General features: G+C 49.5%; 7 protein-coding genes and 1 long non-coding RNA gene across 15 annotated transcripts in view; 3 read left to right on the plus strand and 5 right to left on the minus strand.

The window, feature by feature from the left end:
- PRPF3 (pre-mRNA processing factor 3) overlaps nucleotides 1-5,161 on the minus strand; it is a 13,522-nt gene extending 8,361 nt beyond the window's left edge. For 5 of the 6 annotated variants that reach the window (XM_070951607.1, XM_070951604.1, XM_070951603.1 and 2 more), the window contains exons 1-4: nucleotides 5,080-5,161; nucleotides 4,705-4,872; nucleotides 4,279-4,409; nucleotides 200-346 (exon numbers count right to left, since the gene is read on the minus strand). In XM_070951607.1, coding sequence (XP_070807708.1) covers nucleotides 200-346; nucleotides 4,279-4,409; nucleotides 4,705-4,849 — 423 coding nt within the window. In that variant the 5' untranslated portion in view covers nucleotides 4,850-4,872; nucleotides 5,080-5,161. Of the gene's footprint in view, nucleotides 1-199; nucleotides 347-1,871; nucleotides 1,939-4,278; nucleotides 4,410-4,704; nucleotides 4,873-5,079 lie in introns of those variants that run through there. The other variant, XM_070951608.1, reaches the window with a different exon arrangement.
- Nucleotides 5,162-5,511: 350 nt separating this feature from the next.
- Nucleotides 5,512-6,609, minus strand: MRPS21 (mitochondrial ribosomal protein S21). Its single transcript, XM_070950605.1, has 2 exons — nucleotides 6,447-6,609; nucleotides 5,512-5,791 (listed from the first exon to the last, which is right to left on the minus strand). The coding sequence occupies exons 1-2, from the start codon at nucleotides 6,527-6,529 to the stop codon at nucleotides 5,611-5,613; spliced, it is 264 nt and encodes an 87-aa protein (XP_070806706.1). The 5' UTR covers nucleotides 6,530-6,609; the 3' UTR covers nucleotides 5,512-5,610.
- A 2,549-nt stretch (nucleotides 6,610-9,158) lies between these two features.
- On the minus strand, nucleotides 9,159-40,039 carry CIART (circadian associated repressor of transcription). 2 transcript variants are annotated; one of them, XM_070951068.1, is made up of 7 exons: nucleotides 39,796-40,039; nucleotides 34,121-34,179; nucleotides 12,603-13,148; nucleotides 11,972-12,047; nucleotides 11,315-11,393; nucleotides 10,905-11,031; nucleotides 9,159-9,834 (listed from the first exon to the last, which is right to left on the minus strand). In XM_070951068.1, exons 3-7 carry the CDS (start codon nucleotides 13,131-13,133, stop codon nucleotides 9,304-9,306), a joined length of 1,344 nt encoding a protein of 447 aa, XP_070807169.1. In that variant the 5' UTR covers nucleotides 13,134-13,148; nucleotides 34,121-34,179; nucleotides 39,796-40,039; the 3' UTR covers nucleotides 9,159-9,303. The 2 variants fall into 2 exon arrangements, with proteins under 2 accessions (XP_070807169.1, XP_070807170.1); XM_070951069.1 differs by lacking the exons at nucleotides 34,121-34,179; nucleotides 39,796-40,039 and adding an exon at nucleotides 14,458-14,506.
- Nucleotides 16,950-27,303, plus strand: CA14 (carbonic anhydrase 14). Its single transcript, XM_070951070.1, has 11 exons — nucleotides 16,950-17,085; nucleotides 19,054-19,074; nucleotides 19,335-19,514; nucleotides 19,705-19,850; nucleotides 20,455-20,550; nucleotides 21,315-21,381; nucleotides 21,892-22,049; nucleotides 22,253-22,379; nucleotides 22,500-22,520; nucleotides 22,961-23,045; nucleotides 27,137-27,303. Exons 1-11 carry the CDS (start codon nucleotides 17,028-17,030, stop codon nucleotides 27,186-27,188), a joined length of 1,011 nt encoding a protein of 336 aa, XP_070807171.1. The 5' UTR covers nucleotides 16,950-17,027; the 3' UTR covers nucleotides 27,189-27,303.
- On the minus strand, nucleotides 24,026-28,389 carry APH1A (aph-1 homolog A, gamma-secretase subunit). Its single transcript, XM_070951072.1, is given in 6 exon segments — nucleotides 24,026-25,176; nucleotides 26,244-26,371; nucleotides 27,180-27,302; nucleotides 27,563-27,636; nucleotides 28,269-28,317; nucleotides 28,320-28,389. Coding segments are annotated over 6 exon segments (939 nt in total). The 3' UTR covers nucleotides 24,026-24,681.
- Nucleotides 28,520-31,093, plus strand: LOC139322091 (uncharacterized). The gene is made up of 3 exons (XR_011600825.1): nucleotides 28,520-28,925; nucleotides 29,394-29,588; nucleotides 29,865-31,093. It is a non-coding gene; the product is annotated as an uncharacterized lncRNA (long non-coding RNA).
- Nucleotides 31,939-39,378, plus strand: ANP32E (acidic nuclear phosphoprotein 32 family member E). Its single transcript, XM_070951071.1, has 7 exons — nucleotides 31,939-32,291; nucleotides 34,719-34,868; nucleotides 35,096-35,218; nucleotides 35,939-36,104; nucleotides 36,806-36,966; nucleotides 37,653-37,704; nucleotides 38,033-39,378. The coding sequence occupies exons 1-7, from the start codon at nucleotides 32,223-32,225 to the stop codon at nucleotides 38,098-38,100; spliced, it is 789 nt and encodes a 262-aa protein (XP_070807172.1). The 5' UTR covers nucleotides 31,939-32,222; the 3' UTR covers nucleotides 38,101-39,378.
- A 6,563-nt stretch (nucleotides 40,040-46,602) lies between the features above and the next one.
- On the minus strand, nucleotides 46,603-58,362 carry PLEKHO1 (pleckstrin homology domain containing O1). 2 transcript variants are annotated; one of them, XR_011600840.1, is made up of 7 exons: nucleotides 58,252-58,362; nucleotides 57,275-57,421; nucleotides 54,643-54,783; nucleotides 53,835-53,939; nucleotides 52,313-52,414; nucleotides 47,799-51,881; nucleotides 46,603-47,747 (listed from the first exon to the last, which is right to left on the minus strand). XR_011600840.1 is itself a non-coding variant. In XM_070951411.1 (6 exons), exons 1-6 carry the CDS (start codon nucleotides 58,279-58,281, stop codon nucleotides 51,123-51,125), a joined length of 1,284 nt encoding a protein of 427 aa, XP_070807512.1. In that variant the 5' UTR covers nucleotides 58,282-58,362; the 3' UTR covers nucleotides 46,603-51,122. The 2 variants fall into 2 exon arrangements, 1 of the variants encoding a protein (XP_070807512.1); XM_070951411.1 differs by having other exon boundaries at nucleotides 46,603-51,881.
- Between the last annotated feature and the right edge of the window lie 2,586 nt (nucleotides 58,363-60,948).

Genomic DNA, 60,948 nt, shown 5'->3' on the forward strand with positions numbered 1-60,948 from the left:
ATAATAAAACCTTGACTTCAATGGGTTTTCTATATTTATTGTGGTTCATTTTATTATTGCAGTTTCATGTTGTTCCCTCCTCTTGCTCTTATGAGTCAGGTGATCAACGACCTTGTTACTCGAATGCAGATTCCGCCAAAGCAGCCCCCACCCCCGGCAGGCAGGCCAAGCGTCCTCCGGACAGGCAAGGGTAGCAAACCTGAAGCTTGGTCAGCATCCCTGGGCTTTCGGTGGGTGGGCCGGGGATGACCTCGGGCTCTTCCTCCACCTCCTCAAAGCGGGGGATGCGCCGTTTCTTGACTCCGGAGGACTCCTTAGAAATCTCCGAGTCATCCCCAAACACATCCTAATAAGTGGAACAGAGCAAAGGAGCTTTAGTGGAAAAGCCTCAAAGTCAAATCCCAAAAACATAAACCGAGGCAACATTTTCAAGAAAAGAAAAGTCTTCCGACTGCTACTGGAAATACACATCATCTCCTCAAGGAAAGAGGGTAGTTCCCCTCAGCTGAGGAGCGTCTGTTGTGAAAGAGCCCCCTGGCGCTACCTCCCCCCCCAAAAAAGAGAGGCACAGCAACTTCTTCAAGCCACCAACGGGATGCTATTCACATGTGCAGAAGAGCGCAGAAGAGGTTTTGGAGTGCTCTTTGACACATGAAGTTGCAGGTCTCTTTCCACTGCAATGAAGGAATTTGAACTAATGTGCCCAATGAAACATTTTAAATTCTCTGAACCCGCATCCCTTCCAAATGACTGGATGTGACATCCGCCATACCTGCCCTGACACAGTGAGAAAACAACCCCCTAAAATGGAGTCTGAATGGGCAGTTTCACCAGGTCTTTCTGGCATTACCCCAACCCTCTCTAGCCCAGTTAATGGTCGCATCACACAGCAGTTGGGGAAGGCTGTTATGAACCTTAGAAAGCAAACAAAACGAGGTACTTAAAATAGTGTTTTAAAGCGTATTATTATATCCTTTTTATTTTACAGAAGTAAAACATTATGAGGACAGCAATTCTTCCCCAGTCAGAGATGCCGGAAAGAGGTTACACACCTGAGTCTGTCCTACCGCTCTCGATATAAAGCAAATATAAACTATTCCGTGATGGGTTTAAAGTTAGTCTAGAATGAAGAGCCTCAACCTTGCAAGACGTGTCAACCCTTTAGCACAAAAGATTAGTCCTTCTGCAAGAGGCTATGATACAACACTCCATTTGCAGTTTTTCAGCTTCAAAACTGATCTTTCAAAATAGGCAAGGGCAGAGATGTGTCTCTCTCCAGTGAAAAGGTGCCCCCTCCCCCAAATGAAACTCGCATCGGCAGCACAGACGACAGGAAGGGATTCTGGGATTGAGGGGAGAGCAAGAGGATTCCCGCATGTACAAGATCAGAAAGATACCCCCCCCCAAAAAAGGTACATACGTTAAATGTAGAAATTCTTTTCAGAGAGCTCCCTTCATCTTTAATCCTCAAAATATTTTATATCCCATACATATGATCCGTCAAAGGGCACTGGAACCCAGCATAAATATGCAGAAAAAGTGTTCTCTCAAAACATAATTACCGAGAAGCTGAAGCAGAATCGAGCTAATTCTTGCAGAGGGATTTGATCAGCAGTAAAAACACTGGGGGGAAGAGGTAAGCTTTATGCAAATCAGCGTATCTCTTGCAGGCAAAATAAAAGGAAAGGGCAACCAATAATTGACAGAAATCTTCCCTGGAGGAGCTAAAGGATGAGGTTAGACTCTACAGGCCGCCTCCTTCTCCACTTAACGTGGAAAGAGATCAGAGGGAGAGGCCAGAGAGGAATGCCCAGTCATGCCATACGGCTGCTACTTTCTCCCAAAGAGAATCAAAACGTATGCATACAAACCATCTGCAAGTGACAGCTGAACCTCCTTCTTCGCTATTTTGGGTCATACTTTACAGGGACGGTTCCTCGTCCAAAACCAGGGCACATCGTGACACACCTACAAGTTCAAGAGAAAAGGGCTTGCCCATAGTATGAAGAGTGTAGACCCCCGCAGTTTAGTTCCCTAGTGTAGACGTCCCCTGCAGCTTGATAGGTCCCTGCAAGATAAGCCCAGTTCAAAGAAACGGAAGAAATGCAACTGCTCTTACTCCTGGGAAACAATGCAGATTCCTTTCAGAAGAGAATAGCAACCTGGAGGGCAGGAGGGCGGGACAAAAAATAATCTTGCAACCGAAGTCTGTGTATGGGGAAGTCTCTGACGCCTTCGCTTTAGATGCCAGTGATTTAAAGAAACAGGTCTGGTTCTCCACGCTAGTCGATGGGTACAAAATAGCCCATGGACAAGTATTTCTCTTCTGTTCTTTAACAAGAGTTCCAATGAAGACCTTTTTCTTTCCTTACTCGATTGCTGAACTGAAGAGAAGGGGGGTGGGAGGGCCCAAAGGGAGTGAAGGGAGTGAATTTCTTGACAAGAATATGAAATAGGAGAGAATTTCTTCAAAAAACAGTGTGGCGGTGTTAAAGTTTCTGGAGGAAGAGATGCCAACCAAGAATGAATTATGGGGTTCAGTAAGTAGTTGGCCCTGCCCACCTGAATTCCCCAATTCTATTCCCCCTTGGATTCCACTTGCAGATCTTTGGAGTAACAACTCAAAACAAAGCAAGTGTCTGGCTGGGTTCTTCAGGAGCAGGGAGATTTTTTTGAGCAGTTTGTTACCCTCTGAATAGAAAGATTTTGCATTTGGAATGAATGATGGGCAGGAAAAGGAACTGCCCACTCTAATTTATTCCTAGGGCCCTATTTGATTTCCAGGTGCTCAGAAACACAATTATAAAGAAAAAAGGAGTAGCTCGGCACAGCAGATGTGGAAGGGAGACAGCTTCAAGCAATACTGCCGCTTCTGAAAGGCAAATGACTGACCAGCACCAAACAATGGCAGTCTGAGGCGCCAACTATCAGAAGACTAAGGTATTTTCTCATTTCAAAGCCCAGTCTTTGGGGATTAGAAGATAATTCATCCTATAAAGTACTACAGCTTCTACACGACCTCAAGAAAAAGCAAAGGAGGAGAAAAGAAGACATCCAGAGGTGCTAAAGGATATTAACCCATCTATATAAAGCCAACCAATATAACAACTAGGAAGAAGTTCCACAATGTGGAACTAGGGAAGAAAAAACAGAAAGACTGGATATAAATCTCAGGCTACTCGCTGCTTCTAAGAAAGATTCTCTTGCAGCTAATTCCCTATGCCACCCCAATCCAGATGTTCAAGACAGTCTAAAGAAGGGGCTTCTCCAAGCTATGAGGCAGGATCCCCGAATTAACCATGACAAGATGTGTGACAGTAACCGTATTAGAAGCAAAGGGCTTCACAATTTTCTGGAAGAGCATCAATTCCTTCTGGGACCATCTACCGTGCAGTTTTGGTTGCAGAGGTAGAGCCAAAGAGGTCCTCCTGTTATGCTAAGGGTGACAAGAAAGACCACAGGAGAATATCAACCAAGGGCACCTTCACTCTGATCCGAATAACTGTGTTTCTTACAGAGTAAAGCACAAATGCCCAGCTTCGGCTTCTTCTAGGCCTGTAATTCAATTCAAAGGAACCATAAAACCACAGTATCCAAAATTATGTTGAAGGGCAGAATATGACTCTATCTAATGCAGACGTTTTGAGGAACTATGCACACCATGTTTGACAACTGGCTATGCCAGCTGCGGGTGACAGGAGTTGCCTCCCCAAATATCTGCCTTAAATGCCTACAGATCCATTTACGATTCCCTGGGACAACCGCTACAAATAATGCCTTCCCCAACCCAGCAGGCCTCTTTTCAATCCTTATGATCATCTGCAACGATTTGGGGCCAATAAAATCAGCAATCAGCCCAGAAGAGCTTATGCATCTGGCGCTTACAGGCATTTGCCAGCTTTCTGTAGATCTGTCCTGTGTACCAAGACAATGCCATTGTTCTGTGGGGTTTATGTGCTTTAATCCATGGCCTGCATTATTGCCATTCTCAAGCTATGGCCACGTTTTCTCAGCTCTAGTCCAAATTAATTTCATATAAAGGCAACAACAGAAATATTCCACAGCTGCTATCATCATCACTGTAAGATTTCTGGGGGTTTCTGGCTGCAAAATTAAAGGGCAAGAGCGGTCATGGTACAAGACGACCACTAAGAAAACAGACCCAAAGGGTACTTTTTTTCCCTCCCTCTGAAAGAATAAAACATAATGGAACACCGCCCCTCCACCACCACCACCCAAATAAGAAGATAGCAAAAACAAGCCAAGAGTTCAGCTCACCTTTAATTCTCTCTTCCGATTTCGGTCACTGTTGGACTTGGAGTGTCGAGAGCTTCGCCCTTCCTCAACGGCTTCAAAAAGCTTATCAACAAACCGTAAGGTGGAATCATCCAGGAAGGGCTTGAGGTGATCTGGCCGAGAGGGAGAGAGAGAGAGAGAGTAGTGCAGCATGGCAGCCCAAAAGACACCCCCTCAACCATTCTGAGACCAGCTACTCCTTTTCCCAGTTCATCCCAATCGCCTTACCCTGTTCCCAGTGCAGCTCAGCGGTTGGCCCCACGGACGGGAAGCGGCCCCAGCGGCCCAAGTCTCGCCCCACCCCGGGGCTCCATCCAGGGCCAAGCCAGAGCAGGAGGGTCCGACCGCCTCTCCCCACCCGGACTTCTAGGGTCTCGGGGGCCCAGCGGCTCCCCCCACAAGACCTACCGGCCGCCTTCTTCTTGTCCATCCCTTTCCCGACGCAGTTCAAGGCGGCGGTCACCACGGTGGGTTCGGAGAAGCCGAGGACCCGCTTCACCGTCTTCTCCACCCACGGCTTCAGTTCGTCCAGCTCCCGCTTCGAAAGCGCCATCTTGGGAAGGCTCCGCCGGGGCGCTGGGGCAGAAAGAGGGTCGCGGCTGCAAAGGCCCGAGGGGGGAAAGGAGGGCCCACCACTACCACCCCGAGGCGGGACTCGCCCCGCCGGGCCGCGGCTCCGGTCGCCCTCGCAGTCGGAGCCGCTTCTGAACAGTCAACAGGGCCGCCTCAGCGGCCGGGACGTCCTCCCCTCCCAGAGAACCGGGGCCCGGGGCGGCTCCTCACCGGCGGCCTCCCTCCGCGACTGGGAAGGAGAAGGCCGCGGGCCTCGCGGCGGACGGAGGCAGAACGTCGACTCTGGCGGGGCGCGGAGCGGAAGCGGAAACGGGCCTGACCAGCGTCTCCGCCCTCTGGCGTGGGGGGGGCGGGACTTCCTGGAAGCGGCCGCTGCCTGAGCCGCAACCGTGCTGACGGGCCGCGGCCAGCAGGGGGCGCGCGCAGCTGCCGCTTGAGCACCACTCTCGCCCCTCCGCAGCCGCCCCAGGAGCCGGGCGGAGGGAGGGAGGGAGGGAAGGGAGGAGCGGGCGGTGGAAGGATCCCCCCCCTCCAAGGCACCCGAACGCCCGAAGAGAAGAGGCGTCCCCGGCGAACACCAACTTTCCCCCCCCCCCCGGTGCGCGTTCAGGATGGGGACTAAAAAGCTCTCAAGAAGAGTCGGAACTTTGTATGGATTTTATTGACTTCACAATAACTTTCCGGACAAATCAAAGCGAGCGGGAGCCTCGGCGGCGCCTCCACCCTTTGAAAGTCTTGGGTTTAGCAACCGAGCCAAGGATCCGGGCGGTTTTTCCTCATGAGGAAGTTGATCTTTCTGCCCATTTCAGAGTTATAGATTCTCCGGCACGCTTCGTAGGCCTCCCGCCGCCTCTTCTGGCACGGCTTCTCGTAGTACCGCTTGCGCTTAACGTGGTCGATAATTCCATCCATAGTGAGGACTCTGCGAAGAAGGGAAAGAAGAAGGAAGCGTCTCTTTTAAAAAGGCGAGATCCCCGCTGGGAAAATCCGAGGGGCGCGCAAGTTTAAATCGGGATGAATTTTCCCTCCTCCTTCCAACCTTCCGCCTGATTTGCACGGCTTTCCGGAGGGTTACCAAGATAACATGGGGCTGTTTAAAACACGGGGGACGGGGAGGGGGGGAGGTGAGAGCAGAGGGAGGTCTGGACCATGCCGCGCCTCCTCCCGTTAGGCGGGGAGAACCGCCGTCATTCATTCAGACGGAGCCCGTGTCGCTTCGGAGACGCCTGGGCAGCAGCCGCGCAGCCTTCGCCTTGACACGGGCGCTGAGCAGCCGCAGGCCCTCCCTGAAGGGAGACGAGCCAAGCCTCCACCCAGCGGCAGCCCCAATCCCGGATCATCCGCGCTCACCCTGCTGACACCTCGGGCCGAGAGGAAGCCGACGCGTGTCCGGCTACCGGCCTCGGAGAGCCCGGAGGCGCTTCCAAGACGGCGCAAACGGTCGGGAAGCCGCTCGGGCGCGCCCTGCTGTGCCTGCACGGCGGCGCTCCTGGTCGCCGCGTGGCCCGGGGGCTCCGCCGAGGGGCGCCCAAAGCCTCGGGAAGTGGGGAGGGGGGCAGAGGCGGCGCCGCTCCTACCTGGTGAGGACGCGGTAGGCCAGCTCCACGTCTCCGCCCGGGACCATCACGGTCCGGGCGAGGAACTTGGCGTGGTGCGCCATCTTCACCCGGCAGACCTCCGGAGGGACCGGGAAGCGCCTCTCGACTCTCTGCCGGGGATTTGGGCGGAAGCGCCCGCCCCGCCGCCGGAAGCGCCCACCGGAGGATGGCGCCCCGCCCGGTCGCCGTGGCAACGGCGTGAAAAAGGCTCCGAGGTTGGCCGCCGGCCCTCGCTCGCCCCGCCGATCCCGTGTCTCTTCCGCCGCGGCCCTGGGATCACCAGCCCTGGATCCCCGGCGAGCTTCCCCGATGGCGAAGGGCGCCCCGCCTGCAGACTCTGGGTGTCGCCACAAGGGGGCGCTGGACCGTCGCCGTTTGGCTCTGCCGGGCCAGGAGTCCCCCGCGAGAGAGAAGCTGCCCTTGAACTGTCCGGAGTGCACGTTGTCCAGGGAGAGGCCGGACGGTGCGGAAGGGAGGCAGGGTGGTGAGAAACCGGCCTGCCCCCCTCCCTCCTAGGAAGAAGGCAAGGGGGAAAACGACCCACAGGGCTATGTCTATTGTTGTCCATATTGTATTGAATTATCTGGAACAACAGGGGACATATGCGAGGCTGTTATTTGTGGATTATAGCTCTGCCTTTAACACCATTCTACCCAACAGGTTATTTCTTAAAATGTCCAATTTGGGTATAAATCAGAGGATTTGTTTGTAGATAAGGGGTTTTCTGACAGGTAGGCCGCAGTCAATAAGGATGGGATCTCACCATTCCTCTACTCTGATACTAAGCACAGGAGCCCCCAGGGTTATGTGCTAAACCCCTTTCTTTATTCCTTGTATACATATGATTGCACCCCATTGTATAACACCAATGCAATTATTAAATTTGCAGGTGACACAACAGTGGTGGGGCTCATTATTAAGAACAATGAGTCTGCTTACAGAAAGGAAGTACAAGGGCTGACATTGTGGTGTAAAGAAAATAATCTTACACTTAACACCAAAAAAACTAAAGAACTTATAATTGACTTCAGGAGGAAGAGAGATATACGTTTACCATTGTACATAAATGGTGAGATGGAGAGAGTGGGTAGTTTTAAATTTCTGAGCATTTATATCTCGGAGGACTTCTCATGGATTATGAATGCTGACATGTTTGTGAAAAAAACAGAAGAGGCTGTACTTCCTGAGAAAGTTCAGGAAGATAAATCTATCTCAGCATCTACTTCTGTCCTACTATCGCAGCACCATTGAGAGTGTCCTGACATACGTCATTCTTGCGTGGTATAGGAGCAGCTCTGTAGCGGACAGAAAAGCTCTACAGAGAATCATTAAAACTGCCCAGAATATCATCGGGCTCCAGCTACCAGCCCTGGACGACATCTTTGAATTTCGCTGTTTGAAGAAGTTGCATAACATTCTCAAACTCTTTAGGACTGTTGCTTTCTGGCAGAAGATACAGAACAATTAAAACTAGGGCCACGTTTTCTGAAGTTTTTATCGCAGAGCTATAATTGCACTCAACAATGAACTAAAGGGCCACCATCAGTGAGCTGTTGGACAGCATTACTTGGTCTGTTGTGTGGATGTTTGGGTGGTTTAAGGGTGGGGAATTTGTGGTGGATGGAGGTATGTTTGGGGATTTTATGTGTTGGACCTGGTCTTCGGGTGTTAAGTGAATTCCGTTCTATGCGTATACTGTGTATACATGTACAATGACAGTAAAATTATTAAAATGACTTATGACCTTATGACTTTTATTTTTCATTAACACCTTAAAATTGTATGCCCCTTCTCAGACCTCATTTAAAGGGACATTTGTGTAACATCCAGCACTGATCATGCTACCTAGTTAAAACGTCTGCAAGAAAACAAGCTCAGAGAGCACCGACGACCCCTCATACATGTAACCTCTTTGACATGTAACGGATTTCCTATGCAGAGGGGAACTTACTTTTGTTCAGTCGGATCAGCTTTTACTCTTGTAATTTCCCATGGATAGAAGGCCTCTGATTTCCCCCCTCCCTTTAATAGCTCTGATCTGCCCCAGAATAAACATCCCACTGATGACATCAAAGAACAGGAATTTCCCCAGGATAAAGGGAGGATGCCAGAGGTGAAATCCACATGTTATCTGAGGGCAGTCTTTCTGGATTTCGCACAGGATCAAAGCCCTAATCGGGAGCAATCTGCAGATCTGCACAGGGAGGATACCAACCAGCATGTATACAAACCACACCCCTTTGCTCACACCAAGGACCAGTCCCCCCCCCTCTATAAAACTGGCTTCCCACCCCATTTTCTCTGTAGTCTATCCCTAAATGCAAATCTTTTTGCTTTTAGGAAATGAATCTCCTTTCTCACAGTATGCCTGAACTTCATTTTTTGTTTGCTCCTGCATCACTTCTTGCAGAACCCAAAATTATTCTTCCAATGCTTTGATGTCTTAACTATAAAAGGGAATGTAAGATGGGTCTCAGGATTCCCACTTTGAATGAGAGGAGCTCTTTTTAGTTGTAAATTGTAATTAAATTATCTTCCTGCCTTGGTGCCTTATGGAAGAGTGGCCATACCAGGGCCAGAGCCTAGACCATATTTGGCCAAGAGCATATAGTTTTGCATCAGATCACAAAGATATATGTCTAAAGGATGGAAAAAAGAACCATGAACCTCATCAACAGCCATTGTGGCAGTGTCTTTATTGAAACTAAAGTTTTCCACCCTGAGGGCATGTACAGTTCTGCTTTCTCTTGAACATATGTGAAACATTTAAGTTTTTAAAAAGTTTGTGAAGGGGAAAGATGGTCTGCAAGTCCAGGGGGACATGTCTGCTGGGGCATCAGGAGCTACGGCATTTCACAGGTTTTCCTATAGACGCTTCACTCCTCTCCAGCTTCTCCCCAGACAAGTGGGGCAGCAACAAAGAGAGGCCACCAAGAGTTCCTCTGGGGGCGGAGCTGCTTGCCGTCAGGACACCAGGTAAGCTTTGACAGCGAGGTGGCTCCCCTGAGCCAGAGAACAGCATGCCAGGAGGGCAGCCGTGTGCAAGAATCTTGGAAGCAGCTTGTGCAAACACAACCTTTTGGAGAAAGAAAACCACTCCACAATTGCTCGTGTTTGGCCCCAGCAAGATCTGCCCAAGTGTGGAGTTCATCTGACTGAAGTCTACTTGTCCCAAAAGAGGGTTCAAGGGCAACATGTGAATCCAGGACAGGTTCAGAGCAGGTTCATTGCCCATGGGTACTGGCTCTCCCTGCCGAGTGCCAACATCATGGTCTTCTAAGGAAGAGAGGTCCGAGAAAGGCCTCAGCATGTCATCTTGGATGGATGGGCTTCTGCTTCCCATGATCTGGTCTTCTACACAGAGGGACTGAGAGAGATGGTAGGAAATCAAGCCAGGTTTAAGAAGCCCCAAACCCCCCTTCAACAAGATAGCAATAGTAACAGCATTTAGACTTAGATACCGCTTCACAGTGCTTTTCATCCCCCTCTAAGTGGTTTACAGAGTCAGCATATTGCCCCCCACAATCTGGGTCCTCATTTTACCGACCTCAGAAGGACGGAAGTATGAGTCAACTTTGAGCTGGTCAGGATCGAACTGCCAAACTGCTGGCAGTCAGAATTAGTCTGCAATACTGCATTCTAACCACTGTGCCACCAGGATGCAAGTCCTGTTCCCTCACGACACAAAAGAGCGGCTAAACATCCCTCCTGGAGGTGAGACAGGCCCCAATCCTGAAGTTTTATCAGTTGGCAACATTCATGAAATTAAACTTCTGGATTCTTTATTTTCTATGTCAAGAACAGTCAGTGGAGCTGGAGCCCCTTATGATCACAATTCACGCAATACTTGATTTGCACATGAGACTGGGGGCTGTCAGATGTTTCCTCAACAAGGCTTTCTCCAGAGGTGTCAGACCACAATGCCCATTTCTCTGAGGAAACACAGGATGTGGTTTGAGTCCAACACGTCCAAAGAGAACCAGTATGGGTTGAGACAAAGGCAAACATTTGCCCAGAGTTGTGAGAGGAGCAGCAAATAAAGTTAATCAATCAATCCACCAAATCAAATCCCATGGCTAGATCAACTTTTTGGAACAGAGAGGCCAGGAACATTATTGTCCAGGATCAGGTGGTGTTAATAGGGGAAGCGTTATTAACTTGGACTAGACAGAAGAGTGAGAGAATCCAAGGAAAGCCAGGCAGGTGTAATCAACTGGAGAAAGAAACAGAAACACTCACACCACTCCTACAAGTTCCAGGGAGTAAAGGAAAAACAAATAACAGCCCCCACTGTACAAAAAGGAGAGCTCATCCCAGAGAAAGCCATCCATGCCCTACAACTCCACAGGTTAAGGGTTTACATATGTACAATAATGTCAATGGGTCATGTACAGAATCTAGCCAAGTCAGGCAGAACAAAGTGATCTTGGCACTCACCTTTGCTGCCCCACATGCCTCCCTGGCTGACACACTGTAGCTGGCCTGGGAGTCCTTCAAGGGGATGTGAGGGTACCAGATCTTGAGCATCTTTTCCACCTGCAACAGGGTGCCCAGGTATCGCTCCCTGCAAGCCAAGGGAAAATGAAGTCAGACAGATACATACATACGTAATGGAGCCATCCAGATTCTTCTACATCTACACACAAGCAAAGCTACAACACTGTTTTTAAAGACTCTTTCCTTGCAAAATGCAGTCCAGAGGGGGCCCCACAAAAAGTGTTTTCTGATGAGGCAAGTCTCAGAATTGCAATAGCACAGCAGGAGCTCAGTGGTGACAAGAAAACAGTTAAGGCATTTGGCTAAGTTAGGGGGCTTGAGCAGCACTGGCCAGCAAAGGAGACCCTTACCCCATCTGAGGCTTCTGAAGGACACCAATGATCCGCTGGATCCGATCCATGGCCACGCTCTGCTGGAAACTACTTAGACCTGCAAAGTGCCAAAACAGGAAGCTCAATAAACATGGCTACTAGGATTGAATGGATTAGAGCAACAGATCTCAAACCATTTCCCCCACTGCCTGCTGCCTAGAATCGGACTACACGGGTGGAAGGGTGACATGCAGCCAATAATCTCATCAATTCTCTATGACTTGTCCAGATTGATTGTTAATTCCACCCACCCACCCGTCTGTGCGAGGGGACTGCAAGAAAAGCAAAGAAGGCCAAAAACGTCAATAGAAACAATCCATTTTTGAAGCTCTGGTTGTAAAGGAGAAGTGACTGATCTCAAAGACAACCTGCTGGAGTGTGTAAGAACTCTTAATACTTCATAGGCTTCTGAATTACAATGGGATGGGTTCCCCCACCACTTCCCCCAAGCTTCTCTATGAAGGGCCGGCTGTAATGGGAATATTGGCATCAAAGCAGCCAGATCACGCATCTCCATGGCTCTCCTTCCAGGCACCCAGACAACACTTGCAGTTTACTAATCCCCCAGTTGCCAGGATGTCCAGCCCATTTCGCTCCCATCAAGGCACCCAGGCAGGTGTGCCTGCTGCTCCTAACCTTGGTCAAAGCAGCCCATTTTCAAGCGATTCAGAAGCTCCAACAGGGGGCGGACAAAGCCTTGGAGTTCCCAGCACTGTAAACATGGAGCACAAAAGAGTGTGAAGTGTGAAAAGCTGCACAACAAGATTTAAAAACAGTTCTCTGGGGAAGAATGAAGAATCTGGGAATGAACGGAAGATTACAATTGATGTTTATTCCTGCACGGTTGCTCATAAAACAATACAAAAAGGGCCACTGTCTATGTCAACAGGGGCACGGTAGCCGTGAGATTACCACCTATCTGCAGCTTGAACCCGAGTGGGCACTCTACTAGCAGAACCCCCGCTCTAAACTGCCCTTTCTAAGCCACCTTCGAAGTCTTAAGGTAGACTGACTGAACAACACCTCCTTCTGAAAAGTAAATCAGACAGCTGTGTGGCCTCCATCGTTCGGCCCAGTGAAAATGGTCCTTCTCAGTGTGGTGATGATTGCTCACCAAATCCCCAGTGGATTCTTCCCTTTCGCTCGTAAAAGGAAGGAGCAGTGGGATAACCATCAGATCTAGGGGGTTTCTTGGTGGGACTACACGGAAAGAGCTCTCCCAATCCCTAGTTGAGCATCATCCCTCCGGGATCACCAGCGGACTCACCTTTTGTGCAAAGGCTTGGTCCCCTTCCGTCCAACAGGGAGAATGCAGGGTCTCTTCCGTTTCCTTCCTCCGCTGCCTCTTTATCCCAGGCGATGACACAGATGCCGTGGGGCACAGAGGGGGACGGCTGCCTCCTGTGGCACTGCTCTGAAGCTTGCAGCCACCGCTGCCCTCAGCCCTCTTTCGGTTCACCCTCTGCCCAGGCAGGCTTCCGTTTGGACTGACCCGACGGCTACGGAATGTCTCCCCGGGACCCTCTGGGCCACGGAGGCAGCCAGAGCCAGGAGGCTGCAATCCAAAGGGCTGCTCGGGTCCCTGACCAGACAGACCAGGCAAGAGGAGGAATCCTGAGCCATTGAGGCAACCTCGGTGTCTCGGCAACCTCACCTCCTTCCCATCACTGAGAAGGAAGATTCTGAAATTCCCCTTTGGTGATAGGAGCTGCTCTTCCTCGCCCTCCTCTTCTTCGCTGGTGGCATTTTCCACTGAATAGAAAGACTCCCAGGAAGAGATGCTTCTTGTGTCATCCATGGATTATCTTGATTGCTAAAAGAAAGAGGGGGGATGTCCATCAGCCTGGCTTCCCTCTTCAGGCACTTAGACAAGAAAGCATTTACAGGTTGCTATTTCCACAAGACATTTCCCCCCATCCCCCACTTTCTGGAACTCGGAGGCCCCCCTCCTGTTCCTTTAAGCAGCAGCAGCATTATTCAAACACTACAATTGGGGACAGAAACCATCACCCTAGCTCTGCTGAGCCAGTCATCCCAGCAGCAGCCACAGATCTCCAAGCACAAGGAACAGAACCTCGGGAAGGGACCAGTTGGATCAGCACCACAACCCATCCAACCAGCTCCCAAGCCTGGCCACTTCCAGGCCCTGCAAGGTGCTACATGCCACCAGCCAGAGTGCTCTGCACCCTCCCAGGGGAAAGCATTGTCCTCGCTAAGGAAAAGGCATTCCAGGGGAGAAGGGGGAGGGGGAGCACGGAGGAAACAGGGTGGGTTTATTGGAGGCGCTCCAGGCGGCCCACGTCGCCGCCGCCGCCCTGAGAGCGCCAACCGCCCAGAGTCACCCCGCGAATTTCTCGAGCTGGAAGCCAAGTTTCGCAGGGAGGGCCGGTGCCGATCCTGACCCCGCACGTGGTGGGCACGCTGCCCGTCGGTTCTGGCTGAACAGCCCCAAACGGCGGGAGCAAGCGAAAAGCCCCGAATCCCTCGGCCCGAGCGGCTGTCCGCGAAACCCGCAGGAGGTGCGTAGCCAGCAAAGGCTCGAAACCACCGGAGCCTCAATGGCGACCGTAGCCGAAAGGACTCGGAAGCCGCCTCTGCGCAGTTCGGGGACATCTCGCCAGTAACCCCACCTCCGTCCCCGGCCTCACAACAGCTAGCTCTAGAGCCGCTTTTCGCCAAGTTCTCGCGCTTCGTTCCGAAGTCAGGAGCTCCAAAAGGCAAAGGAGCCGGAGCCGGGACTGACTTCCCGGCGGCCTCGCCCAGCCTGCGAATAAGCTCGCCCGTCGGTCCCACGCGAACCCCGCTCCCGGCCCATCAGAAAGAAGCAGCGCCGCCCGCCACCCATTGCTCCCAAAAGATCCGAGGCAGCCGAGCGCGGCCGCCACCCTCCAGCCGGGACCAGATTCGGCAAACGCGGAAGCTGCCACCGGAGAGCCCGGCGGCCGCTCCTCCCTTGCTCGGCGCCCTTTGGCCGAGGCGACGGGCGCACTCTGCACATGCCCCGGAGGGGGTCGCCCCTGTCCCTCCCGCCCGCCCGCCTGCCTCGGTCTCCGACCCCGAAGCCCTGTTGGGAAATCTCGGGGGAACGAAAAGGACGCCGCGCTCGCGCCGCCGCTACCCACCGGCTGCTCCGGGCGGCTCCGATGAACTGCCGGCTGCCGGGAAGACAAGCCCAGCTCAGGACCCGCACCACGCGGCCACGTGCGGCGCCGCACGTGCCCGCAGGCCCCGCCCCTCCTGGCCCGCCCCGGAGGCGCCGCAGCCTCGGCGCGCCATTGGCTCGGCGCCGTCCAACGCGGGGAGGGGAGAAGGGCCGCGCACCCATTGGCTGGCGGGTCCCAGCCAGGCGCAGGCGGCCGCACGCGGGTCGCACGGGGCAGCGGGGAGCGGGAGGCGAGTGGGCAGACCCGTGTCTCTCCGGGCGCGTCTCCGCACACGTGGCAGCGGCGTGCAAAGCGTCCTCCGCCGGGCTTTCGTTCCGCGGGACGGCGGGGATCGAATCTGCGGCCGGCCCACCTCGCCGGACGGTCTGCGGTTCAGACCCAGGCCGCTACCGGAGTGTATTGCTTGGAAAGAAGCAGCGAAGGCGGCGCGATTCAACGGGCGGCGGGCGACTCTCCTGATCGCGCGCGCTCGACACGAAGGAGCTGGACCCCCTCTCGCCCGCTACACAACCGGCTCGCGTTGGTTCGCCTTCGGGGACGCCCAGTCCCGAATCTGCCAGAACATCCCGTGATCGTCACAAACGTTAATCGGGATTAGGCGAATTAGTAGAGGTGTAACCGCAACGGTGTGAATTGAACGCGCTTCCATCCGGAGAGGACAGCGAGAACCCGAGTTCTTCCCAAAGCGCAGGGACGCCCCAACCGCCTCTAAGAAAGACGTCGCAATTTGCTTGAAACACCCATAAAACAACACGTTCCTCTCTTTCCACTTAACTCCAATACGTGGAATGCTGGCGAAACGTTCAAGTTTATGCTGCGTTTGTGTTTCACGTTCACACATCAAGTTTAACCAATGCGCGAAAGACCCGGGGATTAAATCAAAGCCACTTGAGAACCTTGCTTTAACCTTGACTTGCATAGTTTGGGTTCCACAGCATAAGCAACTGTCACATCGTTAGGCGTGTGGCTTGAGAAATCAATGCAGGGCACCCCCTTTCTCCTCCTGCCCTTTCACAAAAGGGATTGGCTGACGCAAGGGGAAACCTGCTGCTTTGCCTTTCCTGGCCTTGATTGGGGAAGGGCTCCCTTGCCATGTTTTCCTGTCCCGTCCTGCCCCCCCACGCCCCCCCAACAGCACAACCTGGCGCAATCAGGCAAACACTGGGTGGGGAACTGGGTCGCCATGACCTGCTCTCTTTCAGGCTGGCAGAAACCCAGCACAGAAGAGGAAGCTGGTGGGGTCCAGCCCAAACTGGGGGGGGGGGGAAGGAGTTTCCTGGGTTTGCCTGCCTGCTTCCCTCCAGGCAAGGGCCCCCAATTCTGTAGAACCAGAATTCCACCATGGGAGGTTGGCTGCTTGTCTTTTTGCCAATCTTCTTATCAGCAAGATGATAAAAGGTCAGTGTCTGTAAGGACCTTTGGTCCCCGCTGCTGTGGCTCTGCCAATTGGTTAGCTTTCCAGGCAGCAACAGCCCTTGTGGATCTCCCCAGTTTTGGGGGGGGGGTGCTTAACCCTTTCTCTGCCAGTCACTTCCTCTTTGAAATCCAGCTCCTTTTCTTTTATTCTTCACTACTTATTCTGGATTTAGCAATGCATGCGCTTCCTACATCAGAAAACTACATCCACAGAACCTCAAGCCAGCTATTAACTACCACAGTGCCAACAAGCAAATTCAGCTAATGTGCGCTATAACCCATCCCAACACCTTCCAGGCAGTCAAGGATGGGGAAGGGGGGAGACATAAAGGTGCAGTCCAGCAGGTCGTGAAGCACCAGACTAGAAATGACTCCTACCCAAAATATTTTGTTCCCAAGTTCTTGGCAACATTCTGTACACAGCAACAAGCCACAACTCTGCTGCAATGAGGGGGACTTCTTATAGCAGCAGGAAAGGCCTAGAGAGCCCCCCCCCCCAGGATGCCACACAAGCAAGCCATGATGCTCAGTATGTCCACACGATTTTTTTTGTGCAACACAAAATTAGAAAGTGGCAACAGGTGAAATGTTGTGTGTCCCTACGTGGAAGCTCAATGACGTGTGGCCACTATTTTGCCCCTGTTCCTGCCTCTGAGCCAGGTCAAAGCTGTGCCTCCTCTGGATCATCCCCCTGAGCCCCTCTCCCTGTGCCTGCCTGAAAGCTCAGATGAAAAGAACCGGCCTGTTGCGCAGGGACTTGGCTGGCACAGGCCTGAAGGGGAGCCAAGCTCTTCCAGCTCCCTCCCCCCTGTCCAAACACATTTGGGACTCTACAGACCGGTGGACGGGTGATTTAAGGAGCTGAGTCCTCAGCCGCAGGCTGGCTGCCTGGCTTGCCCAGAGCCACCTTAAATGGCATTGGCCGCCTTCTGGTCGGTGTCCAATGGGGACCTCCTGACTCCCCTGGAAAGAGGCAAGCAGTGGGGTGCAGATGTGGGAGCGGAAGATCCCATCTTTGGCCAAACAGAGACTCCTCTTGGCTCAGGACCCGTCCATTTCTTTGGAGTTTTTCCTCCCATTTCACCTGCTTTTTCCTTTTCTGATATTCCAAGATGTTGCTAGTTCTCACCCTCTGGCAAGCTCTTTCCCAAGCCCTGGCTGCAAGTGGGGGTAAGTGGCGTTTTTCTTTTTCCTCCCAGCCCTTTGTTTCTTCATGGGGCCCCTCTGCCTTTCTCCACGGGGACCCACTGCAACTAGGCAGCTCGGGGAGAGGGAAGGGGGGCTTTTTCTGGCAGAGACTTGGATGGACACAACAAGGCAGCTACCCCTGGTAACCACTCTGGGCTGCTGAGGCATTTTAGTTTTTTTAAAAAGACGCTTATTTGTTTCTCTGAAAGCAAGCGAGCCCCTTCTCAGACTAATCCTTTGGATGGAGCGCTGGCAAAGTTTGCAAACAACTCTGCTCTTTGCAGGGAGGAAGGTTCGCAGAGGGCCTGCCCTCGTTTCTCTTCTGTTCTGTTAGGACTCCCAGAAGCTGTAATGCCTACAGGCACTGGCAGTGGCTTCTAGAATTATCTATCACTCTCTCACTTGTAAGAAAGAATGAAGCTGAAAATACTCTTGATAAAATGGGAGAGTAACAATCCTGGGAAAATATTTACAAAGAAGCTGCCTGAGAGCAAGCACGGAAACGGTAACACTATTCTTGAAAGAAAGTTTCTGAACTGAACAGCCCAAGAGAAGGGGAAAGAGTGAGGAAAACAGAGTAATGAGAAAAGAATAAAAATTTTAGAGAATACAACCATTTGTCACGAGAAGACTTCAGATGGGGAATTAGCATGAGTCTCTCCTGGAAGCTTTGAAAGCTAACCCAGAGGTGCTTTTTCCAAAAAGGCAATTGGACTTTCTAGAACTGGAGAAGCTTCTTGGATGAGAAGCAAAACTTTTTCATGGGGGAGGACCACCAAAAAAGTCCAGTTGCCTTTTGGAGAAAGCACAGATGAAAACCCAGATGACTTGAGAATCTCCACAGACATTTGAAGGCAATTTATGCCAAAGGTTTTTGGATGCTGTGCTCTTCAATCAGATCCATCAATCGTCCTCAACTCTCTCGTGCGCGCGCGCTCTACGGCATGATCTGCTTCCCGTGGCTTATGGACTCGGCCACTCTGCAATCTGGGCTGACAACTCCCAAACTGTATCCGAGGCTGCAAACACAAGCCCTTCTGGCAGGCCCAGCCAGGTGGAGCTCAAGGGGAGTGGACGGCAAGGAAATGGCAGCCTGACACCTGCCTTTGCCACAGGGAAGGGGGAAAGAACACTGGGTGAGGCCTCTTTGGCAGAAGGGCAGAAAGCCACCGTCTCAAGCCGGGTCTAAACGAGGGTGCCAAGATGTAGACAGGGATGAGGCTATGTGCTAGGCTAGGCCCCCAGGTCCTCCGAGAGACAACGGCAGCATCCGCTCTGGGACTGCTCTCAACTCTGGGGAGGAAGCCAAACACACATCTTCACGCCACCAGCCAGAATAAATTTAGCAGCAGCTCATGCGCCTTCAGGAGGTGACATGTCTGCTCACGGCCAGCTGTCCTTTTTCGGGGTGGAAGAATTCAGCTTCTTTTCTCTAGTGTATCAACTCAGGTTTCATTCTTTCAAAACAGAGAAAGAGGCTATCGCCTAGATTTTAAAAAGCAGCCCCCTTATTCCAAAGGTCTGAAAGGAGGCTAGTCTTGCAGTTCTAGTTGGCAGTGCTTTTAGGTCCCTGGAGATTAGCTGATCTTTTTTTTCCAAAGCTCCTTTTCTGAAATAAAGGACAGGATTCCAGCACAGGGGAGAGAATGCAGGTCAGAATATCACGCGCCGGTACCTGTTCCCTTTTAAGAGCGGGACTTCCGCGGACACAGCCGTGCCACCTCCCGTCAAGCTAGAAGGGAGCAACTGCTCCCATATCCGATTGGTGCAAGATCACCTCACGGTCTGTTGTGGAAACAGGTGTGGGATTCTTCCCTTGTGAAGGGTTCAGCCCTGTTCTTGCAGCTCACAGGTGGGTTTCTTTGCTATGGGCTCTTTCTGCCAGGACGGAAGTGGCCCCACATCTGGAGCTGTCAGCCAAGAGTCTCTTCCTCTGCCCTTCTCCTGCAGGTTCCCACTGGACATACGAAGGTAAGGAGAAACAGCTGCAAGCAATACCTTACTCTGCTCATCGGAATTGCAAATGTAGCCACAAAGTCGGGAGGGGCTGCCCAAACGTGCCTCTTCGCTGACAAAGCCTCCCACAGTCCTTCAGGTGCTCCAGAAAGGCCCTTCGGAGGTCTCCAGTAGGAAAAAAAAAAGGCACTTCCAGAATAGGGGGCGGAAACATTTTGTGAGAGGAGGGGGGCCTTTCTGCATCCTGGATCCATAAGCCTTTTCTCTTTTTCCAGGCTCTGACGGGCAGACGCACTGGCCAGAGAGATATCCAGACTGTGGTTGGCAGGCTCAATCGCCCCTCGATATCCAGACAGATTTGGTCCAATATGATTCTTCTCTGCCTCCCATTGAGCCAGAGGGATACCGCGACCCTGGGAGTGGCTCCTTGACCCTGACCAATAACGGGCACACAGGTAAGAACAATTCACAGGATCTGTTGTTTATTGTGCAAAGGTCTGGTTGAGAAGACAATGCTTTTTCCGTCTTCCCCATCTTGAGGACTAGTAACTCTAGAAAGAGCACCATACCATAGATCTACTTTGTGATAGTGTTCCTCCTCCCCGCTGGCTGCAAGCTGAGGCTCCTTGCTCTCTGCCTCCACAGTGCAGCTCTCCCTCCCCGAGAACCTGCGCCTGCATGGCCTGCCCAGCCTCTACTCAGCAGTGCAGCTACACTTCCACTGGGGCAGCAGTAACAGCCGGGCCGGGGGCTCCGAACACCGTGTGGATGGTCAGGCCTTCCCAGCAGAGGTAAGCCAGCGGTACTTACATGCAGGCAGCCCCAGCTGGGCCCCTTGCTGGGGCACAAGCAGTGGCTGAATTGGCCTAACACTCTGCCTGCTTTGGCCAAGGAAGCCCAGTTCCACCAGAGTTATCTGGGGACTGCAACACCCAGAATGTTCATCGAGGCTGGCTGGGAATTCTGGGGACTGCAGACTGGGAAGCCTATATCCAGGTCTTTTTTTTTCTGAAGGAGCCACTTTTCTATGCCCACTTTTGCATGGACTGGTCTGGACCTTTCCAATATCTGTGGCCCCCAAATGACTTGGGACTCTGGCATGATGGGTCCTGCTGATCCTTACTCCGTGAAGCTCCGCTGTCAGTTGCATTCCCTCCTTCACCATGGGCGTGTTGCGATTTCTCTTTCCTCCGTAACTGGAATCGGTCTCTCCTCAGAGGGACTTTGCCCTAACGGATCCCTCTGGCCATGGGCTGAAGGAGGAATGGAGCTGCTTTTCATAGTCGGAAAAGCTGACTTGGCTGCCCGCAAGAAGAAATCCCAACTCCACCACATTTCGATAAACGTCACGAAGCTTTTCCTCCCTGCCCTTTAACTCTTTGTCTTCACCCTCAGCTTCATGTGGTCCACTTCAATTCAGAGAAGTACGCCAACCTGAGCGTGGCCAAACACCAACCGGATGGGCTGGCAGTGCTGGGCATTTTCCTGGAGGTGAGTGTCTGCCGGGTGAAGATGGTGCCGTGGCCACTCTCCAGAACTGTTGAGCGCTTCCTTGGTTCCTCCACCCTCCACCCTCTCCTTCTTGGCCACTTTAGGGTCCCTCCCTGCTCCCTTATGCCAGGCATTCTTTAGACAGCCACCTGCCAACCGTACTGACTGCTGAAAAATACAGATCCAGTGTTTAATTAACATCCTCCCAGAGCTTCTGGCAGGGGGAGGCCCAGGAAAGCTCTCCTTACAGACTAGGTGGCTTAAGCTCTAGGCTCCCCTGCTGACAAAAGGGGGACGCAGCCACCACTGGTGTTTGAGGCGCTCCAGGGTTGACTTCTTCAACAGAAGGCATACAGCAAAACACTTGCAAAAATCATGACCAGAGGTCGGTGCTCTAAAGGAGGCATGAGTGAGTCCCATCTAAAGGAGCCTGCGTTCTTACCAGATTTGCCTAAAACTCTCTTGGGCCTCGAAAATTCCTGTGTGACGGTGCCACAGAACCTTCTTTCCTGAATAAAAACTGCTTCCTTGGCAAACCTTCACCCACGGTGCCAAACAGAGTGATGCAGTTTATTTAGTCACCTTCTCCTATCCCTTGATCCGTGTTTCTTTTCTCTCTCTCTTCTGTTTTAAAACTTCTCCTCTGCCCCACATGAAGCAAATTATTCAGCTACAGGCTCCGTGCCAGCCTTTGGTGGCCTGGCAAAGAAAGAGAGCCATCACTGATCAACAGGGAGAAGTCACTGCTTCTTTGCATCTGGCAGGTTGACAGTGTGGAGAATCCTGCCTACAACCACATCTTGGACCGTCTGGACAGCATCCTTTATGCAGGTAGAGGGTCCTTTGGGGGAGGGAAGGGCTGGCAGGAGGGACGGACAAAAGCACAAGGGAGAGAGTGGAACGGCTGGCAGAGGCCCTGAAATCCTAGCTGGGCTCTGGAGGAGGATTGAGACGTCACGTGTCACTTTGCAGTCTGCTTCTTCAAACACACGTCGTTATTTTACAATAACGGTGAAAACAGAGCATTCAGGATCATTAATTTCTTGAAAAAAAAGTGCTGGAAAATAGATTTTATATTCCCAGTGGTTCTCAGTAGTGAGATTCTTCAGAAGCAAGCACTTAAAAGCCCATCAGCCAGGGAGTTGCTCTGCAAAAAGGTCCCCTGCCTGTTCCTTGGAGCTGGGAGGCCAGACTAGGCAGGCCTCCAGCCTTATACAGCCTCAGGCATGCAACAGGAAGGCTCCCAAAAGCCAGCCCTGGTCTCTCTTCCCCCCCTCCCCCCGGACCTCTTTTGTCATTCCGGTTTTCTCTTTCCATTTCCCCACCTCCTAAACTCACCAGAGCAAGAAGTCATCGTTGCTCCGTTCAATGTACGAGAGCTGCTCCCGGCGCATCTGGGCCACTACTACCGCTACAATGGTTCACTGACAACCCCGCCTTGCTATCAGAGTGTGCTGTGGACGGTTTTCCACCAGTCAGCTCGCATCTCTGCCACTCAGGTAGAGCCTGAAAGATGAAGTGGTTCAGTTTAGGCAAAGGGTCTGCATGTTGGATGGGGGAGGGGGGCAGCCCCAGGACGGCTGTTGGAGAAGGGGTTCTCATTAGTCAATAGAAACGGGTTACGTCCATCGGTGGGGGAGGGGTGTGTGTGCAAATTCCTCTAGAGAAAACTAGTAGCAGGCTTGAATCGCATCTTTTATAGCTGGAGAAGCTGCAGAAATCTCTTTATTCTACAAAAGATGGGAAGACCCCCTCCGAATTGCTGATCAGCAACTTCCGGGTGCCCCAGCCCTTGAACCAACGCCTGGTCTTCACCTCCTTCCCTGTCGGTGAGCACAGAGGCTGCTTTCCTGGGTGTTTTGTGTGCATGGACTCACCTGTAGAGATGGGGGAGGCTGCCCTCTGGTGGACAAATTTGGCCCAACACCTTTCTCTCCCTTCCCTTCTAGGGCCATCGGAATACTCTGCAGGTGCGACTCCCCTCCTATGATGCTCAAGGGGGCCAGGCACAACTTGTACAGCCAGCTAGCCAAGCTTCAGTGGTGGTGGAGGACGGGAGCCTTGCCAATCCAGGCCTACCCTGCCCTGGGGCCAGAGAAGGACCACTGATTAAAGAGCTGGCCATCATGGGTGGGGATGGGGAGGGGTTTCTGTCAGTCAGAACTTCCAATAATCATGCAAAGAAAATGAGAAATGAGCCGGCAGGCCTGACCACCTTTCTGGAGAACGACAGCTACTATGGTAGTTAAAGTGTTTTTTAGCCATGAACTTCCTGGCTTACACCTCAGTTTGCTCACTGTTCTAGTCCTCAAAGAGGAAGTGCATTCCATTTTTAAACTTGGGGTGTATCCATCTCCCCCCCATCCTCTCTTTAACTGTTCTGACCTCTTTCCCTCTTTTCTCTTTCCAGGTGAGGTCATTGCCATAATTGTTGCAGTGCTCTTGGGCTGCCTGGGTGTCTTCCTTGCTGGTTGGATTTTGGCAAAGAGAAGCCGGTGAGGAGCAGGTGAATGTGGGATGCCAGCCCGGTTCCTGTCTAACTGCACTGCAGTGCCAGAATAAGGGAGGTTCCCACATGTTTTGTTCTGGAGGGGCAAGTGATTGAAGTGATCCTTTCCATCACCCCACTCCTCGCCAAGTGGTGTACCATGAATGTGAAAACCGTGAGAGAATTTCACTGGAAAGAGAACACAATAGATATTTATTAAACTTCCTCCTGCCCCTATCGTGAGCTTTGTGTTTTTCTACTCTAGTGAACAAGAATGGCAGGAGCAAAGGGCCACTGCAGAAGCCTCCCCACCAGGACAAGACTTCCACCTGCAGCCCTGCCATCTTTTCTGTTCTTTGTGGAAGCCACAAGTATTTAGACTGGGGGGAGGGAGGGGAAACCAGCAAGATCGTCTGGAGAAGGAACTAGCCCAACCAACACCGGCCTCCCTCTTCTGCCACGCTGCCCAGCTGATTTCCCTCTCCAGCAAGATCAGGAAGAGGCAGTTGGCACCTGGGAAAGTTTCTCCTCCATAATGCTGTGACTCCTAAGAGAATCCACAGCCCCACCAAGACTCCCTTTATCATTTTAAACACAAAGCTGCTATTGTATCTCCTGCCAACTTCCATGGTTGCCAAAAGAGAGGAAGCCATGGGAATCCCAAGGCCCAGGTTGAATATCTGGGCTGGTCTCGCCCAGTATTCAGAATCCCACTCAACAAAACACAACTGCCACATTCACAAAACCAGCTGTGCTGGGACAAGGGCTGGCTTCGCAGAACACTTGGGTGACAAACCACTCAGCCCTATTTGAGTCAAGACAAACACGCTGTGCAAACCCAGCTTTTGAGCTTGACCAGCCTTTTGATCAGGCAGCATAAGCAGAAGTCTACATCCAGAAAGGGCCCCATGGCGTGAGACATCTTTGTGCCACCCACTGGCAGGGCCCGCTTTCCTCATTGCCCAAGGTGACCCAACATGAGAACAGTTACCAGAGAACTCTTTTTATTAACCGCACCATGGACCAACTCATAAAAGGATTTAGGGCTCAACATTAAAGAAAGAAAGTAGGATTGGGACTTTATAAAAAAGAAGAATTAAGTCAGAGCAAGAAAGATCCTTTGTGTTCATATAGACACAGTGGCACCTCCTAGCCAGCAGATGGTGCTTTTGCGCCCCACCAGGTCCAGTGTCTATACAGGATTCCCCAGTGGATGAAGGAAAAGTTCAGGCTGAGAACAAAGGGATTTTGTTGGCACACGGGGAACTTAACCGTAGCCCACAAAACGTCCAGCGGAATCTACTAGGGAACATAAGGGACTGGGGCTTGCTCAGCTCTCCAGGAGAAGCCGAGTGTTCATCTTCCAGGGCAAGCAAAGGAGAATAAACAGAGCTGGAGGAAGGAGAGGGTTCCCAGCCACAAGCCACAAGGCACACAGCTAGTCTTCCTGCATTCCAAGCCATTTTTAAGCCAAGGAGCCTTTTCTACCTTCCCAGGGCCAGGCAGGAGCTCCAACCATCTGAGCAGCTCGGGGAGCCCTTGTCCCAGGTGAAGACCCCCATTCAGCAGTGTGGAAATTGTCCTTGGGGGGGGCTCATCTTTCCTAGGAAGCTTCTGACCACCAGGACCCAATGGGCAGGGACTCAGTCCTCCACAGGGAGTTGCAGCTCAGAATACACTATAATGTGGCCATCCCCTTTCTCCCTGCCTACAAGGAAGGACAGAATAATTAACCTGCGGGCAAACCCGAGACAAGGCACCAAGTAAGTCTTCCAAGTTCGGATCACCCTCCTCTGGCTTCTAGAACAGATGGAACAGGATGGGCAAGGGAGAACTGAGACCCAATCTGTATTCCTCAACTGCATTGCACCCCGGATGCAGGACACCCCCACCCTTTTAGGCACTTTCAAGAGAACAGTGAAAGGCCTCCCAAAATTCTTGCTGTTCTTCTCCCCACCCCCTCCACTTCTCTCTTTTCCAAACCCCACAAAACCCATGGCCCTCACAGGAGAGGCAGGCAAGGATGTGAACCACTGGCGCAGTGAACCACCAGCTGTGAAAAAGGCCCACACCCCTATCGAGATGGTGATGAGGAAGATGGGAATGAGGCTTGCTTCATAGCATGGGTTCAGAAATGTCTGTGGGGAGAAAGTGAGAGAGGATTTCAGAAGGCAGCTGTGTCTGCAGTGGTTCCCCCGCCCATCCATTCCCTCCCTCTGCCTTTGAACTGAGAGACTTGGCCTGGTCTGCTAAGTGGCCCACTTTGTCCCAAATGCAGCACAAATGCAGAGTACAATTCCCTCCTGGGGAAGTACAGGCCCTCTGGGTCCCCAAGGGAAAAGTATTTTAAGTATGTTCTGTTAAAGGAACTACATTGCTTTGGCTCCCATGATTCACTAAGACATAAACCATGGCTTACAATCACAACTGGCTGGAAACCGGAAAGTTGGTTATCTTTTCCCTGTTTTCAGACATTTCCCAAGTCAAGGGACAATTGGCTCAGCGTCTTTGGGAGGTCCTTGTCCTGAGCAATCACACAGTAGACCTATGAAGGCTTCAACCAACATTTGTTTGTTTGACTTTTCTCCTTTTAATCAAATTAACCTATTTTGAGGTTTTATTTATTTATTTATTTGTTTATTTGTTTATTTATTTGTTTCCATTTCTATACCGCCCTTCTCCAAATAGGACTCAGGGCGGTGAACAGCCAAAGTAAAAAACAGAACATACAAAATTTAAAAAAACAGTTTAAAATAATTAAATATTTTGGCCGTAAATTAAAACAACCCAATTTAAAATCAATTTAAAATTTAACTCAAGCCAGCCCAGCTAGTTATGTTATCCAGCAAGAAAGCCCTTTCCTATTGCAAATTTTTTTCTTCTGTGATTTCAAGTTTGACCATGAGGTTACCATGCTCAAATATAAGAGAAACTTGTTCCTGTAGTAAATGATCTGGGGATCATTATTGAATAGATTCTGCTTAGCAAACAAAAAAAATATTTTTTTTTAGAACTATCAAGCATGTTGGGCTGTAAACCTTTCTCCCTTCCTCAGAAATAATGGATGGGTGGGATCTCTTCTCCTGGAGAAAGCCAATCTAGAAAGAATAGAAGCTCAGTACTGCCTTCTTAAGAGGAGAACCAGATGAAACACACATTTTAGCATAAATCCTGGGCAACCGGATCTCCTTCCAGATCCACTCACCAGTCCAGATATCACCAGGTGGCTGACAATCACCAGGGCCAGCTTCCAGTAGTGCGTCTTCTCACAGGCATGGAAGAAAATGGTCCCCCAGAACATGTGTAAGAAAACCAGGGCCATGGTCAGAGAAGCTGAATTGAGAAGCCAAGAAAGGGGAATTCAGCCACATGACATGCCCGAGTTTGTGCAAAGTCCGAGACAGCTCAGAGAACGGAATTGGGGCCAAGCACAGCAAAACATCAAAATGCCTAACAAAAGGACTAGGAAAACATTAGAAAACTCTGAAAAAATAGTTTATTGTAAATGTTTATGGAGATTCTCAATCATCCCAATCATGGTTGTTCCAAAAGTGCTTTCTTTTTTTCAAAAGGCAACTGGACTTTCTTGTTTTTTTTTTCTTTCTTTCTTTGGAAACCTTTTGCTTCTCATCCAAGAAACTGGATCTCATCCTCAGAACTGAAGAAGTTTCTTGGATGAGGAACAAAACATTTTCAAAGAAAGAAAAAAAAACCAAGAAAGTCCAATTGCCTGGTGAAAAAAAAAAGTACTTTGAGGACAATACTGTCCTTTACTGTCTTAAGCATTTTCTTAAGGAGAGCCTTAGGATTTTTTTTTTCACACCTGTCACAACAAAATGCTTTTGATGTTTCGGTGGGGTTTGCAGCTCAGTCTACGCACATCATACTCCGGCCTGGAGAAGCAGTTATGCCAAAAGTTTTATAGATTCCTCCCTGCATCAAAACCTGTCTCGTGGAGGGGGGCGGCTGCCTTTCTACAGCCCAGCCAGCTGAATCTCATACTTTTTCTGATTCTAAAATGTCTGAAAATGCCTCTTGCTGAAACACCAGAGGGACCAGGGGAAAAGCCACATATAGTCTTTTCGTTTTTTTTTAAAGAAACGTTTCTTTCGGCAATCTCTCCACCCACAAAAGGCCCTACCTGAAGTGATGAAGTAATAGGGCGAATCCCCATGGATGCCAACTGTGCTGGGACCAATGGAATCTGCAAGGATGTTAATGACGGAGAAGATGGCGCTGATAATGCCAAAGGAGAGGCCGGACACTACCGGTGAGTGGAAAATCAAGAGTGGAAAACATTTGAAATGGTTTGACCAATTAGCAGTAACTCTGGCAGCTGTTTAGAAAAGACCCAGCACGGGCACTCCAAAAAGGCAGTTCCCAAAACGAGAGAGAAGCTTTTTGAGGCATAACTATTTTGAAAAGGATGCCAGATGTGCAGCAGCCACTTAAGCTAAGATTGAGGTCATCAAAAAGCCCCCGACTCTCCTCTGTGGCAACCCCCATAGCCAGAGGTTCACTCACCATAGGCCATTTGTTTGGTCAAAACGGGGGATCGCCCATCTTCGCTTATGGTCACAAGCCCTTCATCTGCTTTCCTAAAACGGGACGCAGAGGAAGCGGGGAACTCATTAAGCTCCAAAAATACCAGCAACAAGTGGCCGCCTCCACTGACTATCTCCTTTTTTCCCCTTTGTTCTTCTTGGATTCTTTGTCCCATTTAGGTTCAAGGAACATTTCATCTTGAATTAACACCATCACTAACCCTAACTCTACCACGCAATCCCAAGAAACAGAGGACCTGATTCACCGATCCCAGCTTAAGCTAGAGTCCCAAATGAAATAAAGAAAGGATGCACAAATAAATATCCTGAGAGAAAGACTGCCTATCCTCAAAAGACACCTTGCTCTGAATGCTGAAGTCAGTACCAAAGAAGGCATTGGAGGAGGAGGAGACGGGACCAGTGGTGAAATCCAATTTTTTTTTACTACAGTTTTGGTGGGCATGGCTTGGTGGGCGTGGTGTGGCTTGGTGGGCGTGGCAGGGGAAGGATACTGCAAAATCTCTATTCCCACCCCACTTTGGGGCCAGCCAGAGGTAGCATTTGCCAGTTCTCCAAACTACTCAAAATTTCCGTTAACGGCTCTCTAGAACCTGTCAGAACCGGGACCCGCCGCCGCTGGCAGCCCCCCTTCCTTGCTGAACTGGGAAGGGGGCACACCCAGCCACCTTTCAGCCCCTGCCACCAGGATAATGACACGCAGAGGGTCTCCGGCCTAGTTAGCAGGCAGAGCACCAGCGCCGGCCTGAAGGTGATGAAGGAGCAGCAGAAAAACACGCCCACCCCCATCGTGCCTCGGTAGGGGGAGGAGCAGCGAGGGGAGGACTGGGATGCCCCTGGGCGGAGCTCCCCGCACAGGCACCCTGGGAGCTGCAGTCCCCCCCCGGAGGAGAACACGCACCCAATTGGGGCCGTCCGAGCTCACAGCAGGTGGGGATCCGCTTGCTGGTGCCTCGCCAGGGGCCTGGCGAGGCCCAAAGGGGCATCCTGCCCCCGAGGCAGCCGGTCACAGAGCGCCAAGGAACGTGAGGCATTCGGCCGTCTCTAAGGCACCTTTCTGCGAGGGGGAAGGGGGCGGCCGGTGCCGCTGGCTTGGAGCTCCGGCAACGAGCGAGGCTCTGGACTGGCGGCTTCCGCCTCTTCCCTGCTGGCCCACCTGACACTAAGCTCAGTGCAGGAGAGGGTGGCAACCCTGGGCAAGGAGGCAGAAGCAGCCCAGCTTCTGCGAAGGTTGCCGGTTTGCAGAGGAAAAGCCACGCTGCAAGATTGTCAGAAGGAAGCCAGTGCCAGCAGGAAATCCCGGGACAGCCTGGCTCCTTTCTCAGGTCTGTGGTGGGGACGGGCGAAACCCAGATGTCCCCCAATTCCCGGGCCCACCGGGCCCCGGGGCAGCAGCCCCGGACTGCCAGATTTACAATAAGTATAGAAACTAAACGGACCCACCTGGATCAGTGAAGCTTGTGAAGCCATCAAAAAGGCCAAAATTGGGAAAGAGCCTGTTGGGCAGATGGTTTACCTGCCTCTCCTTCCTTAGAAACAGACGAGACAGGAAATCTACCCAGACTGACAGTTGGACAGAGGCCAATATGGCATTAATATCCAAAGGAGGTCAGGATTCAGCACTAATGAATAGTGACTGTACATTATTAAGAATGTTTTTGGCCAAGAAATCCTGAAAAGGGTCCAAGAAAATGGGTCTTTCTGGATTTTATTCACAAAAGATCAACCTAGGTTTTTAACCAAAAGATAAAACTGTTCCCACTGTGTCTTTGTGATTTTGTTTCTCCATTTAGGTAAGGCAATATCTCTGACAGGATGAGCCAACAGATGATTGTCTCGTCTACTACCTCACCAGTGCACAGATCAAATGGAGAATTATCAAAACCTTGTGAGATACAAAAAGTGATGTAGCTGCCCCTTCTCACCCTTGTTATTCTCCTCAGCTCTGGAACAACTGAACGGAGACATGAGACAAAATAATTTCTGGGGTGAGGATTAAAAGAAAAACATGAATTATGGGCATTTGCCCAGGATTTGATAATTCTGGAAAATCCTTTGGAATCAATAGAAATATTAATGGAAAAATTAAAGGATGTTGGTGCTTAGCTGGATTCAAAATTAATAATGAAAAAATAGATAAGGATGGAAGAGCAAAAGAATTGGTGGAAAAAATAGTTAAAGATTGAGACAAAAAGGGAAGTTGAGAAAAAGTATGAGTAGTAATGAGCATTACTATGACTAATACGGATTCTACTTTATTTCAGAACAATTATGTTAATCGGTGGAATGAAATTAAGAAGGGTACGCTAAATTTGGAAAAATTATAATTGTCATTGTTGGGCAGAATGTCTTTGGCCTACAGTGATGCTTTTGCTTCAGACCATTCATCCTTTGGTAACGGATGTGCCACTGAAGCAATGGCAGACAGATCAAGGTTTGTGTGGCAAAAGAAAAAAGCCAGTTCTGCAAAACCTTGCCAAGAAAACGGCAGTCTTCAAAACATCAGATACAATTGAATGGAAGAAGAAGGAAGAGTGCCTTACCACATACAGTGCAAGGACTGCTATAGCCACTGTGGAAGGAGGACAGGTGGGCAGGAAGACATCCCCTCCAGCAGCCAAGATTCTAAGCAGGGATCTGCACCAGACGAAGAAAAGATGGAAAGCAGTATTCCGCCAAGGAAAAAAATCACGCCCGCACTCAAACTGGCAGGGCAAGCTACAGGCAACAAACCCCACACTCGTTCATGCTGATGAAGTTTCCTAGTTGGGTAATGAAGCACCAAGAAGTCCACTTTTTTCTTGTACAATTATAATTAATCAGTTCGTAAGAGGTTAAAAGGAAAGTGGTCAATTAATTAATTATCTAATTGTTTGCTAATTTTACTCAAGATCAGTAGAGTAAAATGCTAATTTTACACAAGGAACGCTGTAAAAGGAGTGCTTTATATTCACACATGCTCTCTTGTGTGCAATCCCCCATTGAAAACGAGGGGAAAACTTCAGTCCAATAACAATTCATGACCATCTGTGGATTTCCGTAAAACATGATAGGGGGTCCCAATACCGATGCTTCGAGTACACAATGTATCTTTAGAAAAGAACATTTGTAGCTTGGTGTTGTAGGAAACAATGAAATTCAAAAATAAAATCCTTTGTATTACCAACCGTTAAGAAGTAGTCTGTGCTAAAACAGCACATGGCTAGGAAATTTGGATGATAATAGCAGGTAAAACAAACAAGGGCGGGAAGGGGGTTAATGTATTCTTAATAAGTGCCTCGGATTAGTTGTAAGCCCAGAGGACCTATCCAATGGGACCAAAGGGGAGGGAAGGGGGCATCGCGATCGGGTGTATAGAATGTCTTGCTTTTGAATTCAGGGGTGTGGCTTTTGGATTAGAACTTCCTGTTGAAGCTTCTAGCCGAGACCCCACCGCACTTTGCAAACTGCTTTTTTTATTTTATTTTGGGTAAATAAACTTCTTTTCTTACCAATCCAAGTTTTTTTGTGTGTGGAATCATTTCCAACAGTGTCGAACTGTGGGGTCCTTGGTGGTCTCTGGGCTTGGTTTTCTTGCAGACGTTTCACTACCCAACTAGCTAACATCATCAGTGCTAGGTGATGATGCACCGATTACTAGCACCGATGTTACCTTGTTGTAATTAAACGCCTGTGAGAAAACAGGACCACACACAATGCATCTTTTTAAAAGGCAAATTATGAATTCGGCTGTTAAGACACTGGCCATCTAGGATGGAAATAGGCAGTAGTTTTACAGTGAATAGATACAGAGAACGAAAGGAGGCAGCACGCTGTACCTGCCCTACACAAGTGACACACTCAAACGACCCCAAACTGCAGACACATGATGGAAGCAAAGAATATTCTGTTGTTCTTGTACTTTCCCACCATTACTTTATCAAAACAATGATTTTTTTTAGCCTCTAGTCTGCAAATATATATGCACATGGAAAGCAACATGATAGATTGTGTCACAACAATGAGTGTTGCTGTACAGCACGCAGGAGACCCTTTTTTAGAGAAAAGGAGCGAGGGGAGAACAAACTTCAGAGCCTGGTTATCGCAGGTCACAAGGGGTCCCGGACCCCCGCTTGATCGGCAGCCCCGCCCACAGCCCCGCGTTGCTTCCAGAGCGCCTCGGGCGCACACAAAAGGAGACATCGGTGCCCGAGAGCTGGGGGTGGGAGGGAAGAGGGGCGCACGCGGCCACTCGTCGAGCCGTGGGGGCTCCGCGCGTCCAGCCAATCGCCTCCCTGGGGCGGAGAGCGGCGTCGAGAGCCACGCCGGGAGAGGCGGGGCATCTGCTAGGGGGCCCCATGCGCCGTGTCATGGAGGCTCAGTGTGCGAGCGGCCATTGAAGGGAAAGGAGCTGCGTGTTTCGCAACAGGAGGAGGGATCGGGGTGGCAGAGAAGCCCGGAGTTCTCAACTCCGCTCGCACCGCCTTCGGGGCCCTTTGCTGAACAGCCGAGAGGGGGGGACTCTCCCTTTATTTTGTTCTTCTTCTCCCCCTCGCCACGCATCCCCACGCCTGCCTGTCGGGTTCTCCTTAGGTAGTTTGCGCCCCTCCCTCCTTGCTCTCCACTTTGGAGAGGCTTTCCAGATGGAGATGAAAAAGCTGGAAATGAAGAAGCGCGTTAACCTGGAGTTGAGGAACCGCGCGCCCGAGAAGGTGAGGACAAACCCTTGGGAGGAAGGAAATGGAAGATTTTTAAAGATTCCCAGGATTTCCCTCCTCGAGCCTCGATCGTGGCAAAAGCGCGCGGCGATCGATGCGCTCGGCGGCGGCGGAGGAGGGCGCGTGGGGGGCCTTAGCAGCAGAGCGGCCGCCGGACCCGTCTCCTTCGACCAGTCCTTTCAAGGGCTCTTATCCAGGGCCCGACCTCCCAGAGATGGGCTTTTCTCTGCGAGGCCTGGCGGCGGCGGCAACGACAACGGCCAACTGGCTTTTCTGACTCTCCTGCTTCCACCTTTTCCCCGAGCGATCCCGGCGCGGCATAAATCACAGGACGCGAGGTTGCTCCTGCCTTCCGTACCCTAAAGGGGGTTGTTGGAAGCCCGATGCAAGAGGCGAGTTGGTTAACTCTTCCGTTCCCAATGCCGCCTCGGCTCGGGCAGTCCCCGCCGTGCAATCTCTCCCCGCCCCAAACCAGTTAATTAAAAATAAGCGGCGGCTCCAGACGAAGGAGAACCGAGCACGAGAAAGGAGGTTCCCAAGTTAAAACTTTCCTCCCTTCCCCTTCCCCCCCTTTTTTTGCAGTTAACGGCTCTTTCGTCAAATCTAGGTTAGGCAGTCTCAACTGTGAAAAGGTGGTGGTGAGTTTTTCACGCTGCCCTCCTCCCACCCAGCAAATTGTCCCTTGGGGTTTTCCCCCCTTTCTCATGCAGAAAAAAGCCAGAGCGTCCGTAAGGGTAGAAAGGCTGGACTCTGTCGGTTCTTGTAGCGAATGTACTTTACACAAATGCTGGTAAACAACCCTGGCTGCAGCTGAATCCATCTTAGTCTCTTCTACGCAGATGAATTAGACTCCTTCCTCTTGTCTCCGTAGAGCGTGGAGGATGGACCCTTTCTTTAAAAAGCAGAAACACGCCACCAAGGCTCCTTCCAGCCAGGCATTTTCAATGAGGTTTAATCTTTCTAAAAAATTGAGGGCAGAAATCGCCCCAAGAGCAGCCATGGATGGGCAACGCCCCTCCCTGTTCCTTGAAATCTCATGCCTGGGCGCTCAAGGAGATAAGGCCAGTGGAGAGAGGACGATAAGCTATGCCTGCCTGCCTGGGGCTTCTGTGCCCTGTGCCTCTGGAGTGCTCACAAAGGCAAGAGTGCGCCCACCTCATGCCCTAGGATGTGATGGCTTACACTGGCCCTAGGGAACCAGCTGCTTCCGAGGGAGTTTTAATCCAGTCCGTCCCAAGAACACAAGATGGAGAAAGGTGGGGGGAGCCAAAGAACAACCCACCAGAGAGGAGAGACAGGAGACTTCTCATGCCACAGGAGCACTGCAGATAATGCCAGGGGTGCTCCCTCCGCCATAGCTCCCTTCCAAAAGGAGAGGCTGTCCCCAAAGTAGCTGCATGGTTGGTAGAGGAGCCTAAAGTCTTGGACTGGCCCATTAAGGTTCCCAGGATTGCTCTTCCTCTGTTCCCCTACCACCACCACCTCGGCCTCTGCATGGGATTGAATGGAGATTTCTTTGAGCTTGAGGTTCTTTGGAAGATTGCCAAAAGCTGTGGCTCTTGTAAAATATGCTCAAGCATTGGAGAGGAGGGAGCAAAGTGATCCTCTTGCCCTGTTCCCCTTCCCTGCTGTGGGGAAAACCCAAGGCAGAGCTTCCCTGCATCTTCCCTGCTGATGGGTGACAGGAACTGCCCCTGCACTTGTTCAGAAGGTGCAGAAGATGAAGAATTAACAGCCATCACAGTGCCCATAATGCACAGTACGCAATGAGCCCCCTTCCCTAGTACATTCCTGAGAATAAATGTGAAAAGGTCTTTACTCACCCAGTTCGTACATTTTTTTCGGTATTTTCTAGAGAAGAAATTGATGCTTCTTATAGTACCTAGTAAAAAATAAGAGACCAGTTGTTAAAAGCTTGGCAAGTCTCATTTAAAAGAGAATGCCACTACAAAGCGTGCCATGAACGGTTCTTAGGCTGGAACCCTGCCCCTGCCCCTTGGGGAGTCCCCCTGCCCAAATCAACATGAGCAAATGCTGTCACTTAAGACAAGGCTTGCCATGTGAAGGCAATGGTTACATTAAGCTTCCATGTATAAATAAAAAGTTTCTAGTTTTTATTAGTAAGAATGTTGCTACTGTAACTGTCAAAGTCCTAAGACCTTTCCTTCAGGGCAGGTTTTTTTAAAGGTCTTTGCTATATCTGAGTATGACCTGTCTCGGTATTTTAAAAAAAGTTTTAATTTTTATTACATATGATGATTATCACGTGTATCCAAAATGAATCTAACTGACCATTGTTTTAGTCATTTAGCCAAGTTTGCACGAGAAAGTTGGGAAATACTTCTAACGTGGCCCCCTGTTGAGTTGAGAGACTGGGGATTTCAGCCCTCCAGCTGAAGGGCGAATGTGCTGCTCTTTCAGGTGGCTGAGCTGGTGCTGGACAACTGCCGGTCCAGCAATGGTGAAATTGAAGGCCTGAACGACTCGTTCAAAGAACTGGAGTTTCTCAGCATGGCCAACACAGAGCTGACCTCTTTGGCCAAGCTCCCCACGCTGACAAAGCTTCGAAGGGTGAGTGTTTGGTTATGGCAGGTGACCTGCAGTGGCATGTGGCAGTTATACCAGCTTTAATGCCCAAGCAGTCTTTTGTGTAAGAATCTTGTCAATGATAATTAGTAATATATGTCGCCTATTATAGTCACTGTATCACGAAAGCATACATTTGCTTAGGTAATTTTTTATGAGAGAATGTGTACATTTCAAAGTCAACTCCACTGACTGACATGTTTATGCTGTAGCTGGAACTGAGTGACAATCTAATTTCCGGCGGTCTAGAAGTCCTGGCAGAGAGATGTCCAAATCTTACATATCTAAATTTGAGCGGCAACAAAATCAAGGATCTCAGCACTGTTGAAACTCTTGTAAGTATAGAATTGGATGGGGAGGGGTTTTAAAGAGGTCTTAAGATGTACTTGGTCGTCATTACGTAGCGGTCACAGAATCAAGGCCAATGTATTTAAGATACTAAAGAGCCTTGGAAAAATGGAACACCATTGTTTGAATAATGTGTCATAACTGCTGCTGTAGGGGATATGATTGTGACTAAATACCAAATACAGTCCAAACAGTTTAAAAGAGCTCTACCGCAGTCTTTTCTAAGATAGGACCCTCTTGATCTGTTGGATTACAAATTGCACCCTCTTCGACGAGGCAGTCCGACCAATTTGGTCTAAACTGAACCCTGGCAGATCCCAATAAAAAAAGGAACCAGCCACAACTCTGCAGGCATTTGCACATATTTTCCTTTGACATTTCATTTTATAACGGAGAGATTTCCTTGTGATCTAGCTGCTATTTCTGCCTAATACTTGGAATTTAGAATCAGGTTTGGGTTCCATGCTGATGTGTATGCTGTTATGCATATCGGATCTCAGGCAGAATTACTCAACCTAGTCACTGACTTAAGAAGCTGTTTTTCATTCTAGCATACAAAGGGAGTTGGCACCAATGTAGAAAAATATAAAGGGCAGTTTCAGTTCTCTTATTGTCTTGGCCCCAAACCCCATAGATAAGTATACATAGCATAGTAACTTGGTTTAGCAATTTAATAAATAGCATCTCCGTGTTTTTCCAATTTTTAGCAAAATCTGAAGAACCTGAAAAGCCTTGATCTGTTTAACTGTGAGATCACAAATCTGGAAGATTACAGAGAAAGTGTGTTTGAACTGCTCCACCAAATCACGTATCTAGATGGGTTTGATCAGGATGATAATGAGGCCCCTGATTCAGAAGAGGAAGACGATGATGGTAATTGTTCATTGGAATATTTACTATGAATATTTTCAAGGTACGGTAGGAAATACATACCTGAAATATGAAAAATTGACCAGAGATCAAAATACACTATTCAAAGGGAGCCTGGATAGCTCAACAGACAGAGCTTTGTAATTTAACACCAGCTGTCTGCAATTAAAGTAAGATCGAATCTCGCCAGGCTCAAGGTTGACTCAGCCTTCCATCCTTTCTAAGGTAGGTGAAATGAGGACCCAGTTTGTGGGGGCAATAAGCTGACTTTGTATAAATATACAAAAGTATGAAGGCGATTGCTTAGCACATTGTAAGCCGCCCTGAGTCTCCGGAGAGGGGCGGCATATAAATCAATTTTTTTAAAAAAAAAAAAATTATACATACTCTACATGCTAATAAACGAATGGTTTTCCTTACAAGGGGAAAATAAACTTTGCCTTTGGCAAAATTACATTTCCTATAAATATACATTTTTTAGAAATAGTTTGTTTAGTAGTTGCAGATCTTTTCAGTTTAGTTACACCCCTCTGTGACCTACAATCTTTCAGAAGAAAGAGGGTACCTGAGCATTTATTTCCGCTATCTCCTGCGTTCATTTAGAAGTGGGTTTTTCTACTGTATGCTGAATTTGAACCCCTGGATCGACCCTTAGGTTCTAAGTCAGGATGGATACGGCATGCATTTATTCACTTTTCCTTCAGATGGGGATGAAGATGAGGATGAAGATGAGGACAAAGCTGGTCCCCCAGGAGAATATGAGGAAAACGATGAAGATGATGAAGCTTCAGACTTGGGGGAGGGGGAAGAGGAAGAGGAAGAGGAGGAAGTGGGTCTTTCCTATTTGATGAAAGAAGAGATTCAGGTTATTATACCTTACTGTTCATTTGCAAAGCATTTAACCTTATTAACTAGGCTTCATATTTTAACGCCCTGTCAGTTTGTGCCAAAGTCCTCTACAGGTTTTCTCCTGCTATAGCATAAGTGGATATTCACTGTATTCAAGCTTTAGAAAAAAAGTCAAATATGCACTTTAATGTGCTATTTTATTTTCCTTAGTTTGGATTTTACACTTTTTCATTCATTTAAATCCACCAGGCTTCATCTTTCACTATATTTCTCAGGAGAATTATCAGGGCTTTTTTTAACTGCACCTAGAAACTGGTATTTCAGTTGAAAGATTACTAATTTCCCACAAGCAGAATATGGGCCTGGATTACAGTGATAATATATTTTTTAGGCAAAAAGAATGTGACTTTTATAATTTATTAGATGTAATATAGCTCACCCTTGAGCTTAGTATCTGTTTGGCAATCAAATGAGAAATGTATAAGTTGAAATTGTATAAGTTGAAATTTAAAACCTCCGGTTATGGGGAAGGGTGGTATGGCTATTATATTACCACAATTACAATGCTTTAAAGGGCTGTTTAACTGTAGTTTTGGTTTTCACTCTTATTTACATGGAAAATGTTTATTTACTTTCATAAGTTTAGTTAAAAGGACCTTAGTAATTCTGAATTTCTGAAATCATTAACTTGTTTCTCTAAAGGATGAAGAGGATGATGATGATTACGTAGAGGAGCGAGACAATGAGGAAGAAGGTAAGCTTCATATTCAGCCTACATTGACTTTTTAAGTTTTACTATTCTGGATTCAAAAGTTGCCTTTTCTGATAGTTTTCTCTCAGAACAAAAAGAACTTTTATAAAGTTTGTTAGCTGGAATGAAATTAGTCTTTTCATTTAACTTGTAATAAATTCCTGATTCATTTGAGCTTCTAAACTACTTGTTTAATACTACTTAAATTTAAATGTGTGAGTTACCATTACATGTAATTGTTCAGAAGTGATGAAAATAAGTGTACAACAGTGTGCAGGAGTCACTGCCCATTAATTTTTCTTTGGACATGTGTAAAAATTCTTTCCCACAGACGCCGTTGTCCGGGGGGAGAAGAGAAAACGTGCAGCTGAAGACGAAGGAGATGACGACGATGATTAAGTCGCAGAAAATACAAATAGGACCCGATTCATTTTTGTTGGAATTATGCAATAGTGATATGCAGATTTGTAAGGCTCCATGTATGATAGGTCTCTACAAAAGATATTAATGTGTTTAACTTTTTATAGGAAGTGTTTTACTATGTTTGCCCTTTTTATCATTCCAACTAAGACATAATAATCCATTATTGATCATATTTCCATATGTTTTACTCACTGAAGCAGTTGTCCCTATTTCCTGCCTAGAAACTTTATTCCTCCCATTTTTTTCCTTCTGTTTCCTCATTATGAGCATGCTGTTAACCCTAGCCAGTTACTTCAGATGGTTGAACAGATTTAATTTAAACTTTTAAGAGAGCATGCTCATGTCAAATATACAAGAGTAAGATAACCAACTCTTCACTGGAAAGGACTATATCACAACTGAAATGGGAATTAGGTGATCTGGAAATCGCATTTTACCTATCATTTCATTTTAAAAGGATATCTGAATCCTAGTTCATTTGTGTGTGTGGTTAGTCTCTCACTCACTCACACACAAACATTTCTGGTAGATAACTTTAAGGAAGACTGGAATACAGTTCTCTAAAATAGTCTCAATCTCCCATAACAAAATATAAACTGGAAATAATTATAGTTCATTCAAAATTATAACTTCTTCATGATCCTTTAGTTTACATGCACATTTCAGAATTCTTTTGTTCTGGTTAAAATGTGGAACAGTCATTCTTCAGTACTAAATTTAAACCAATAGAAGTTATTCTGCATTTTCTTTCTCGCTATATTGCGCTTTCAAGCAATATTGGTAGGTAGTTATACAAGTGGGCTTAGAGCCAAGCTCCTGAAAACCACAAGTTGCTTGCGTTGCTGAACAGGGAAGACATTTAGGAAGGCAGCTGTTTAATTCAGGGCATGGCCCCTGAAGCCAACAGAGGGGAGAATGGCTTTACACCTTGAGTCATGGAAAGAAATATACAAAATTGCAAACGATTTGGAGTTCTCTCTGGGATAGGTTTAGTTCGTATTGGTTCTCATTGAGGAAAGTTATTCAACCAGAGTCCTTGATTTCACTGTTAAAAAAATATAGAAATACATTTGCTAAATGTGACCAGCAAGGCAATTCCAATCTTTTCTGTGGAAGGTAGACTGGTTATGTTCTTATTCCCTTTTGTGCAGGTTATTTTGAAAACGTAGAAAAAATGAATTCAGATCTCTTTTTGTTGGTTCTCTGCTTCTGACAGATGAACTTGTATTATTAAATAAATATTTTGCTCAAATACCTATACGTATTCAAAAATCTGTCAGATTTTAGAGAAGCTGTTTTAGATAGAGAATTTCTGCATAGGTGCTTAAATTGCATTGCATTCGCCTGTAATATATTTTACAAACACAGGCATTCTTAGTATAATACATTGCACTCTTTTAGTTCCAGGGACTAGCTTTCATAAACGTCAGTAAAATTAAATATGCTCCTCCTCTCCCTCGGAAAAAGAAATAGGGCGACACCGCACAGCTCTTTTTAAGGCATTTGAAAAGAAAAGTGAAAGGCAACTTAGTAGAAATTAGGGTTAGGGATCTTAAAAGACTTATTAAACATTAGTCCCAATTTCGCTTCTCTGTAAGAATAATACTTTAAAAACCATAAAAGCTTTCGGGTTTAAAGGCGTGTTGCTGTCTCATAATCGGGGCTTCTTACTCGTTTCATAGACCGGCTTGTCTATTCCCAAAGTGTTGCAGGGTTTCCGAAATCGAACTCTTGTTTTTTGTTTGCTAAAGGGATTCCACTCTCGGGACGGCCTGCGATAATCATCCCGCCAGTGAAGCGGGGACTCTCTCGGCCTCAGCGGAGAACCGGCCTCGGCCGCCTGGCAGGGGAAAGCACGAGGCCTTGCTTTGGCGGGAAGGCTGAGCGCTGGAAGGCCCGACCCAAAATGGGGCCGCAAAAGCTCCTCCCCTCAGCGCGCCGGAAGCCGGGCCGACTCGAGCGGAAAAGGCTCGTGGCCGGTGCTGTGGATTGGCCGGCGGTTGTCGCAGTCTCCCAGCGGCCCCGCCCCCGGCCCAATCCCGGCGGGAGACGAGAGGAGCGTGCGGCCGGCGCCCCGCCCCCTCTACACCGCCGGGGAAGGGGAAGCCTCGATCGGCCCGTTTCATGTCCGCCGCGAGGAGTTCGGGCCGGGGGCGAGGCGCGAGCGGAGCCCTCTTCCTTACCCTCTTTTTGTTTGCCGTCGCCAAGGCGGGAGCCTCTGCCGCTTAAATGAGTCGCGAGTCTTCCTCACCCGGAAACCCCCCCCACACACACACACGCGCCTGAGCGAGACGACCGCGTGGGCCAGCCGCCGCCGCCAGGGGGCAGCAGGCGCCCAGACCTCCCGTCACCGCCCAACAGACGATCCGAAGCCCCCCCACCCCACCCCCGAGGCCGGCAGCTGCGGTGGGGGTGTTGCTCGAGCGGCCCCCTCGCAGAAGGGACCGAATGCCTCGGCGGTTGGCGGGTCCCCCAGCAACTCAGGGGGCGGGGGGGGGGAGGGAAGCAGGCGGAGAAAACGGATGGTCGAGGCCAGGAGAAGCCAGGCCAGGCGTCTCCTTCGCTTGCCCGCCGAGGCGCTTCCCTAAGCAAGCAAATCAGGCGTCGGCCTGTTTCTTATTTGGATGTCGGTGGTTTTTTTTCCCTCCCAGAAAAGCAGAAGCGCCGATTGTAAAATGGGAAGGAAATAAGGCCGGTTGGGAGGCGACCAAAAACGCTTAGCAGAGAAGAGCCTGCAATTCCCAACTTTCGTGGGAGTGGGGGATGCTTGCTACTGATCTCTCAGGCTTCATCCCATCTGGGAGCTCAGGCCCACCTGAAATTACATCTTCTGCCCTAGGCTAAGGATCACTGGATGATATCAATATTGAATTAGAGTAAGAAAAAAAAAATTAAGAGCCAAAGACTTCTTTAGAGCTTTTTTCAGTTCCCCTGTGATCTTCTGTATGAAACAGGCACTGGACTTACCCGGGCATCCGCTTCCTTAAAAAAAAGAAAAGAAACACTTCCAATTTCTAGGATTTAACCAAACTGAGTAAACTTTCTGGCTAAGCATTAAGTTCATAAGACGGCTTGTGTAATTGTGTAGGCACAAAACTAAAATTAGACATAGCATCAATATTATGCTCCTTGTATGTCCTCTTCCTATTTCTCACGGAGTGTGGGGAGCGGCATATTGGAACACAACCATGGCTAATCCAAATTGATAATACAAGGTCCAATTATCTAGCTGACCCTTCAGAAGCTGCTATTGCTTGCTACGTTATTCCCCAAAGTCAAAATGTACACCTTTGATTTTGTGTAAATTACACCTGAATATGTAAGCTGATACAGTATAGGAGTTGCTATAGTAATAAAAGTAGGAAATGCAACAAAATAAAGAAATTACGCCTTGTTTGCTGTATATTTAAATTGGCATTTTCAAATTTGGGGGGGGAACTCAAATCTTTTTTACCCTGCTTTTGAGAGCTCTTGGGGCAAATTTAGAGTCTGATTTAAGGGGCTTTAGAAAATGGAAGCCCTTTGTGAGTAGCACTGACCTTGAATAAAGGGTCTCTGGGTTTGGCATCAGTTTGATTTCTTGTCATTTTTGGCCATCATCCTCATCTCACATTCCAGACTTTGTACTGAGGGTCTCCATAAACTGTAAACCACCCTGTGCCTGTTGCCTCCACCCTCCCCAGGTGAGATGCCTCTGCTGCCTTCCCACACATCCCCCTCCCCAAAGAGCAGGCAGGCAAGGGCTTCAGGGCAGCAGCACCCCACAGACACACCCACACCCACACACACCTGGAGTTTGTGAACTCTGAAGCCAGTAAAGGGAGCTTAGAAAAGGTTGAGTAAATAAACACTTCCCCGGTTCCATAATTTTATTGTTCCATAAGTGGTGCTCAATTATTCTTATCCCCACTGAAAAAAGTTAAGGGGAAAACATTGTTCTTATTTGCTTTAGTGACAATGTTTGTCCACCCAAAGGGATAGGTTTCAAAGAAAAGATGTCTTCTCTACATCCCAGTGCTCTCCCCCACCCACACCCACACCCCAAGTAGCCCTATTTTGTAATTCCCAGGTAAACCCAGATAGGATGGCAACCCAAGTGGCACTGGATTGTAGCAAAAAAAATATGACAGGTGCTGTGTTAGTGTCTCCCTCTTTGCTCCTGGAGAGAAACAGGTACGCAACTCTTGAATGCAAAATTAACTTAAACCCTGGTAGTGTACTGTTGTGCCATTGCAATAATGAAGAGGAGGAACCCAGCGATGAATTGAAGGAAAACCTCCCCATCAGAATTTTCATTTTATCACCCAGTGTGTAAATTCTTTGCCAGTAAGTTGAAAATCCTTCCCATATTCAAACTTTGTATCCGTCCCAAAAAGTATCCTTTGTATCCTTTCTGCCTTAGAAAGGAAATGTGAGGTTGTTGGGTTAAAAACAAAGATTAGTAATATTGTTCTGGGTTGTGCAGAATATACATAATCAGGTATTCTGCAAATGCCAGGTCAAAACAATAAATTAATACATGCTCTGAGGTTTTTATCAAGCTATATCCAGGAAGTAATTTAGTATCTTGAAACCTGGGGAAAACAAACTTCCAAAGCACGGCTAAATACTAATAAACTGAAAGGAGCAAATCTATTTCACAAGCGATATCAAATCAACGGCAGACTCCTTCAGAAAGCAGAATTATACAGTCTAGGATTTGAGTAAAAGACTGATTATGTACAGCAAGGAAGGGAGGGGAAGCATTGGGTTGAATTGGGGATTTATTGCATCTCAGCTTCATGGATACATGGAAAAAAAACCAATAATATTGCTAAAGGAAAAGATGCAGCTGTCTCTTCCTTGTGTTTTTTTCACTTGCAGAGTGGAAAAAAGTATGATGTTACCAAGGAACAGAAATAATAGACGAATCTGCTAATTAGGTAAAAAGAAAAATGCTTTTTAATCTTCAGAGCAAACTCCAGGACATTGTGTTTAATATCTATGAATAGGCAAGTGGCACAACAGCTACAGTATGTAGTTAGTTAAAATCACAATCAAAAGATTGGGGAAGAGTTCACATCCTTTTGAGGTGACTGGCAAAAACATAGAGGCCTGGCAGTTTGCCCTCTCACTTGTCACTCACTGACTGGGCTCTTTCGCCAGACACCCAATTGGCCAAGTTCACTTTTCAGCAGACCCAGGGCTGCAGAGTGTTTAGGAACAGGGGAGCCACCTCATCTCAGGAGTGGGCAGCCTGAGAAGATCCACACCAGCAATCAAGATGGCTGGTCAGGGTTCCTCGGAGCAGCTTCCCTCCACTCTGCTGCACAGCCCACTCGCTCTTCAGGCAGCACGGCTGTCCAGGGACCCATCCCAGGAGATTGCTGCGCTCAGCTGGACTCCCTCCCATGACCCCTCTCCTCTTCTGGATGCCCCGCTTGCATTGCTATTGGGGAGTGGGGCACCGCTTCTGCCGCTGTTTCATGCCACTTTGGCTGAAATTACAGTGTCACAGGAAAAACAGACCAGGAATATTTTCAGTTGAGATGTTAAGGAACATCTGTGTAGCATTGAGTTGAAAATCAAGGCAGGAAAGAGGAGAGTAAACAGAGGAGACCCCAGAGAAGTGGGTGGGGAGCTGATCCCAACCAGAGAAGGGTTGAGGGACTGGTTCTCCCATGGGCATCTCCAGCACCCCCAGGGTCAAAATGTGCCCCCCCCAGGCCACAAGAAGGATGAGTGGTTTTGTTTCCTCCCCCTCTTGAAGGGAGCGGGGGAAGTGTTTTTGGCCAGACTGAGCTAGCCAGCATAAAGACTCCGAGGGAGGCACAGGTGCTGCAGCAAAGCTGCCAGAGTGCACACAGCAGCCTGTTGAAAGCCATCTGGCAACCTCCAATTATCTAGGGAGCCCCCCTCCCCCATGCTGATTTCAGAAATCAAAGCTGGCAAGCTGTGGGGGTGGAGTGAAGGGGCCGCTTTAGCTCAGCCTGGCCTTCGCTTTCTTCCACTTGGAAGAGGCCCGATACTCCTGAGTCAAAATGGAAGAGGGCACACAGAAGGGGGGGAAGGCCGGCTGACCCCTTGAACTGCTCTTGCTCCTTCAGCAGCAGGCCCAGGTGGGGAAAAGTAAGAGAGTGTGTGTGTGTGTGTGTGTGTGTGTGTGCCTGAAACAGCCACTTTTCTCCTGGCGGCTGCAGCATCAGGACAAGGCATGAGGCTCTTCCTGCCTCCCCCCCCCCCCCGGCCGGGGAGGCCGCCTGGCCTCTCTTTGGGTCTCTGGGAAGATGAATGCCCGTCGGGCTGATCAGGTGACTGGAGGGGTTGTGCGGGGGGGGGGGGCTCCTCGTTTCCACCTTCCCTTATATGGCTTGAAGCTTGCTGAAGGTAGCTATTGGCTGCTCGCTAGATACCCTTGAAGAGGAAGACTGTTGGAAGGGGGGAACCAGAAGAGAGAAGGGAGAAGGGGCCGGTTCTTGAGCAAAGCAACACAGGAGAGCCTCCCAGGCCCAGATGGACAGGAAACCAGAGCAGAGGATTTTAAATGGGACTCTCCCTTTCTGCCCATCAGCTACCTCTGCTTTCTGTCGCCATCAGTCCTGCCTTCTGCCTCTGAAGCCCTCTGGAGGGTGGGTGCAGACGGCACTAGCGGAGGCCGCGTGTGCCCACACAAACAACAATCTGTGGGATCCAGCAGAGCCTTCTTTTTCATACCTTTCATCCCAACCTAAACGATTCCTAACCTCAATTTAGACAAAGCCCAGGATGGGCTAAATCACTTCTTTGGGCTCCACAGCCTTCAGGCATATTTTCCCTTCTTAATACAGGCTCTCACTTTTATGGGGTTACTTTGGTGTGGAGTAGCCCCGGGTGTGCGAACCCTGTCATTTGTGGCGTGTTCTTCAAGACAGATCATAGCGAAGTCTATTAGATCAATCTCTGATGCGGTTTGCACAAATGGATTCTCCATACTGAAGTCTCAACCGTTGCACAAGTATTAAGCTTGCAAGTGCCATTCCAGCGGTTCCATGCCCCAAATCAAAGCCAGCTCTGTGACTTGACAAATTTAGGTTGGCTCTTAGCAACTCAAAAATCTATGGGGACTGAACTGATCAGCAAAATCAGAAACTAGTAGCTTTTTTTATTAGGACCATACCCCGTTTGGACAGAAAAGCCCAGGTTGAAAGCCAATTTTAATTTAAAATATACACACATTCATGGATTTTATCAGAACATTTCCACCAGATCAGGTGGATTTCTCCACTTCAAAAATCCTTACCATCCCCTGCCCTACTCTTCTGAAAACAATCCACTGCCTGCGTTCTGAAGAAGAGAAATTAAGAAGAAAAACAGATTTGCTAATATTCAGCTTAATTCTTTGACATTATTTGTGCTGCTGTCCAAACAAATGAAGGCCCCACAGGACACACACACACCCCTTCCCTGAGAATTTAAACTAGCCGTAACGTGAAGCTGACAAGACATCTAAAAATACACTGTTTAAAAACATTCAGTGGCTTTATTTTCATCTTTAGCACAGCCTTAAATATCAAACCAGGTAAACAAGAACAGCAGCAAGCTGGAGCAACATGCTGCCCAGACAGCACGTGGGACTTTTTAAAAAAAGATTTCACATAAAAATCAGTGCAGAGTTAGGCTTCCTTGGACGAGGCCGGTGCTGAGAAGAAACCAAGCCGGAACCTAAATGCAAGTATGTCACAAGTGTCAACTCAGGAAATCAAGGGAAGTTTTGACTTTTAGGTAAGTAAAAGAAAGAAAGAAAGAAAAATCCAAAGAGGAGACGCGATAGAGGCTTATACAACTTCACGGATAGCCGAGAGAGAACAACCTTGCTAAAAGTAACAGGCTGAGAGGTTATTCAACAAAACTAATGAACGACCTTTCCATGCAATGCATAATTAGCTCAGGGCACTGACTGGCAGAGTGTTCAGTCACAGCCACTAGCCAGGTGGCATTAAGAAAGGAGCTGGACAAAGGCGGGGCAGCTTCTCACAGCAGCAGCAAAGAATGGAGCTTCCATGTGCCACAACAGAGCTGCAGGGAAGAGACTCGGACCAGAAGGGCCATGCTTGGAGCCAGCGCAAGGGACCCAGCGATGGGTCCCTTGCGCTGGCAGAGGCCGAGCCAAGGGATGAACCTCCAGCCATGGGCTCCTTGGGGGAAGAGGAGGCATCTGTCAGTAGAACTGATGCCCCTGCTCTGCTTAAGAAACCCTGAAACCGGCCCTTAGTTACACACAGATTATCATCCCAATTTTCGGAAGCCAAAGAAAGAAAGTTCTCTGCCAACCTTGTTCATTAATGTCCCCACAGCTTCTGCAGCCCTATAAGAGAGGAAGCTCCCCACAGACACAGAGAGGAGACCAAGAGCTTCTAGTCGAGATTTCTCAGGAAGAAAAACCTTTTACAGGTTTTAATAGGCTTGTACATGCAAGCTATGGCGCCTAGGAGGAGGGAGGGAGGGAGGGAGGGAGGAGAGAGAGAGAGAGAGAGAGAGAGAGAGAGAGAGAAGAAAGGAAAACGATTTCATGAAGCAGTTTGCATAGATTTCTTTAAAAAATAAATTAGCTTCTTAGCATCCACAGAATTTCTGAAACAAATGAAGAAGGGAGGGGAGGGGAAGGGGAAGGAGAAAGGAAGTAGGTGACACTAAAGCGTTTTCTCTTGGATTGTGCTCTCTGCCTCAGTATAAATACATTAGCAAATGCCAAGACACTGATAGACATCAAAGAATTTCACAGTTCTGGGGGTGGAAGCAACATTTAATTATTTGTCCCAATCCAAGAGTGCACGCAGTTTTACGCAGATTGCACAGGTGGGCTTTTGCACGGGGATTGCATATTGGGGGTGGGGCCGCTGCACATGCATTGCTGACTTTTGCAGGAGACACATATAGTTGTTGCATCCACCCACAGCCACATAGATCCTCTCTGGGAAAGGGATGGCTCTGCTTTGCCAGCCTTTTCCCCCTTAAGGGACACAAGTTGCTGCCCCCAACTCTCTCACCTCCTCTCACCCCCACCCCCCATTCAAGGCTTCAAGGGCGGCAGTCTGTTGCTCCCGAGCTGTATGGGAGAGCTGCGGGACTGATTCATCGGGCCTCTTTTCTGGACCCAGAAGCTTATGCCAACACCCAGCCAATAATAGCCAAAGGACATACTGCATAGAGACTCCTCCAAAAATGCAATAATAATTAGCTTGGACCCTAGGAGGAGGAACAAAATGTAGCTGGAATCTAGAACTTGTTTTTTCCACATGGTCACATAACAAATCCCCAAGTAAAAGGAAACGAAAGTAAATTACTTACAAGCAGCAACATAATCAAGGTAGCAAATTAGGGCTGCCATAATCCAGACCAGCACAAGATGGCAGCAAGAAGCTAATTTCCCATCTCTCTCTGCTGCCATCTAGCAGTTTCCAGATACTTGCACTTCAGGTTGGTCTTCCCCAGAAATGAAGCCTGGGGCTTTGAGAATAGATGCACAAAATCTGTTCAAGCCTAGCCCTGAATTCTCTGAAACTGTGAGGGTGTGCGCAAAGAAAAGAAGTGTCTCACTCCATACTAAGGTTAGCTAATCTATGTGTGGGAGGAAAAACCCCTGAGGAGGAGAGGGGAAGCCAAACCTTTTTAAAAGGGAGCTATTTCCAAGTCAGCTCAGACCTGGAGAAAAGAACCAAAAGCTGTTTCTAGAGTAAACCCTGTCCTGGCTTTCAGGCACGCAGCTAAAAGGAACTGAAGCGTCCCCCGCACTCTCCCTCTTTCCAGAGCACCAGGGCCCCCCTGGATCCAACCTCCTGGCTCAGAGCAACAACAGCTGTCGCCAAGGGGAAGCTGCAAGGGAGCCAGGCCTGTTCTCACCTGGCGCATCAGAAGGGGAGCTTCTACCCTGAACGGGGAGCACTCAGCACAAAGTCTCACCTGGTTACGAGCAGCAGATAAAATGCCCTGGAAATTCAAAATGGTGAAGTGGGTCAACCCTATGAATCTGAAGGGAACGGAATATGCCGAGTGCCCTATAACACAAATACACATCAACAACTGTGGTGTCCGTATGCAGTCCTTCAAAAAAAAAAAAAAAAAAAAAAAATCCTTCAGGACCCAGCCTTCAATAACAGTCCTTCAAGAAAACCTACAGGCAGCCCTTGGCGTTATTTACTTTGGAACAATGGAAACACACTCTAAAATAAATATTGCTATAATACCAACTTCCATCTCTAACATGCCAAAAACATTATCCCACACGCTGCAGCACAGAACAGCTGCTTGCACCCATGTGAAATACCGCCTTACAGAGATGTGTTAAACTCCTTGCAACCTCCTAATTAGTGCTTCTTCTTTTATCACTGTCATTTTTATGCATTTGCATGCTCTGTTCCCTGATGAATAATATTTCACTCCTGTATCACTTATAAGCTTATAGTCTAAACTATGTATTTGTTAATGGTTGAATGGACTATTGTCTTTTAGCTTTTTAAGCCACTTAGATTTGCTTGACTGAAGCAGCATAAAAGCAGATGGAATCAGTCAAATCAATCAATTCTAAGCAAAAGTTCCTATAGGGATTCACCCAGCGCTTCAATTGCTCTTCCCTCTCATCTCCTGAAAAATGTGGACATGCAGTTAGTGAGCCCTTCACCATTTCTTTGTACATGGTAATGGTTCCGCTTCTTTCAGGAAAAAATGCTGTAAGGATCACTTCCATTGGTTTTGTTATGGTTATTTGTGGTCGCAACCCTTACCCAGCGGGCAAGGGGAAACTTCTCTTTAGTGGGGCTAATTATTTATTTCCATATTTCTCTATTGCCCTAAACCTAACCAGCTTACAAGTTTCTTGTCCCTTTTTAATTCTATTGAGCTGCATGCTAATCTTGACTTGGTGCACTTGCCTTTTACCTGTTACAGAATCAGGATGTGAATCTGACTTCTGAATGTGGTTACTCCCTAAGGAAACTCAGGGGGATGTAAAACGAACACAAAGGTAACTTCCACCCTAAAAGGCTGTTGTAAGTTTGGAAAAAGGAAGAGAAGGACAAATATATTTTTCAATTTCCCTTAAAAAGGGGAAAGGAGGGCACCTGAGGCCAATTGGAAAGTCCTGTTGTGGGGCAGAGGTAACAAAAAGAAGCATCCATTTCCAATCCTCTTTCTCGAGGGATGATTCTGGAAGACTCACATGGGCATCACTCTCTCTGTCTTAAGCCTGAGCAGAAAGTGCCACCCGTGGAAACACCAAGAATGGGAGGACTCTTCTTCGCCTGTTCCACCAGTGGGGGAGCCAAGTAGTTTTGCTTAGCAGAGCGGGGATCATCTGCCAGGACATGAAGGTACCTGAGTTGCAACCTGTGCCGAGTCTTCACTTCCCGACTCTCGGCTGAATCAGCACGAGGAGGACAGAGGCCATAGAGAGGGGATCACAAGGGGAACTTCTACCGTCTCAAGCAGTGAGCGATGACCACAGAAGGGTGAGCGGGGGGGCGGGGGTTGACTCTCTCAAGGGGAAGCACTTTCTACTGTGAGATCTTGCTGGCTGGACAAATCCTATGGACCTCAATCCTCCTCTCTGTAGTTCTCTGAACACAGGAAGAGCAGGAGGCACGAGTGAACCGATGGCTCTGACTTTAACCAGAGAGCCCTTTCAACCACCAATAAATTCTCCACAGGGGAGCAGTTTTGCAAGTAAACAGAGAGTAATGGCCACATTCAGCAGATGCTTCCTCTTGAGATCCTCCTGTCCAACACAGTGTCTGCTGTGCTTCAGTATCAGTGATGGAAAAAGGAAACGAAAGAGGACTGGGTTTACTGGTCGATGGGGCCGATGGGGCAAGGCGGTGGCTGGTGGAGTATACAGAACACCGGAGCCATCTCTTCTGATGCCACAGAAGACATGCTCCTGTCACCAAAACAGAAATGAGACTCAACTCAAGGGGACGAGATGCCCTCTGAACTTTCACACAGGCAGCAGAGTGTGCGGGGCCAGTCCTGAGCTAAAGAAATCAAGGACCTCTCCCAAAGGAGCAATGGATTGGCATGGGTGGCCATGGAATGCTACTGGCTACTCTTCTCCTATTGCACTGAAAAGATAAGATGCACACCCCTGAAGATGACCTGGTGTCACACGTTCTGCCAACAAGCAAAACCGCACGATGCTTGCCACACTTTCTGTTGCTGCTCATGAGCTACGTCTGAAGGCCAGAAGGAGGGCCGAGGAAAGCGACGGGGAGAGGGAGCAAAATCACATGGAATAAGGACATGGAAGACCTACCAAGAACTTCAGGGGAACCAGGTTATGAGGTACCTAAACTTTAAGCCCATGGACCAGAACTGCCTGGGATTCCCCGGTTCCACTCAAGGACCTCAGTCTGGAGCTCAGCAAAACTGGGTCACCCGGTTTTTGGTCGCGGGGGCTTCTGGGACTGCATCGTGTTTGGAAAATAGTCTCCTGCATCATTTCAGGTGGCAAAGTTGCCTTTGCACCGGAATCTGGACTTGGACCCAAGCAGGGAAATAGCCCCTCCGAATGGCAGAGCAGCCACAGAGGATCCAGGGGGGCACAGGAGGGACCCTGCCCGGGAGGCCACGTCTGCCTGAAGTGCAACCCATGTCTCCTAGCATTTGGGAGGGTGGCGTACCCAAGAGGCATTTGTGCGGAAGGAAACCAGAGATCTTTCTTGAAAAGGGGTTCACTGAGAAAACCATGGGGGCCAAAACAGAACCATGCTGCCTCTGAAAAATTACATTCCAATGGCTGCCTCTAAGTTGCTGCACTTTGGGGGCTACAGACACAATGGATATATTGAAATGGGTTGCCTTGAAGTTGGAAGAGAGGAACGGGCGACATATAAATGTGGGGGAAGTGAGGAAAAAACTGAGTTGGTGAGGAGTAAGGGTCGAGGAACAGCCGGAACCCAGTAAGCATGAAATGCTATAAATTCCAACAGCACATCCGCTCCCCAACTTCTGTGCCCTGTTTTCCCTTGAGATTGGCCCACTGCTTGCCTTCACATCAGGCTCCTCCTGTACTGAGGCAGCAGCAGACTCTGTGGGGGCGCAGGTCTCGAGAGCCGCAGCTGTTGATAGAGGCTCCTCAGTTCTCGCACCTCCTGCAGCACTTTCTGGGCTTGGCTCCAGCTGGAGGAGGCCTCGCCCAGCAGCCTCTGGATCTCCTGCAAGGTGGCCGCTGAGTCCAGTTTGGGTGAGGACGGGGCACAGGCGGGGGCAGCAGCCAAGGCGGAGCCAAACTCCTGTGCCTTTCGCACCTCTCCCCCATAGCCTCTCGCTTCTGTCAGCAGGCCCTGCGTCTTCTCCAGCTGCAATGCCACCAGCTCCTGTATCCTGGCCAGCTGCTCAGGCTCAGGGGAAGCCGTTCGGTCCTTGAGGCTGATCCTCAGCGACGCCTGGCTGGCTGAGGAGGAGTCCCAGCAGGAGAGGATTTCTTCCATAGAGGCACATTTGTTCTTCTCCAAGTGAGAGAGCTTCTTGGGGACCTGAGGGGTGTACATGGTCCCTTTGCCAAAGGCCTCCCTGTGAACTGAGAACTTCTCCCCAGACATGTTCTTCCTCCGTGGGAGGCTGTTTGTCTTCTCCGAGTCCTTGACCTTCTCTGAATCTGAGCGCCTTCGGCCAGGGGAGAAATGGGCGACTGATTTGTCCAGGTCCACCCGGAAACTCTTCTCACAGGTGTCGTGGTCTTCTGGGGAGGCCTCTTCCTCCTGGATCAAGTCCAGGGTCAGCATCCCATCAGAGGTTGAGGTAGATGCCTGCAAAGGCAGGAGAAAGGCAGGGGAAAATGGGGGGGGGGGGGAGAGAGCGTGTGTGAAAACCCGACTCTCCAGGAAGGGAGGAAAGAATCACGGAAAAGGGATTTTGATACAAAACTACATCTTGGTGTTAAGTTTCCATATTCTGTGGCCGTTACAGTCTGTACAGCTCCAGCAAGGTGTGGCTGTATAGCTGAGTTGTAATGGTGGACGTCGAGTGGGCAGAAGCGGGCATAGCTTCCTGGGGCCGTCCGACCTTTGGTGACTCAAAGGGTGTCATGATGAGTCGTCCGTCCCATCCCCCCCGAACCCCTCTTCCTCTCCTCTCGGGGGGGGGGGGAAGCAGACACGCTTGCAGCTATCGGAAGGGGAAGCAGCAGCAGCTCGGCTGGCTGAATGGGATTCTGCTCCCTTCCTCCTCCTGCACTTACCACAGCCATCAAGTGGCCTCTGGTCGGAGGCCGCCTGGAGTGCTGGATCTTCGCTCTGTTACGAGTGGGATGGGCGAGAAAACTCTCCTCCTCCACTGTCACCTGAAAAGCAACAGAAACACCCATCAACCACCACAATGCGAGGCACACAACGGGCCTAGTGTGACTAAACTGGAGTTTACTTGATAAATTGTGTGAATGGTTTAACTCCCAGGAGAGATGATTTTCCCCACCCATCCACCCATCTCTACATCCAATAGTTCAGACTGCAGCTCTGAGCCAGAGCATATTCCTCCCAATCAGCCAACATTTCTTTGGGAAGGGAGGAGAGGGCCCAGACTCAAAGAAAGAGCATTTCATTTGGTAATTTGCTGAGTTCCCGACGTGGCAAGAAGAAAAATTAAAAGAATTTGCATCTCGAAACCATATTCTCCCCCATCTACTTTATCCTCTTTTAAGCCATCCCTGCAAGCTACCGGGGGGGGGAGGCAGCTCTTCCCTCCCCATTCAGGCTAGGGGTCCTGCCTGTCTACCCTGCCCACCACCCCACGTCCACCCCCGCCATCCCTCCCTCTTTGGCTTTGAGACTGCAAAGAATCAGGGGATGTGTTCCCAAGCCAGCAACAGGTGTGGTTTTGTTATTTTCCACTCGTGTCTCTTTCATTTGAACCCACAAGAGAAACAGTCAGGAGGGAACATTGCTTCCCTCTCTGCTTTGAACAACCCTTAAAATGATCTCTCTCACCTTACAGATCTTTCTCTGTTTTAATGGAAAATCAGCTACCCCTTCTATTCTTCTGCCCGTCCTCTACAGACCATAAGATAGTCCCGGTGACCCCTTTTCTAAATTTAAACAAAAAGAAATCTACTCCATTGCTCTCTGTTGTTCCCTCCCCCTTTATTTTCTCTGCCCCCAGTTCTACTTTAGATAGAAAACCATTCGGCCATTCACAGATCCGAATGGGGCACTAGCACAATCTTCCTAATAATAACTCTCTGCAAGAACATCCCTGCACCTCTCTTCTCGGACTGCAAACCTGGACATAAGATTATTGCCAGGATTAAAAGAAAGGGAAAATCTCTGCCACTCTCTGGGGTTTTTTTTTCTTTTTCTTTACAGAAGAGAGAGATCCAGAATGAACTAAAAAGTTACTGATGTTCCTAGCCATGTAAGATAGATCACGACAAGCAGGAAGGTCGACTTGGTCAGATCTTCTGCCACTTTTAACCTGGACCCTTGAGAACAGAGACCCCACTGCCAGGCCCCCTTTCAAGAAATGAGGCCCAAAGCAAGCCTGGCCTTTGCACTGTCTGGAACCCCCAAAGAACTGGGCTGAGGGCTGAAGAAAAACCAACCTGGACGAGCTGCACCTGCCACAAACAATCCCCACCATTGCAAGCAAACAAAAGGGTTGGGGTCTCTCTCTTGCACAGCTTTGAGCTTCTCCTACCCTGCCCCAGACGGGGACTTTGGAAAGGCCAGTGGGTCAGGAGAGACCAACGCAAGAGCCAGGCTGCTCACCTCATCCAAGATGCGGTTTTTGGCCCGGATTATGGCAGAGTTGAGCACATTGATCCAAGACTCCTTTTCTTCGGGGCTCACGGCCAGGAAGACGAGATTGGGTGCCTGAGAGAGATGGAGGCGTCATCGGCAACCAAGGAGAGGCTTACCTGTCTCGCTTGGCCCCGTCCTTCATAAACTCAGTCCAAGACACATTTGCAGCTTTGGGTTGAAGGGGTAAACAATGTCCTCCTCTCCACTGCTGTGTTATCATAGCCTGCAACCGCTTCCCCCAGCAATCCCCAGGGGCGTTGGGACTGCAGGGCCCGAGGGCAACGGGAGCATGCCAGCCCCAAGGCATCTGCCACTTTGTATGAGATAGGCGGCCACATCAATATTTTGCACACATAAATAAAACAAAATAGATCTGGGGCACCAGAGAAGAAGGCTGCTCTAAGCAGGGACCTGGGGGCCTGCAAGACCCAGCAAAAAGAACGCGGGGCCTCCTCCTCAGAAGACCAGGAGTTGGAGAGGATGGAAACCCCTAGGCCACCGACGGTTGAAGGGGGCTGGGGGGTTGCCCTGTTCCTGGAGAGGAAGCTGGGACGGGTTAGCCGCAAGGCCAATGGTCGTGTAGTGAGATCAAGGGGAGCCAGCCGCCTTTTCTGAAGGGTCTCCAGGGCTTGGAAGGACAAAGAGAGGCTTCCCAGCCTGGCCACCTACCCATCCCCAAAACGAAGGCAGAACTCTTGGTACCTCAAGCAGGGGCTTGAATGCTCAGTCAGAAGGCAGGCAAGCAGGCGGGGGGGGGGGGGGGGGGGGCGCTTACTGTGTTGCCAGGCTCCTTGGAGTGGGCAAGGGAGAACTTGCTATAGTTTTTTTTGCTTCTGCTTTTGGACTTCCTGAGCTCCTCACACTTCTCGTAATCGTTCAAGTCAAACACCTCCTGGGTGTTTTTCTCATCTCGGAGCTGCAGATAGACAGATCACAGGTTTACAAGGACAGACACTGCCAAGGATGTCGAGATTAAGGATTCTTTCACTCATTCACCATTATCAAAAGCACATGGAGAATTCTAGTTCTTAACACAGGCATGAAAATGAACCCCTCGCATTTGGACAGCCCTTCCATAGCCACAGACCACCAGGAGTTTTTTTCTTGGCTGGGACAAGGGTGCAGACACTACCTGGTTAGCAACAAAATCCTACAGGTTTACCACTGGGGGTGGGGGGGGAGGAACGTAATTTCTCAGAACACTAATTAACCTAGGAAGGATAAATGGGCAGGAAATCTGAGCTGCCTGCCTAGTAATGGGGTTCGAGCTGGTATCAAGTTTGCATTAGCTAAAAGTTTAAAGGAGAACAGTTTTAAGTCACGCGGGCTGCACCACAGACAGCACCACTATGCTGCCTCTTCCTGGGCAAGAATGAAGGAGAGGACACTTCTTCCGAGAGGGATTATAATTAGTACTGGCATTAAAAACAATGAGCATTTTTCCCTTGTGTTTTTCAGAGTAAAAGCAAAAATTAAAATGTCTACACTAAGGAAGCTCCCGTTCTGGCTCCCAATATGCTGCACAAAACTCCCTCCACAACCCTGCACAGGGCACCCACCAGGGGGATGAGAGGGCCACTCCAGGCTGCACAGAGACCAGCAGGAGCTCAGCTGCCTCCTCCTCCTCTCCCTCCCATTTAGCCCCTTTCCAGCTGATCGTCGGCTGGTCGGCCGGCCTGCTATCCGATGACTTGCAACCAGAGCTCATCCCCTGCCTGCATGGCTAATGCCGCCTTCCTTTTCCTATCAGCCATGCCCTTGTTCAGGTTCAGGGTAATCAAATGCTGGAGTGTCTCTTTTGTGAAAGCTAAGCAATTCCTTTGGCCTTGACCCCAGCCCAGGAGGAGTTTAGGCACGGCTTGCCTGGATATTATGAGTATGATAAAATAACAGGTAACAAATTATGTAAGTGAATGATATTAGCTCATCGCTGTCCCACAAGGCCGCTCAGCCTCACTTCCGCCTCCATTGTCTGCGCAGCCCAGGGCGCTTACATCAAAACGGGAAGGGGGGGGCAGCAGAGGCCTGTCCATTCCCTTAAATGTGTGAAGTGGAACAAATGGAAACTGAGGAAAACAGCAACTAATTTCTGGACCTGGGTAAATCCGATGCCAGGAAGGACAGGTGAGAAAAGCTGATAACAAATCGCCTTGGCTTCCTCCTCATCCAGAATTAGAATCAATGTGAAACTTGTAAGAGATGTTTGAGCACCAGAAGTTTGTATTAGAAAGCGACTATGGCAAAGAACAAATAGCAACACAAACCTAACATCGGAGAACAAGTTTTTAAGCAACAGATATTCACACCTCCAGGGACACTCATTTTAATAAGAGCCGGTGGAAAAATAATTTGCATGTCAACATGTACTTTGCCCCAAAGCCACTAAAACAGAGAAATCCTAAAAACAAAATATGCAAAATTCACCTCAGGCTTTCCAAATGCCAGAAAAGGGAGACGTGAAGACAAGAGGCCCATCCCTTTTGGTCAACTGCCATGGAAAACCCTCCCAACCTTTCGGGGAGGAAGATAAGGACAGGGACCAGGCTGTTCCTCTGGCAGCTGAGACGGGCGACCGGCCTTGCTCAAAGATCTTGCTCAAGTTCATTTCAGGAGAGCTTGCTGAGGGATCCGGGATTCTTGGCCAAAGCCCAGCCAAGTCTGCAACCTGTAAAGGCTCGGCTGCTTCCGCAAGGGGCCACAGGATCCTGACTCTGCTTGCAGCAGCCCGGCCACAGAGTTGGCCACCAAAACAACCCCCTGCCCCCAAACAGTGTCCAAACCCTACACGGCATCCGTGTGCCAGGACAGGGATTGCCTCCCAGATGCTGAGTTCAGACAACGTTTGGACTCCACAGAGGAGGAGGAGGAGGAGGAGGAAGCAACTGACCGGCCGGGGGAGCTCAATCCAAGCCCTTCCTCCTGTCTGTGGGACTGGCTCCACCAACAGCCCCTTAGAATGTGGGCCTCCTGGGGCTGAGGGGACATCACAAAAAGCCTTCCATTGCTGGGACTGTCATCCCTCCCTCCCTGACCACCACCACCCCCCTTCTCACAATGTCTTCTTGCAGGCTCCAGCCTGAGCCACAAGTCCTGAGCCCCAGGGATGAGCTCCTGGCAAGTTCTGGCCAGGTGAGGGTCAAAGGAGCATTTCACCAATGAATTTGCCATCAGGCTTTGAGAGGCAATGAAAAGGCAGCCCCTCCTGCAGGAAAGTGAAGCCCAGCTGAGGGTCTCTCATCCCTCTCTTCCATCTCAACTTCCTCTTTCACCAACCAACTACTGAATGAGTAGAATCTGAGTGAGAGAATCACATAATTCAGCCCCCTCCCCCCCAATGCAAGGTGGGGGAAGGAAAGGAAAGGAAAGGCTCGGCTAAAGAAGCCGGATGTGAGCAACCTCTTACCAACCTCCTTCTCCGAGATGTAAAGTTGGTCACCCTTCAGCACCACAAACCGATTTTTCCAAATCTCCCGAAAAATGCCTTTCCCACAGAATTTTCGGACCCAGCCCACCTTCTCAGGCTGCAGCGGTTGCTGGTTCCCCTCCTGGAACCCCTGCATTCCAAAAAGAAAGAGAGCAAAGGATGGGGGGAGGGGGGGGTGAGAGGGGAGACAAGCGGGAGAGGAGAAAGGCAGAGAGAAGCTATTAAGAGGAGGGGGGGTCTCCGGCCTGCCCCTCTGCCAGCACCCTTCCCCTGGCCCAGAAAGCTCTCCCGTCCCCAGCTGGCCCTTCCCCAAGCACCTGGGATGCTGGCAACTGCACCCGCAGATCAGCCTGACAAAGTCCCTTGTTTTTTTAAAAAAAAAAAAACACTACCACAATTACAAATGAGACAAAATGATGTAAGGCAAATAAATAAATAGAATCAAAATGATGCTGCCACCTGCTTTCTATGAGGAAGTAGGCTGGAATCAATCTGCTCTTGGCCCAATCAGCATTTAATAATTGCGACGATGGAGCCCTTCTCTCTCAGAAATTCAGACTAAAACCATATCTATGTTTCACAAGGCAAATGTTTTCTAATTTCACTCTCTCTACATTTCTAATCACACTCTCTTCATCTAGGGAAGTAAAAAGGAAATCCACACAAATGCACAGAGACACATTTCTAAATTAATGGAAACAGAGCTTTAATAATGGAGAGTCGGAGACCCTCCGTTTCGGGATGGCTTCATTTGAAAGGCTGGAGGATCAGAAAGCAAAGACAAGCGGATTTTGGGATGGGGGGGAACGAAGGGATGGCAGGAAAGTTGGAACAAGACTGGCTCACCCTAAGGGCCCCCATCGCCCACAGACCCAAGAGAGAAAGTGGACAATAACAACGCCAGGAAAAGGCCCGGGGGGAGGGGGGAAGGGGGCTACCCAGAAAGCAGAAAAGACTCACCCGTTTAGCCGAATTAGTTTTTTTCATCATTCCTCAATGCAGCTGTCCAGAAGAGGGAAAGGGAAGGGGGAGAGAGGGTATGCTGGGAAGAGGGGGGGGGCAGGAAAAAAATCAGAGCGGGTCTTTGCCAGCAGAGAACTGAAGATCTGTGCAGTTATTGGGACGAGGGAGAAAAATAAATCTCACCCTCCTTAAGGAAAGCACAAGGAAGTTCCTATGACCTGGAGGCAGAATTTGCCCCTGCGATGCCCACACATCTCTGCAGGCAGAGGGACCCCCAGAAACCCCCTCCCCTGCTCCTCCTGCTTTCCTTCCTCCTCCTCCTGCTTTCTCTCGCCTGGGCATGGACGGAAAGGGTTCTCCTGGGCTCCACAGCACCATCTATAGCCAGACAAGCCGTGACGTTTTCACAAGGAAAGAGGCGAATGAAGCTGGGAGGGAAGGAAGGAAGGCGGGAGGGAGGAAAAGAGAGACCCTTTCTTCTTTGTTTGAGTCAGTTGGCTGGGAAGCGAGGAGAGGTCAGGGGAGAACGAAGCAGGGCCAGAAAGTCCCAAGGAGTGGGAGGGCCCCAGAGGCAGAGGCAGGCAAAGCAGCACAGATACCCTCTTTTGCATAGTCCTTCCTGAAACAAGGTTACGCTCACCCGGCGACCTGGCACGGCCCCCAGGGGAAGACCGAGGTGGTCCTGCCAAGAGAAATACCTCCATTTGGTGACCTTGCTCAGGAGCAAAAACGGCACCCCAGCTGCGGCATCCAACCCAAGTCTTCAGCAGGCTACAGGATCAATAAAGTGACAAAAGAGAAGAGAGAACGAAGCAGCATACAAAGGACACTGGGACACCAGCAGGCCTTGGAGAAGATGGCAGCCCGCTGTTCCCAACATGGTGCCAAAGACACCGGGAGCAAAAGAGACAGGCAGGCAGCCACTCGGGGGGCTTCAGGAGTGCTGAGCCAAGTGCCGGGAGCTTCGGAGTGGAGAGCTTGGGGGAAATCAATCATGTAAAGCAAGAGATGATCCTGCACGCAGGGCTGGCTCTTTGCCTGACACACAGGAGCCGGGTGCAGGGTCACCTTGACATGCAGAAGTTCACACCTTTCTAGAGCTGCCCACGCAGATGGGCACGGACCCCCATGCACGCACCCACCATAGCAGAGACGTGCGCCCCACGGTACCCCCCACTGAGCACCCTCTCTCAAAGCAAGGCATATCGGACCCACTTCTGACTTAGCATGATTTGCCAAAATGGCAATGGACTCTCTCTGTTCCATGTCTGCTACCAACTTGCCAATATGCCGGCCTTTCCCACCGTGGCTGACTTATTTTAGCCCTCCATGGGTGTATCTTGCCTGCCAATGCACAGGCCGATAGCCTATGGAGCCTGCTGACCTCCCCTGGCTGGATGCAGCTTTGGGGAAGGAGATACACACACACACACACACACACACACACACACACACAGCCGACCCTCCTGCTTAGCATCTGATCTCCGGTTAAGAGTAGCAGGCACTGTCACAAGAGGCAGGCCCACAGAGCCAGCTCACGTGGTGGTTAAAGCATCAGGCTAGAAAGTAGAGACACTGAGTTCCAGTCCCACTTTAGGTAAGACGCCAGCTGGGTGCCTTTGGGCCAGTCACTCTCTCTGTCCCAGGAAGGAGGCAATGGCAAACTGCTTCTAAAATCTTGCCCAGAAAACTGCAGGGACCTCTCCAGCAGCCGCCAGGTGTCCACACTGACTTCAAGGCTGGTACACACACACAAACCTTGCCATAACCCACCTGCTCTCCAAACTTTAGACATCGCCGCCTTGTTTTCAACCCATAAATGACTTCCTGCCTTGCTTTGAGCCCGACCAGCACTAGCACTAAAGCTACAGCAAAAGCAAATGAAGTGTGTGGCAGCAACTCACACTCAACAACAGGACGGAAAAAGAAATGGGGGGGAGGGTTAACCCAAATTTGCTTGCACCCAGTTACATCAAGGGTGCTAAAGCCAGAGGAATGGCAGTTGGGGGACGGACAAGTGACCTTGAGAAAAAAAAGGCAAGAGCCAGCACAGAACAGAGACAAGGGCAGGCAATCCCCTCCTGGTGGTTTTTATGCTGGAACAGCCACATCATCTAGCAATAATTATGCTGATTCTCCAATAGTTCATCAGCTCCCAAAATGCCTTTTGCGTATCTGAGCCAGAGGGCCAGCACACTCTGGCAGGCCTGGAGGAATGCAGGCTGCTTGCCGCTTTTCCCCACATTCACATCCTCTCTCTCTCTCTCTCTCTCTCTCTCTCTCTCTCTCTCACACACACACACACACACATACACACACACACACTCACTCACTCACACACACACACACACACACACACACACACACACACACACAGTCACAGATCTAGAGAAAGCAAGAAATGGTGTCACTTCCAAATGAAAAGATTCCATCACCCTCTAAAGCCTTGTTATGCCACTCTCAGCCAAAGTGGAACACGGAGGGGAAACTGAGGTCAGGGAAAACTAGGTCTGATTCAGAGCAAGATGGCAACCATCTTTACTTATTTTGATGAGAAACGCAGGGAAGACTTGGGGGAGGCGCTTGGGGAGCCTATGGTTGGGGAGCTGCTAGGTGTCCATGAGCTCCAGACTCCAGGCGCACCAGCTATTTACTGTCCTGGTGCCCCTCCCAGAGTCCTGGCGTAGACACAGC

The sequence above is a fragment of the Pituophis catenifer genome, unplaced genomic scaffold (assembly GCF_029215685.1).
Source record: "Pituophis catenifer annectens isolate HBS135680 unplaced genomic scaffold, rPitCat1.0.hap2 SCAF_10, whole genome shotgun sequence".
NCBI lineage: Eukaryota > Metazoa > Chordata > Lepidosauria > Squamata > Colubridae > Pituophis > Pituophis catenifer.

What these genes read in the sequence shown, in the direction of transcription:
- CIART (XM_070951068.1), bottom strand. Translation starts at nt 13,133, where the DNA reads ATGGATGACACAAGAAGCATCTCTTCCTGGGAGTCTTTCTATTCAGTG. An exon ending in AATGGGCTGCTTTGACCAAG is followed by an intron (nt 11,394 to 11,971) that starts GTTAGGAGCAGC and finishes GGCACTTTGCAG; the next exon opens with GTCTAAGTAGTTTCCAGCAG. An exon ending in CTTCAGAAGCCTCAGATGGG is followed by an intron (nt 11,032 to 11,314) that starts GTAAGGGTCTCC and finishes CTTGGCTTGCAG; the next exon opens with GGAGCGATACCTGGGCACCC.
- MRPS21 (XM_070950605.1), bottom strand. Translation starts at nt 6,529, where the DNA reads ATGGCGCACCACGCCAAGTTCCTCGCCCGGACCGTGATGGTCCCGGGC. An exon ending in GCCTACCGCGTCCTCACCAG is followed by an intron (nt 5,792 to 6,446) that starts GTAGGAGCGGCG and finishes CCTTCTTCGCAG; the next exon opens with AGTCCTCACTATGGATGGAA.
- PLEKHO1 (XM_070951411.1), bottom strand. Translation starts at nt 58,281, where the DNA reads ATGATGAAAAAAACTAATTCGGCTAAACGG. An exon ending in AAACTAATTCGGCTAAACGG is followed by an intron (nt 57,422 to 58,251) that starts GTGAGTCTTTTC and finishes TTTGGAATGCAG; the next exon opens with GGGTTCCAGGAGGGGAACCA. An exon ending in AAAACCGCATCTTGGATGAG is followed by an intron (nt 52,415 to 53,834) that starts GTGAGCAGCCTG and finishes GTTGCTTTTCAG; the next exon opens with GTGACAGTGGAGGAGGAGAG.
- ANP32E (XM_070951071.1), top strand. Translation starts at nt 32,223, where the DNA reads ATGGAGATGAAAAAGCTGGAAATGAAGAAGCGCGTTAACCTGGAGTTG. An exon ending in TGATGAAAGAAGAGATTCAG is followed by an intron (nt 36,967 to 37,652) that starts GTTATTATACCT and finishes GTTTCTCTAAAG; the next exon opens with GATGAAGAGGATGATGATGA. An exon ending in GCGAGACAATGAGGAAGAAG is followed by an intron (nt 37,705 to 38,032) that starts GTAAGCTTCATA and finishes TCTTTCCCACAG; the next exon opens with ACGCCGTTGTCCGGGGGGAG.
- CA14 (XM_070951070.1), top strand. Translation starts at nt 17,028, where the DNA reads ATGTTGCTAGTTCTCACCCTCTGGCAAGCTCTTTCCCAAGCCCTGGCT. An exon ending in GACCAATAACGGGCACACAG is followed by an intron (nt 19,515 to 19,704) that starts GTAAGAACAATT and finishes CTGCCTCCACAG; the next exon opens with TGCAGCTCTCCCTCCCCGAG. An exon ending in CTTCACCTCCTTCCCTGTCG is followed by an intron (nt 22,380 to 22,499) that starts GTGAGCACAGAG and finishes CTTCCCTTCTAG; the next exon opens with GGCCATCGGAATACTCTGCA.